This window comes from Coregonus lavaretus (assembly GCF_964263955.1).
Source record: "Coregonus lavaretus genome assembly, chromosome: 28".
NCBI classification, from domain to species: domain Eukaryota; kingdom Metazoa; phylum Chordata; class Actinopteri; order Salmoniformes; family Salmonidae; genus Coregonus; species Coregonus lavaretus.
The window spans coordinates 23,921,642-23,993,730 of NC_140015.1; the positions used below are offsets into that span (position 1 = coordinate 23,921,642).

Here is a 72,089-nt window from a genome sequence, read left to right on the forward strand (position 1 = left end):
GTCAGCTGTCTGAATTTGTGTGAAGGAGAAGCGGGGGGGGCATGGGCAAGTTTCAGCGGAGGGTGCAGAGTTGGTGGCCGGGGTAGTGGTAGCCAGATGGAAAGCATGGCCAGCTGTAGCAAAATGCTTGTTGAAATTCTCGATTATTGTAGATTTATCGGTGGTGATAGTGTTTCCTAGCCTCAGTGCAGTGGGCAACTGGGAGGAAGTGCTCTTATTCTCCATGGACTTTACAGTGTCCCAAAACTTTTTGGAGTTAGTGCTACAGGATGCAAATTTCTGTTTGAAAAAGTTTGCCTTTGCTTTCCTGACTGCTTGTGTATATTGGTTCCTAACTTCCCTGAAAAGTTGCATATCGCGGGGGCTATTTGATGCTAATGCCATACGCCACAGGATGTTTTTGTGCTGGTCAAGGGCAGTCAAGTCTGAGGAGAACCAGGGGCTATATCGGTTCTTAGTTCTGTATTTTTTGAATGGGGCATGTTTATTTAAGATTGAGAGGAAATTACTTTTAAGGAACAACCAGGCATCCTCTACTGACGGAATGAGATCTATATCCATCCAGGATACCTGGGCCAGGTCAATTAGGAAGGCCTGCTCGCTAAAGTGTTTTAGGGAGCGTTTGACAGTGATGAGGGGTGGTCGTTTGACCGCGGACCCGTTACGGACGCAGGCAATAAGGCAGTGATCGCTGAGATCCTGGTTGAAGACAGCTGAGGTGTATTTAAAGGGTATGTTAGTCAGGATGATATCTATGAGGGTACCCATGTTTACGGATTTAGGGTTGTACCTGGTAGGTTCGTTGATAATTTGCGTGAGGTTGAGGGCATCTAGTTTGGATTGTAGGATGGCCGGGGTATTAAGCATATCCCAATTTAGGTCACCAAGCAGTATGAACTCTGAGGATAAATGGGGGGCAATCAATTCACATATGGTGTCCAGGGCACATCTGGGGGCTGAGGGGGGTCTGTAGCAAGCGGCAACAGTGAGAGACTTATTTCTGAAAAGGTGGATTTTTAGAAGTAGAAGCTCAAACTGTTTGGGCACAGACCTGGATAGTATGATAGAGCTCTGCAGGCTATCTCTACAGTAGATTGCAACTCCACCCCCTTTGGCAGTTCTATCTAGACGGAAAATGTTATAGTTGGGGATGGAAATTTCAGAATTTTTGGTGGCCTTCCTGAGCCAGGATTCAGACACTGCTAGAACATCAGGGTTGGCGGAGTGTGCTAACGCAGTGAATAACTCAAACTTAGGAAGTAGACTTCTGATGTTTACGTGCAAGAAACCAAGACTTTTGCGATTACAGAAGTCAGCAAATGATAGCGCCTGGGGAGTAGGAGTGATACTGAGGGCTGCAGGGCCTGGGTTAGCCTCTACATCACCAGAGGAACAGAGGAGGACTAGAATAAGGATACGGCTAAAGGCTTTAAGACCTGGTCTTCTAGTGCGTTGGGTACATAGAATAAAGGGGGCAGATTTCCGGGTGTTGTAGAAAAGATTCAGGGCATTATGTACAGACAAGGATATGGAAGGATATGAGTAAAGTGGGGGTAAACCTAAGCGTTGGGTAACAATGAAAGAGATAGTATCACTAGAGGCATCAATTGAGTCGGTCTCTGCGTGTATGGGGGGTGGGACAAAGGAGCTATCTAAGGCAGGTTTAGCTGGGCTGGGGGATCTACAGTGAAATAGTACAATTAGAAATAACCGAAACAACAATAAGCTAACCATGTTTGGGCTGAGGCTAAACATAAACAGGATGTAGTACCGTAAAAAGGAACAGTCCAGCAGACATCAGCTGTATAGCTGAGTTATCATAAGGTCCGGTGAACAGCAATAGGATAGTTCGGAGGCTGCTAAAGCACTAGCAGGTAAGAGGCCACGGCTAGCGTGTGCTAGCGGGCCGGGGCTAGCAGATGGAATCTTCGTGGTCGACGTCGTCGTAACCACATCAGACGATTTCGTCGGCAGACCAGTCGTGTAGGATCGGCGGGGCTCCGTGTCAACACTAGGTGGTCCCGTCCGGTTGACAGAGAGGTAGATAGCCGGGAGATGGGCCTAGCTCAGGATGATTAGCCAGACCACAGCGTCCATTTAGTTGAAGCTAGCTGGTAGCGATGAATCCGGAGTTAAAGGTCCAGTGATTCAGTGATTCCGGCAGAAAAACTGATATGTTCTGGGTCGATAACGCGCTGTGCAGACTGGCCGAATATCCGGTGATTAATATCCAGTGATTAAATTAATCCCGCAGAAAAAAAAATCCAATGTTCTGGGTGAAATACCGCTAACTGTGGCTAATAGCAAGTAGCTAGTTAGCTGGCTAGCTAGTTTCAACTGGAGATTCTATATAAAAGGTAAGTCAATAATAGAATCCGTTCCACATTGAGTGAGGCGGGTTGCAGGAAAGTATATTTTGTAGAAGGATGAAAAGTCTGATAGGGAAATATGTACGAAAAATACAAAAAAACAGGGTATTTACAGGCTATTTACAGACACACGACAAAAACAGAACTGCACTACTTCGCCATCTTGGATTCCTAATATCTAGGTATTTTTCCTCATTTGTGTTGAACAATATCAGATTGATGAAGTGTGTATCACTAAATAATTAAAATGGTGTAATAGTGTACTTAATTCGATTTTACACTTACCAAAAATATAAACGAAACATGCAACAATTTCAAAGATTTTACTGAGTTACAGTTCATATAAGTAAATCAGTCAACTGAAATAAATTCATTAGACCCTAATCTATGGACTTCACATGACTGGAAATACAGATATGCATCTGCTGGTCACAGATACTTAAAAAAAAAAAAGTAGGGGTGTGGATCAGAAAACCAGTCAGTATCTGGTGTGACCACCATTTGCCTCACGCAGCATGACACATCTCCTTCGCATAGAGTTTATCAGGCTGTTGATTGTGGCCTGTGGAATGTTGTCCTACTCCTCTTCTGTGCGAAGTTTCTGGATATTGGCGGGAACTGGAACACGCTGTTGTACACGTCGATCCAGAGCCTCCCAAACTCATGCTCAATGGGTGACATGTCTGGTGAATATGCAGTCCATGGAAGAACTGGGACATTTTCAGCTTCCTAGAATTGTGTACAGATCCTTGCGACATGGGGCCGTGCATTATCATGCTGAAACATGAGGTGATGGTGGCGGATTAATGGCACAACAATGGGCCTCAGGAACTCGTCACAATATCTCTGTGCATTCAAACTGACATTGATAAAATGCAATTGTGTTCATTGTCTGTAGTTTATGCCTGCCCATACCATAATCCCACCGCCACCATGGGGCACTCTGTTCACAACGATGACATCAGCAAACCGCTTGTCCACATGACGCCATACACGCTGTCAGCCATCTGCCCGGTACATTTGAAACCAGGATTCATCCGTGAAGAGCACACTTCTCCAGCATGCCAGTGGCCATCGAAGTTGAGCATTTGCCCACTGAAGTCGGTTATGACGCCAAACGGCAGTCAGGTCAAGACCCTGGTGAGGATGACGAGCACGCAGATGAGCTTCCCTGAGATGGTTTGCACAACCGAAGACTTTCTGCACAAACTGTCAGAAACCAACAGTTTCATCAGCTGTCCAGGTGGCTGGTGTCAGACGATCCCGCAGGTGAAGAAGCTGGTTGTGGAGGTCCTGGGCTGGCGTGGTTACACGTGGTCGGCAGTTGTGAGGCCGGTTAGACGTACTGCCAAATTCTCTAAAACGACGTTGGAGTCGACTTCCGCCAAGGCTGCCCCCCTTCCTGGTTCGGGCAGGCTTCGGTGTTCGTCGTCACCGGAGTACTAGCTACTGCCGATCCCATTCTCATCACTCCACTTGTCATGTCTTGTCAATCACACACACCTGGTGCTCATTCCCCTAATTAGTATGTGTATAAGTGTTCCCTCTGTTCCCCTTGTCTTTGTGAGTTAATTGTTTTGTTGTGAGAGCGTGTAGCTCGGTTGAGCTACATTTCACTGTGTTATTGCCAAGGTGGATGTTTTCCCTTATACAGTTTCATTTGACGCTTGGGGCGTTTGATTTATGCAAACGGATTAAACTCTGGACTTTGGTATTTTACCACTTGCGCCTGACTCCTTCTTTCACACCTCGTCACAGAATCACTCACCTGATCTGATATGGAGTCAGCAGGAGAAGACCGCATGCCTGGAGTTGTGGCAAGGGTCCAGGAGCATTCCTCGATGTTGGCCAGCTTGGGGGAAGCGATGGATCGGGTTCTAAAGGTGGTAGAACGCCTGGAGAGGACAGGATCCGATCTATCGAGACCAGCTGGTCAACCGGATCCAGCCACCAACGCCCCAGCCCCTGGAGGGATCCAGATATACTGGCCACCGGCGTTTGACGGGACAGCAGCGCGATGTAAGGGATTCCTACTCCAACTGGAGTTGGATTTCTCCAGCATCAAACCGGAGCCCCGGGATGGGAGAAGGTATCCGTCCTCGTTTCCTGCCTTTGTGTGGGAGAGCCCTGGACACAGAGGAGAGGCCCAGAGACAAAACCCCCATACTCCCGGCCTCATGCATTGTGGCGCCGGTAGTATGGGCGATGGACGCTGATATAGCATTACGCACAGAGCCATCTCCACCGCAGTGTCCAGCTGGGCTGCAGTACGTGCCTGCGCTTATCCGTGATCGTCTGATCTACTGGGCACACATGTCACCCTCCTCTGGTCATCCAGGTATCGGTCGTACAATGCGCTGCCTGACCGAGAAGTACTGGTGGCCTACCTTGGCTAAGGACGTGAGGGTGTATGTTTCCTCATGCTCAGTGTGCGCCCAGAGTAAGGCACCTAGGCACCTCCCAGCGGGTAAGCTACAACCTTTACCAGTTCCACAACGACCATGGTCTCACCTGAGTATTGATTTTCTCACTGATCTTCCCCCCTCCCAAGGTAACACCACGATCCTGGTCATTGTGGACCGCTTTTCAAAGTCCTGCCGCCTCCTTCCTATGCCCGGTCTCCCCACGGCCCTACAAACTGCGGAGGCTCTGTTTACTCACGTCTTCCGGCACTACGGGGTACCAGAGGATATAGTGTCCGACCGAGGTCCCCAGTTCACGTCTAGCGTCTGGAAGGCGTTCATGGAACGTCTGGGGGTCTCGGTCAGCCTGACCTCTGGTTTTCACCCCGAGAGCAATGGGCAGATGGAAAGAGTGAATCAAGATGTGGGTAGGTTCCTGCGGACCTACTGTCAGGACAGGCCGGGGGAGTGGTCGGTGTTCCTGCCATGGGCAGAATATGCTCAGAACTCTCTCCGCCACTCCTCCACTAACCTAACACCCTTCCAATGTGTTTTAGGGTACCAACCGGTCCTGGCACTGTGGCACCAGAGCCAGACCGAGGCTCCCGCGGTGGATGACTGGTTTCGGCGCGCGGAGGAGACTTGGGACGCTGCCCACGTTCGCCTCCAGCGCGCCGTGCGTTGTCAGAAGGCCAACGCTGACCGCCACCGCAGGGAGGCCCCGGTGTTCGTACCGGGGGATCGGGTCTGGCTCTCAACCGAATCTGCCCCTCCGCCTGCCCTGCCGGAAGATGAGCCCGCAGTTTGTGGGGCCGTTTAAAGTCCTGAGGAGAATAAACGAGGTGACATACAGGTTGTTACTCCCCCCTGATTACCGTCTTAACCCCTCATTTCATGTGTCTCTCCTCAGGCCGGTGGTAGCTGGTCCACGGGAGGTTCCTCCACCTCCTCTGGACATTGAGGGGGCACCGGCGTACTCGGTCCGTTCCATCCTGGATTTGAGGCGTCGGGTGAGGGGCCTTCAGTATCTCATGGAGTGGGAGGGGTACGGTCCGGAGGAACGGTGCTGGGTCCCAAGGCGGGACATCCTCGATCCCTCCCTGTTGAGGGATTTCCACCGTCGCTATCCGACTCGCCCTGCTCCGCGTCCTCCTGGCCATCCCCGAGGCCGGGGTCGACGCACTGCTGGAGCCGCGCGTCGTGGGGGGGGTACTGTCATGACTTCCGCCGAGGCTGCCCCCACCCCTGGTTCGGGCAGGCTTCGGCGTTCGTCGTCACCGGAGTACTAGCTACTGCCGATCCCATTCTCATCACCCCACTTGTCATGTCTTGTCAATCACACTCACCTGGTGCTCATTCCCCTAATTAGTATGTGTATACGTGTTCCCTCTGTTCCCCTTGTCTTTGTGAGTGATTGTTTTGTTGTGAGAGCTTGTAGCTCGGTTGAGCTACATTTCACTGTGTTATTGCCAAGGTGGATGTTTTCCCTTGTACAGTTTCGTTTGATGCTTGGGGCGTTTGATTTATGCAAACAGATTAAACTCTGGACTTCGGTATTTTACCTCCTGCGCCTGACTCCTTCTTTCACACCTCGTCATATTATGGTAGAGAAAAGAGCATTAAATTATCTGGCAACAGCTCTGGTGGACATTCCTGCAGTCAGCATGCCAATTGCACGCTCCCTCAAAACTTGAGACATCTATGGCATTGTGTTGTGACAAAACTGCACATTTTAGAGTGGCCTTTTATTGTCCCCAGCACAAGGTGCACCTGTGTAATGATCATGCTGTTTATGCAGCTTCTTGATATGCCCCACCTGTCAGGTGGATGGATTATCTTGGCAAAGAAGAAAACGCTCACTAACAGGGATGTAAACACATTTGTACCAAAACAATTAGAGAACATTTTGAACTTTTCAGGGATCTTTTATTTCAGCTCATTAAACATGCGACATATTGCGTTTATATTATTGTTCAGTATATAGCTAAGATCTGTATGATATTATTATTTAAGGCACTGTATTACATTTGTAAAGCGCTTTTCATTACACAGAATAATCTCAAAGTGCATAATAAAAAATATACTAGACGGAAACTGATAAAGAACACAGCTGACGCTACAAAGGAACAAGGACACCAAGGAGCACCGCTATCAACATAAAGCCTTGCTAAAGAGAAAGGTCTTTAGGCCCACTTTTTAGGTCCGTTTGATCATTATAATCTGTCATCTGTTGTGAAAGAAGTACACACATTTGAATAGAATATGTATGTATTATTTATTATTCATTCAACATTATTAAGGCATGTATACAGACATTTGTATTATCACTGTCTGTGCTTAAAAGGCAATGTGCAAAATAACTTTCTATTATAATACAGTATTTACAAAATACGTATGTTATGAGTTGAAAAATAAATCTGTACATATTTCTAAAAATATTAATACAATGCATTTAAGACAATGAAATAACGTCACAACACTGAATCAGTGTTGAAGTTGTGTCCACGTAACACTAATTATATACCCTTGTGAGAGGAAATGGCTAGTAGTGCAGAGGTTTTCTAGGAACTGAAATTGCTGAGCCTGATGCAAGGTGAAAAGGTGCTGCATTTCCGTAATGTTTACGTGATGTTCCCTTTGTTCTATGCTTACTGTACAGAAACAACTATATAAAACATTTTATTAACTTTGCGTTATAAATTATATGTTCAAATCTGTCCTTATAGAATTATGCATTATTCTTACAGTGCTACACACTTATTTTGGTTTGCAACTCCTTTTCAGTACAACTGATTCGCTCCCACATGCTTCTAACTTCTTATTTCTAAGAAATAATGACAGAAATCACTTTCTAAATTACTAGTAATTTAACAGACTGAGCGACTCTAATTTGAACCATTAAATTTGACCTACAGTATGAGGTATGGGGAGTTTCTGGTTTGACAGCTGTAAACCACACACAGATCACAATTCTATTTTTTCATTTTGGGTAACATGTCTGAGTTACAGTATTGCAGTAATGCTGTACTGTACAGCATTGTAATCTTAAACTCCATGTCAATTTACTTGGACCAGTCCATCATTTCAACAAACTGGCTGTTACGGAGACAGACCTCTACAGATCATTACCGGACTCATTTCCTGTGATGCTTTATATCATGTCTGATGTCTCAGTCCTGTGAAGCATTGTTGTTGATGACTTTCCTCTTGCGCAATGACACCAGGTCGTAGAAGGGGTCCTTGGTGATACTTGCTCTGAGGGAAAGACAGAGAAAAATAAGTGTCCAAATCATCATCATCATCAAGTTCACTTTATCCCATTGATTGCCAGTTGTGGCCTGGTGCCAGCATTACAAGCCAAGTCATTTGTGAAGTGTATATGTGTAATACAGGTATGTGTTAAGCCTGGGTTGAGGTATCTGACCTGATGGAGCCTATCCAGTCATCTCTCTCATCTGCTGTGGCTGCACTCATCCTGTAGGACTGGTGTTTCCCCTCCACCACCCTGCCTCCGTTCTCTGTCTTGCACGCCTTGATCTTCTGCCCTCTGGGGTTGTAGATCTCTAGACAATTCTGCTCACAAAGAAGCACACACATGCATACAAATGTTCACAAAACACACACCCAAGCCAAATTACTTGTAATAACTTTTTTCCAAAAAAGAAATGATCCCATAGTGTATTGGTCTAATTACTCCTAATCTTCCAGTTAAACCCATCCTTCCTCATACAGAACTGATGCTATGAGTCATACAGTGCCGTGACAGCTAAGAGAGTAGCTATGAGACTGAAACATCATAGAACAGGTGGCACTGCCATAAACCTTAGAAAGAAATATGCAGTCAGTGGAATACACAGTACCTGTTTGATTGAGTCTTCTATCTCTCTTACACAGAGGTTCTCAAGGGGAATGATCCCTATGGGGTCTTTATCCTGTGGGAGGAGGAGAGATGGTTTGGTCAAGGACTATAATTTAGCAGTAACTACTACCATCTTTTATCCTAAATTCCATTACTGGAAAACTCTATGACAAAGTTGGGGGTATAGCATACTCACTGTGGTATACACAAAGTAGTACAGACAGCTGTCTGTCAAAATAAACCACCGCCTCTTCCATGTTTTCACCCTTCCTCCTGCAGAGAGGAAAAGTTAACATTTCATTACACAAATGAAGTTTCATCAGAAAATTCTACATCCAACACGCTCCATAAAGGAAATCAGATCATTGTGTGGTTGTAATGAATACTCAGGGAGAAAAAGGTGTACATTCACGTGCAGAGCGCGGCAGGTGTTTATTACGCCTTCGCAAAAGGCAGGAATCGTTGGTCACAGGCAGGCAATGGTCATACACAGGTAGGCAAACAGGCAGGTGAAACAAAACTAGGACTGAAGGCTAATGGTTCTCACACACGAGGTAGGAAAAGGCTTAGTAGAGTCAAAACGAACAATACCTCACAAGGCACAAACAGACAGAACTGAACTAAATAAGGAGCTGATGAGACCAGGTGAGTAACTAACACAGGTGAAATCAATGAACAAAAATGAAAGACAGGGCTACGTTCAAGAACACAAAGAAACAGGGCTACGTTCAAGAACCCAAGGTGAACTAAGAAAATAAATACAGAACCTTACAGAGTGGGACGATCCGGACGGTTACAGTGGAATGCCTGAATCATCTCTGGGTCGAGGAGGTCCTGGTCGGGGACCCAGGACCGGTCTTCAGGCCCATAACCTTCCCAGTCCACTAGATAGTGGATGCAACCTCTAAGGCGTCCAACGGTGGGGGCGCACTGCGGGTTGAGACAGGTGGATGAAGAGGACTGTAGGTGACCGGTTTTAAACAGAGACACATGGAAGGACGAGGAGATTTTATACGGACGGGGTAACTGGAGGCGGTACGTGACAGAGTTGATGCGATGGGTTATGAAGCGAGGACAGAACTTTTTGCAGGGGAGGCGGAGCCAGATGTCTCTGGTAGAGAGCCACACGCTGTCCGGGGTGAAAGAGTGGCGTAGGTCGGCGGCGTCTGTCGGCAAAGCATTTCTGGATATTAGAGGCTTCCTGCAGATGCCGGTGAGCGGTCTCCCATACCCGCTCACTACGCCGAAACCAGTCGTTGACAGCTGGGACAGTACCAGGCTCCGCCTCCCAGGGAAACATGGGGGGTTGGTAACCAAGGACACACTGAAACGGAGTAAGGCGGAGGAATGAATGCATGAGTGAGTTCTGAGCGTATTCGGCCCAGGCCATATACCGACTCCAGTCGTGTGGAGAGGCAGAACATTGTTGGCGGAGGTACTTCCCTATTTCTTGGTTCAGGCGTTCCGTCTGCCTGTTGGTCTGGGGATGGTACCTGGAGGAGAGGCTGAGGGCGACCCCCAGTCGGTCACAGAAGGCCCACCACACCCGGGAGACAAACTGGGGCCCGCGGTCAGAGACGATGTCCTGGCAAAGGTTGAAGCTTACCGGAAGGGCTTTTGGTTTGGGAGAGTACGTAATCCCTGATGTCGGATGTCAGTGAGGATCACCAGAACTTACGGGCTAGAAGTTCGGTGGTTTGTGTAATGCCCGGATGTCCTGACCCCAAGGACGTGTGACACCATTGCATCAGTTGGGGTCTAACAGCTGCTGGTACGTAACTCTTCCCAGCTGGTGTCTCAGGAGGAGCCAGGTCTGAGGTTAGGGCTTCTTGTATGTCAGAGTGCACCTCCCACTGTATCGGTCCCATAATGCAAGAGGAAGGAAGAATGGGTGTAGGGTCTGAGTTACTGGTCGGAAGGTCAAACTGGCAGGAAAGAGCATCAGCTTTTACGTTTTTCTTTGTAAGTAACATGAAAATGGAAGCGTGTGAAGAAGAGAGCCCAGCGATCTGGAGTTTAACCTCTTGGCCCCTCTGATATATTCCAGAGTACGATGATCTGTTAGGACGAGAAAGGGATGTTGTGCGCCCTCCAACCAGTGGTGCCACTCCTCGAGGGCCAGCTTGATGGCGAGGAGTTCTGTTCCCCACATCGTAATTCCTCTCAGCGGGGGATAACTTCCTGGAGAAGAAGGCACAAGGATGTGATTTTGGAGGTGTTCCCACCCGCTGAGAGAGTATGGCTCCTACTCCTACTTCGGAGGCATCCACCTCCAGGGTGAAAGGAAGGGTCGGATCAGGTTGGCGAAGGACAGGAGCTGAGGTGAAGAGGCGTTTCAAGGTGTTGAAAGCAGTCAGTGCGGTATCAGTCCATTGAAGGGTCCGGGTCTTTTGGCTGGTAAGGGCAGTGAGGGGAGCGGTAACAGAACTGAAGTTCCGAATGAACCGGCGATAGAAGTTGGAGAACCCAATGAAACGATGGAGTTCCTTAACGGTGGTGGGTTTGGGCCAGTTACTGACGGTGGTGACTTTGTTCTCATCCATGCTGACCCCTCCAGGTGTCAGTGCGAAACCGAGGAAGTTTACTGAGGTTACATGGAAGGTGCTCTTTTCAGTCTTCACATAAAGGTTATGGTCAAGGAGCCGTTGAAGAACCCTTTGTACATGCTGTATGTGTTCCTTCAAGGAGAGGGAGTAAATCAGGATGTCATCAATGTAGACGATGAGAAAGCGGTTGATCATATCCTGGAAAACCTTGTTCATAAAGGATTGGAAGACGTTGGGGGTGTTAGTAAGGCCGTAGGGCATGACCAGGTATTCGTAGTGCCCTCGTGCGGTAATAAAGGCTGTCTTCCATTCGTCGCCTTCACGTATACGGACAAAGTTATAAGCACTCTGCAGGTCGAGTTTTGAATAGATGTTGGCGTGGCCCACTTGTTCAAGGGTCGCTGGGATCAGAGGAAGAGGGAAACAGTTCTTGACCGTAACGTCATTCAGGGAACGGTAATCAATACATGGACGAAGACCACCGTCCTTTTTTCCAACGAAGAAGAAGCTGGACGCAGCCGGAAAATAAGGACGAATTAAACCATTTTCGTGTAATTCATCAATGTAGTCCTCCATTGCCTCATTTTCCGGGATATATGGGGGTAAACACGGCCCTTTGGTGGGGACACTCCAGGGAGTAAGTCAATAGCACAGTCCCCTGGGCGATGTGGTGGCGGAGTGGAAGCCTTGATTTTGCTGAAGACATTGCTGTACTGGACGTATTCAGATGGTATGGTGGGTGGCACTGCAAAGGCAGAGTCCTCAATGGTGGTGGCTCTGCAGGGTAGGTTGAGACAACTGGTGAAGCATGTAGAAGACCAGGACAGTAGTTCACCTTGTCGCCACGAGATGGCAGGGCCGTGACGACAAAGCCAGGGATGTCCGAGGATGAGTGGCTGTTTGGGGGATGAGAGTTCCATGAGTTGAATGGTTTCGGTGTGGAAGACTCCAATCTGGAGGGTCCTCTGTAGCTCAGCTGGTAGAGCACGGCGCTTGTAACGCCAAGGTAGTGGGTTCGATCCCCGGGACCACCCATACACAAAAAAAATAAAAATAAATGTATGCACGCATGACTGTAAGTCGCTTTGGATAAAAGCGTCTGCTAAATGGCAAATTATTATTATTATTATTATTTTAATTATTTTAATTATAAATTATAACGCTCTGTGTCAGGTGCGTAATGAAGCCCGTGCCCAATGGCTGCCCATCCAGGGTGTTAATCCTTAAAGGAGGGGTGACAGGTGTAAGATCAATGTCAAGCTCTTGTACTAGCTGGTGATCGATAAAACTACCTGCTGCTCCCGAATCTAGCAAGCCCTCTACGTACTTCGTAACCCCCTTCACGGTTATCAATACTGGGATGGAGAATTGCTTCTGGGAGATATTTAGAAATACGGATCCGCTTACCTGCATGGCAGCGGTGGGACCCTTCTCATCTCTCCGTGGGGGGCGAACAGGGCAATGGCTGAGTAGATGATCTTTCCCTCCACAGTATAGGCAGAGCCCTTCTTGGATCTGCCTTTGATGTTCAATACACGGGAGAGGAGCATGACCCAACTGCAAGGGCTCTGGAAGACTCGGGCGGGATGACGGAATCATGGAAAGAGAAGGTTTCGGGTTCCTGGGTGGCAGAGTTCTTCGGCGGTTGGCAATGAGGTGGTCAATGGAGATGGACATACGAATGTATTGATTTAAATCCTGAAGGTCACCTCTACAGGCCAGCTCCGCCTGAAGTTCCCTGTTGAGCCCTCTTCAGTAGACGGTAAGTAAAGCAGCCTCACTCCATCCACTCCCTGCAGCCATGGTGCGGAACTCGGGGGCATACACGGCATCTGAATTGCGTCCTTGTTGAAGGTCTATGAGGAGGTCACCTATAGGACGACCGGATGGAGAGTGATCGAAAACCTCTTTGAAGAGGGTGTGGAAATGGGTCTCGGATCCGAGTTCTGTGCTGTTGGCAGTCCATATGGCGGTGGCCCAATCCAGGGCTTTGCCTGTGAGTAGAGACACAACAAAATCCACCCTGCTCTTGTCGGTGGCGAAGTTAGTGGGGTTGTGCTCAATGTATTTGCTGCATTGCATCAGAAATTCTGACTTCCCAGGTGAACCGTCATATTTTCCGGGCATGGATATGAATGAAGGAGGGCTATGAGTTACGATACCTGGCATCGGAGGAATAGAGATAGGCTGGCAGAGAAGATGGCCGATTACCTCCATACGCTCCTCTTGCCGGGTTAGTAGCTCCGCTGAATCCATTCCGTTTTTGGTGAGGTATTCTGTAATGAATACTCAGGGAGAAAAAGGTGTAGATTCACGCGCAAGGCGCGGCAGGTGTTTATTATGCAGAGCGCGGCAGGTGTTTATTACGCCTTCGCAGAAGGCAGGAATCGTGGTCACAGGCAGGCAATGGTCATACACAGATAGGCAAACAGGCAGGTGAAACAAAACTAGGACTGAAGGCTAAAACTGGTTCTCACAAACGAGCTAGGAAAAGGCTTAGTACAAAACTAACAATACCTCACAAGGCACAAACAGAAAGAACTGAACTAAATAAGGAGCTGATGAGACCAGGTGAGTAACTAACACAGGTGAAATCAATGAACAAAAATGAAAGACAGGGCTACGTTCAAGAACACAAAGAAACAGCGCTACGTTCAAGAACACAAGGTGAACTAATAAAATAAATACAGAACCTTACAGTGGTAAGCTTATTTTTAATGCTTGGTAATGGCACAATGATAAGACAATTCTCTCAGCTAGTGATATTGCTAATCATCTCACCCATTTTGAGCAGCCAACCCTCTCTGTCCGGGTTGAAGAAGGTGTGTGTGAGGTCGTTCCCATCATCCTCTGGGATTTTGAATGGCTCGTTCCGAATGCTCTCATAGAGTTTCTGGATTTAATGAGGTAGTATATGAGAGTTAACTACAGCTACAGACAATAACAACCAAATAGGGGTCACATTCTGAGAGTGGAGTTAACTCCTGACCTCTGACCCCTGAGGCCTCACCATGAGCAGGTCGTTGGGCAGGTCACCCCCGTTGTTGATGCCTCTGTTCATACTGAAGAAGCGCTCCAGAGTGGGCTTGTCCTTCACGTTGGGGTTATGGAGACTGGTGTTCAGCATGATGACGGCAAAGGACAGGATGTAGCAGGTGTCTGTTTGAAACACCCACACATTTTATTACTGTTGGGTCAATGATATTTATTTGCATCCTTAATCAGCCTCACTTTTGAGAAATGATTTGAATATGCCTCAAAATGTACTCCTCAACCCCCTCCCCATCTGTCTTGCTGATCTGTCAGTGTAGGTAGTCAGCAGCATGGTAGAGGAGGCTGGTGCCTGTGCAGTACAGTACTGTACAGTACCTGTTGACTGGAAGACCCCTGCATTACAGTCACAGTAGCGTGTTGCGAATGCCTCCATCATCCTATCAATCTTCTGGGCTTCTCCAGGGAGACGGAAGCTCCACAGGAACTGCCTACAGGGATGAGCCAGGGAACAGACAGGGATCAGACAGGATTTACTCTGGAAATGAATATCTTTCAAAGGCTAATAATGAGAATATGTTCATGTATGAGTGTAAGAGATGTACCAGTGTAGTGCAGAACTAACCTCAGTGCCTGCACCAGATTCAGGTCGGAGAACTCATGAAGTTCTACAAAGGCTTTCAGAGTTTGAAGGTGCATTTCCTCCCTGCATGAACACAAACAAGAGGCAAATCAGTGAGATGGAGATGATTGAGATAATGACTGGTTATGATAGTCATCATTATCCCCATCAACAAAGCCATCGTTATCTTGGTCATGTTAAGAAGCATTGTGTACCTCTCTCCCAGGAAGTTCCCTATGGCTGTCTTGTTCAGTCCTTCCTCTTTGTACAGGAACTCAGCCACTGCCTCTGCTGTCCACTCCAACAGGTCATTGTCAACCAGGTACAGAATACCCTGGGGGAAGAGGCCATGACAAGTCAATGAACACATGTATGAATTTGGAAGATATGAATGCATTGACGTATACTTAAAATAAAAAATAGCAGAACTCATAATGTGGTCCAAAGCACTGTGATGTGCAGTAGTGGTCATGCACATATTAACATTCTGTATGCATTGTCTGACATTCAGAGAGAGCCACTGGAAGCAATATATCTTCTTATATCTAAACAATGCAGAGCTTCCAGCTAAAGAAACCCATGATCTGCTTGACTGGATCTCTTGCCTCTGCACACACGCAAACACAGGCTTTTCTCCAGGGTGGTCATACAGGCCAGGGGGACTTTATATTATGGGTTTGACCTCTCTTCAGATGAGAGGAAAGGAGGAGTGTTTGTGGTTTGAGCAGGAGCGTGCGCCTCTGCTCCTCTTCACGGAACAGGATGTGGTTCTCTCTCTCGTTCTCTCCCCCTTTCGCTGCCCCCGCACAGCTTGCACTTCTGCACATAAGTCACATCACTCGCTCAACATTCGTTCATTTATTGTGTCAGATTATTTGTTCTGTCATCTTGCAGTTAACTCTTTGACCTTCTAGCTGTGGCAAGCCTCCGTCAGTAGAGGTGATAACTATACACATCTCTACTACTTTAATTCTAGAATTGAAGCACTTCACATTTCGGGACATATCTGATCAGTATGTATTTGTGTTTAGTGTATTCCATATTGAGTAATGTTATATACAGTTTATGTTATGTGTAGGGACCTGACTTTGTCCTAACCAGAGAACCAGGAAAAACTAAGGGCCCTAATTACAGTGTGTGACATGAGCTCACCTTTTTAGGGTCCATGTTGAATTTCTTTTTCCCACATAAGAACCTCTTGTTTCTCACAACATTTTTGCTGAAGAGATACAAAGACAAAACAGAAGAAAGATTGAAAAAGGTTAATGACAACACTTTTACCCATAAGCGTTATACTAGCTACAGTATGTGTCCACTGTATCAGAGATGACACACAGTGAGAGTGAAGGCAGCTGGGGTTGTCCAGCCAGGAACATGTCACAGTGTTTCATGCTGCTGACATTTAAGAGGTTTACCACATTCCTGTAGCTGCTAGTGAAGAAACAGGAAACACACATATACAGAGGGGCCTTACAGATGGGGGGCAGAATCTGTTCTTGTTCTGTAGGACAACGCCCCCAGATGCCACTTATGAGGATGAGGAGGTGACCACAGCAGGGGGGGGGGGGGGGGTGCAGCACCCTCTGCACCACTACTTCCCGCGGCTATGCCTCCATATCTTTCTTAGTTTGAGTTACGGAGGGATAGGACATCAGAGATGTGGGAGGAGCCTCTTTGTCAAGATGGATGTCTGGGGGTATTCTTGATCTGGTGTTTGGGCTGTGATAGATTCAAAAGAAGCTACCACACACTGCAAAGTGTTACTGTAGCTAACTCTCCCACACAGGAAGAGGCCTACTGGTCAATGGTAACCTATCTGAATGAGCCATTGTGCAAGCTCTAACTTACTTCTCCTCGTCTGCCTCAATGTTGTGGATTTCCGTCATGACGGTGTCAATCTCCAACCTCAGCTTCTATACAAGGGGAAATGATGTCAAAGGGATGAGATGGTAATATATAGTATTTTAACCATAGGTGACTCAAGCCCTTGGCACATACAGTACAGAGGTGCAGGGTCAGTCTATTCATAAAACTGGATCTTTCTGAGATGTCATAACTTTTGAGGGAGGCTTTGTGAATGTAATAGCTGTTGTAGGTAATGTCACAATACAGTTAGTTTTATTCTGGCAAAATGCAGTTTCATAAAGCATTTTGACTGTACATAAAGAGCAATGGTTGAGAGCATGATTTACTGTACCTGAATGTCATCTAATAGGTCACTCTTGTGAAACTTCATGGTGTCTATCTCCTGCCTCTCCACTGAGCTAAGCATTGTGGAAGCTGTAGAATAGATTATACACACAAACATAAACACACAGATGAAAACATCATTATCATCAAATGCATAAATGAAGCAGTCCGACAAAACCACTAATTGAGACATCTTCCTGTATACACTGAAAATGTCAAATGTGTGAGAAATGTGCCTTGACAACCACCCTCACACCAACCCTAGCATAACTCAACCTACTGCACTTCTCAGCACTAGCTAAATATAACTGCTGAACTTCTCTTTCTACAGAATGAGCACCAGTAATGTCCATTAGTAGCTGATCTGCTCTAGTCTTGCCCTCATAACAGCTTCTCACCGTTTTTAGATGAGGGTTATAGACACACCTAAAATACATATTCATTACTCCCTTTTCAGGTTATAACTAAACAATACAACATTATAACAAGACAATACAACATTATAACTACACAATACAACATTATAACTACACAATACAACATTATAACTACACATTACAACATTATAACTAGACAATACAACATTATAACAAGACAATACAACATTAACTAGATAATACAACATTGCCAAACTCCATCTACCATGACAATTAGATGTGTGAACACTATACCGTGAGCAACACCTCTGAACGATACTCGATAGTCAGTAATGAGAACTTAAGGTATATGAAGGCTATATGACAACAATATGTCTCTATAAAGTCAGGTGGTGCTATAATAAACTGAATAACATTCATCACTGTGGTAAAAGTGATCAAAACAAACCACTTGTATCCATTGAACACTGCTGACTTTATAACACAGTGTATGTAGGTCATGGTAAAGAGACTGAAAGCACAATATTCACTGTAGACTGTAGTGGGTATCTATTGTGAAGACAGGTACTATATCATTACACTTTCTTATTAGTGTGTTTCAATTTCATTTCTCAAGTAAGATATTCACAGCAACAGCTCAACCCCCCATTGTCTACTGACACTTCAAAACTTCATCATCATACAGAAAGACACTAATGTGTTGTTCATTGTGTTAATCCCCAGCTACTATAGCCTAATTTGGGATGTTAAATTGCAAAATGGACTGTAAAACGTAAAAACCTTACCTTTTCCCCAGAGGAAGCTGTCTTTTCTTTGGCTGCCCATGTTGGAGGTGTTGGAGAGAGACTGTGGCTGTACAGGAAACGTGTCAGTGTTGAAGTACTGTAGCCTACTGCAAGAAAGGCATAAGCTACACTGCCAATACCATCCTCAAAACATAATGACCTGGCCACCTAAAGTCAGTGCTGTTACTGAAAAACAAATAACATATACAAGTAAAGAAGGTGTGTGTGTGCGTGTGTGCGTGTGCGTGCGTGTGTGCGTGTGTGCGTGCGTGCGTTTGCGCGTTTGTGTGTGTGTGTGTGTGTGTGTGTGTGTGTGTGTGTGTGTGTGTGTGTATTGACAGGTGATACCAGTTCGAGATAGATCTAATGCACAATATCCAGAATTATTCAGCGGTCAGTGTAAATATGTAGCCAACATAAGTGAACTTAAGTCATTTGAAAATCACTTGTGCTGAACTCAAACAACCACAGATTGAAACTCTGGGGAGACTAATAGATCAACCAATTGCTTACCTTCATAAATAGATGTATGAGGTCATGAGAGAGTCATTAAGTTCTGACAAGACTCATGTAGACATGTACAGTAGATGGGAAGAGTGCTTCAGGCAGGAACTGTAAGTCGCTCTGGATAAGAGCGTCTGCTAAATGACTAAAATGTAATGTAAATGAGTGGAAGCCACTTGTGACGTCTCAAGTCAAGTACCATGCCCAGAGTTGCGCAGCTCAAACCGTGAGCGCGTTCGTAAATTCACTCTGGCGTGCCAGAATTCAGAGCGTTGTCAGATTGTCAGTTTGTAAATTCAGAGCGTTTCGCTTTCGGAGCGTTCAGAGCACTGGACGCTCTGGCCGAGAAGTAGGGTTGATACGAGCGTTCTGACCTCAAATGAGAGAACACCTCACTCTGACCATTTTACTTGCCCTAGCAGAGCTGGTTAGGCTGTTTTCATGTTATATAGAACGTTCGTGACTGTAACTGTGCTGCTGGCAACAATTTAATTACATTTTTTTGCAGACGTTTACTTACACCGGTCATATTCAACGGGTATTGCATGTTCGTAAATTCATCAGTTATTAAATTAATCAGTTATTCTGCACTACTGCACACTCAGACGAGAGTGCTCTGAAATCAGAATAGATGGCAAGAGTGAATTTACGAGCGCACCCCTAGGCATCAAAAGTGTTTTTTATAAATCCACTACTTTTTGAAATTATATAATTCACTGACTACTTCTTAGTTAGGCCTATAAGCGGTCTTTTCAGATTGTTCATGTTCATTTACAGATTTCTGCAACAATAAAACATAGAACTTCTGTGAGTATGGGCTAATTGTCAGCCCAGTTTATATAACTTGTGTGAGTATAGGCTACTTGTCAAACGCTGCGCCCAGTTTCTTGATATATGGCACCATCTAGTGAAAATAAAACGGAAGTGCATAACACTGTCATACAGCCTAGGTGAAAAAAGTGTGTGCGCACTTGGACAATGAAGTCATAGCCTAGATATGCTTAAATGTCAGTGTGAGTCATAATATTAGCTTCTGAAAGCTTCACTGAGAATTTTGTTAATCAAATTTGAAGGACATTAATATCACAGTTTCACATAGGCCTACTTCCTGCTATCAGAGGTGTCCTTCAGTAGACCCAATGATAAACTTCGCCGCATTCAAGTGCGCAGCGCAAGAGTAAACGCGAGAGTCGGGGCGGTGGGCAGATAAGATAGGCAAACTTATTTCCTGTACCGTACCTGATTCTACATTGTTGTCTTGCCTACTAAGTGTACATTTACAAGTTGTTAAATCAACGCCTGGAAAATGCAAGCCATCAAGTGTGTGGTTGTTGGAGATGGGTAAGTTCTTTAAGTTATCTATGCGCGCAGATCATGAAGTGGTAGGCTACTTTGATTTGGGTGTATTAATAAGTGGACATTTTGAAAAACTCTCTACTTAGCCTTCTTTTCAAGTGTCTTAATTGGGAGATACATTTTTCTCTGTGTATTGTACTACACATTCTTGTGTCAAGAGACAACTTCTGTTTTTTATGAATTAATTTGTTTCATATTGCATATTGGAGCTGCAGTAATGTGGAATGTATGAACTTTTTATTTGAATTTGGTTGTCATACTCTTAATGATGAGGTTATTGTATGCAGTTTGCACTGTTCATACCTTCCTCATAGCTGTTGTCTGTCAGCTTGATAGACTTGAGTGTGGCAAATTTGTAAAAGGTGCCACAGAACAATCTAACCTTGTTCTAATCTCTATTAGCTAGACAAATAAATAATACTTTCAAGTAACAGTCCTTTTGTGTACAGTATTAACCTTGATGTCCAGAAGCTCAATAGGTCTGATCCTTATCACAGATTCAATACAACAATATAATGATGCCCTCAAGGCAGGAACTTCCCAGTAGAGCAAACCTCTTAACTGTAAAACAGGCCACATAATTAACTCCCTTTAAGTTCCTAATTTGCATGTGCAGTTTTAACATCAGGTTGAGGAATTTAAGATGACTTGATAATGACATTGTTTAACAGTCCTTAAATAAATAAATAAATAAATAAATAAGGAAGAGACACACCAAATTCAGAAGGCAGGAAGGAAGTGCCTACACTCTTAGAAAAAAAGGTGCTATCTAGAACCTAAAACAGTTCAATGGCTGTCCCCATAGGATAACCCTTTGAAGAACCCTTTTGGTTCCAGATAGAACCCTTTTGGGTTCCATGTAAAAACCCTTTCCACAGAGGGTTCTACGTGGAACCCAAAATGGTTCTCCTATGGGGACAGCCAAATAACCCTTTTGGAGTGTATGCAAGATTGGTGACAAGTTGATAAGACAAAATGGATGCTGAGATGCTAGCAGGAGATTGGGATCCGTGGGTGTAATGTCTGTAGGAGAGAGGAGATGGAGAGTAGCTGTTTATAATGAGGGCCTCAATTAAAGAACATTTACAAAGACACAGACAGACAGCAATCAGTAAGGTCAATGCAGTCTTTTCCTGTTTTCCGTTCGTTAACCCTCTTCTCTTTTTGTAAAAGAGAAGTTCTCCTATGCTGCTTTTATCCTCCAGTTTAAGTTCCTCTTTGGTCTGTGGTGCACTCTGTCTGCACAGTCTCATGGTTTATAAAGGAACAAAAACACAGCTGCCACCTAAAACACAGTCACCTTTAACACCCACAACACCACTCTCATACACGGTCGATTCAAAGACCAAAGACACATTTTAGCTTGTTCTTTGTATTTCGACAAAGTGCAGTTATACAGCAAATAGCCTGTATTCAACAGGAAACTTCAGCTTTAGAAAAGTAAGTGAAGTGGATTTATACCCAGTAGCAGAATGGAATTTCATCATGGGTCCCTGATCTGTACTACACAGAAATGCATAATGATGGATATGAATGTCATTATCTTCATGGTGATGTATCCTAAATAGGTACACAAAGGTAGAAATATACATATTTGGGTATTATTCTACACACTGGCTATTTTTTGAATGAGCTCCGCCACCAAACAAAACTACATTTGGTTGGTCTGGACTGGACCAAATCTGAAGCAATTATAGACGTCTATGTTTCACAAGTTTGGACATCAAAGTACAGCACAGTAGTTGTGATGGGGGAAAAATCGATACAGTTACATATCGGGATATTATTTTTGAGTGTACTCGTTTTGACAATATCGCAATATTATTATACGAGTCATGAAGACAGTCAAATTCCACGTGACCGTTTAGTCATGGTAATTAGGCTTCTCCAAGCTCTGATGCTGCAGATGGTCATTAGTAGCCTGCCAAACTTGCTAACTGCCTGGTACTCAGCACTCTATTGTCCCGCTAATCACTCTGACATCAATGCAAATGAATTCGAAAATCTAATCAAACACTTCATGAGAGCCCATGAGCTCATGTTGCGCAACATTTCAATAGGCTATGCAGTTGCGCAAGAAAACAGAGTGATGGCCTCTACTGAAAAGAGGAGGATCAGCTTTCTATAGGCTAGGCCTATTATATTTATTTTCAACTTTCCTAATATTATGCACTTTGCTTATATTTACAACAGGAGTATAGCCTACCTGGCTGGCATGAAAATAAACCATGGGGAAAAGTGTCCTCCATTCGCTATTTAAGTGCATGTATTTTTTCCCCTGCCCCTGTTTCGATACAGGTGCATGATACAGTGGGGGAAAAAAATATTTAGTCAGCCACCAATTGTGCAAGTTCTCCCACTTAAAAAGATGAGAGAGGCCTGTAACTTTCATCATAGGTACACGTCAACTATGACAGACAAAATGAGGAAAAAAAAATCCAGAAAATCACATTGTAGGATTTTTAATGATTTAATTTGCAAATTATGGTGGAAAATAAGTATTTGGTCAATAACAAAAGTTTCTCAATACTTTGTTATATACCCTTTGTTGGCAATGACACAGGTCAAACGTTTTCTGTAAATCTTCACAAGGTTTTCACACACTGTTGCTGGTATTTTGGCCCATTCCTCCATGCAGATCTCCTCTAGAGCAGTGATGTTTTGGGGCTGTCGCTGGGCAACACAGACTTTCAACTCCCTCCAAAGATTTTCTATGGGGTTGAGATCTGGAGACTGGCTAGGCCACTCCTGGACCTTGAAATGCTTCTTACGAAGCCACTCCTTCGTTGCCCGGGCGGTATGTTTGGGATCATTGTCATGCTGAAAGACCCAGCCACGTTTCATCTTCAATGCCCTTGCTGATGGAAGGAGGTTTTCACTCAAAATCTCACGATACATGGCCCCATTCATTCTTTCCTTTACACGGATCAGTCGTCCTGGTCCCTTTGCAGAAAGACAGCCCCAAAGCATGATGTTTCCACCCCCATGCTTCACAGTAGGTATGGTGTTCTTTGGATGCAACTCCGCATTCTTTGTCCTCCAAACACGACGAGTTGAGTTTTTACCAAAAAGTTCTATTTTGGTTTCATCTGACCATATGACATTCTCCCAATCCTCTTCTGGATCATCCAAATGCACTCTAGCAAACTTCAGACGGGCCTGGACATGTACTGGCTTAAGCAGGGGGACACGTCTGGCACTGCAGGATTTGAGTCCCTGGCGGCGTAGTGTGTTACTGATGGTAGGCTTTGTTACTTTGGTCCCAGCTCTCTGCAGGTCATTCACTAGGTGGTTCTGGGATTTTTGCTCACCGTTCTTGTGATCATTTTGACCCCACGGGGTGAGCTCTTGCGTGGAGCCCCAGATCGAGGGAGATTATCAGTGGTCTTGTATGTCTTCCATTTCCTAATAATTGCTCCCACAGTTGATTTCTTCAAACCAAGCTGCTTACCTATTGCAGATTCAGTCTTCCCAGCCTGGTGCAGGTCTACAATTTTGTTTCTGGTGTCCTTTGACAGCTCTTTGGTCTTGGCCATAGTGGAGTTTGGAGTGTGACTGTTTGAGGTTGTGGACAGGTGTCTTTTATACTGAAAACAAGTTCAAACAGGTGCCATTAATACAGGTAATGAGTGGAGGACAGAGGAGCCTCTTAAAGAAGAAGTTACAGGTCTGTGAGAGCCAGAAATCTTGCTTGTTTGTAGGTGACCAAATACTTATTTTCCACCATAATTTGCAAATAAATTCATTAAAAATCCTACAATGTGATTTTCTGGATTTTTTTTCTCTCAATTTGTCTGTCATAGCTGTCTATGATGAAAATTACAGGCCTCTCTCATCTTTTTAAGTGGGAGAACTTGCACAATTGGTGGCTGACTAAATACTTTTTTCCTCCACTGTATGCACCTCGGAATTGGATAAGGACGTTCGCATGCGCGCGATGTGTCTGTCTTGACTTGTAGCCTGTGAGAAAGACCCGATCACGTGATGGAGAGCCGTGTGAGTGAGATGGGAGGTGCTTCGGAGCTGGCAGCATTTAGGGAGGGGCTGCAAAAGGCATGGATTTTGTTTGGGTGCATTATGGCCACACAAAGGGTATGCCACCAGGAAATTTGAAGCATTATCAAGTGCTTCTCAAATTGTGAATGAGAGACTGACGAAGTGTGTACAGCCTGCGCAAAAAAACAAAGCAGAGCTCATGCCTTTCAAGTGACTTTTTTCAAATTATCATTAGAGTTGCATCATGCAGCCTTAAGATGTATTAAAAATCAAAACATATACCCCAACGTTTGTAGAACAACTATAGTTACATTAATAACTCTAAATTAAGCATGTAGGAGTACCTGTTTCTTTGTTAATCCTTTCTATTTTATTCAGCTTTGTTCAATTGTATTCTTCATACTATAAAATAATATACAGTTGAAGTCGGAAGTTTACATACACCTTAGCCAAATACATTTAAACTCAGTTTTTCACAATTCCTGACATTTAATCATTGTAGAAATTCCCTGTCTTAGGTCAGTTAGGATCGCCACTTTATTTTAAGAATGTGAAATGTCCGAATAATTGTAGAGATAATTATTTATTTCACATTCCCAGTGGGTCAGAAGTTTACATACACTCAATTAGTATTTGGTAGCATTGCCTTTAAATTGTTTAACTTGGGTCAAACGTTTTGGGTAGCCTTCAACAAGCTTCCCACAATAAGTTGGGTGAATTTTGGCCCATTCCTCCTGACAGAGCTGGTGTAACTGAGTCAGGTTTGTAGGCCTCCTTGCGCGCACACGCTTTTTCAGTTCTTTCTATAGGATTGAAGTCAGGGCTTTGTGATGGCCACTCCAATACCTTGACTTTGTTGTCCTTAAGCCATTTTGCCACAACTTTGGAAGTATGCTTGAGGTCATTGTCCATTTGGAAGACCCATTTGCGACCAAGCTTTAACTTCCTGACTGATGTCTTGAGATGTTGCTTCAATATATCCACATAATTTTCCTTCCTCATGATGCCATTTATTTTGTGAAGTGCACCAGTCCCTCCTGCAGCAAAGCACCCCCACAGCATGATGCTGCCACCCCCGTGCTTCACGGTTGGGATGGTGTTCTTCGGCTTGCAAGCCTTCCCCTTTTTCCTCCAAACAAACACTTCTATTTTTGTTTCATCAGACCAAAGGACATTTCTCCAAAAAGTATGATCTTTGTCCCCATGTGCAGTTGCAAACCGTAGTCTGGCTTTTTTATGGCGGTTTTGGACCAGTGGTTTCTTCCTTGCTATGCAGCCTTTCAGGTTATGTTGATATAGGACTCGTTTTACTGTGGATATAGATACCTTTGTACCTGTTTCCTCCAGCATCTTCACAAGGTCCTTTGCTGCTGTTCTGGGATTGATTGGCACTTTTCGCACCAAAGTACATTCATCTCTAGGAGACAGAACGCGTCTCCTTCCTGAGCGGGTATGATGGCTGCGTGGTCCCATGGTGTTTATACTTGCGTACTATTGTTTGTACAGATGAACGTGGTACCTTCAGCCATTTGGAAATTGCTCCCAAGGATGAACCAGACTTGTGGAGGTCTACAATTTATTTTCTGACGTCTTGGCAGATTTCTTTTGATTTTCCCATGATGTCAAGCAAAGAGGCACTGAGTTTGAAGGTAGGCCTTGAAATACATCCACAGGTACACCTCCAATTGACTCAAATGATGTCAATTAGCCTATCAGAAGCTTCTAAAGCCATGACATCATTTTCTGGAATTTTCCAAGCTGTTCAAAGGCACAGTCAACTTAGTGTATGTGAACTTCTGACCCACTGGAATTGTGATACAGTGAATTATAAGTGAAATAATCTGTCTGTAAACAATTGTTGGAAAAATGTCCTAACCGACTTGCCAAAACTATAGTTTGTTAACAAGAAATTTGTGGAGTGGTTGAAAAACGAGTTTTAATGACTCCGACCTAAGTGTATGTAAACTTCCGTCTTCAACTGTAAAATAATGCCACGGAATTCTAAGCAAATCTTGTTTGCTAAATGAACTAGTATAGCCCACAGCCATTTGGCAGCGCAGATCAGGACAACTCAGAGTATGCTATTCTGTTCTTCTGAAATAGACTATATTTTCTTCATATCATGCTTCTTTAGACCTGTCTAAGATAAATAATGGATTTATTGTGAGACTGACAGTTATTTGCTTGACAATCACCGGCTGACTACATTTCGTGACCGCCACAGCCCTAACTATACTGTACTGAACTATACTCAACTTTTCTTTACTGTACTCTGCTGAACTATACTCAAATATTCTTTACTGTACTGTACTGAACTATACTCAACTTTTCTTTACTGAACTATACTCAACTATTCTTTACTGTACTGTGCTCTACTGTACTGTACTCTACTGTGCTCTACTGTAATGCAATGTACTGTGCTGTCCAAACTTTTGAACCAATCATGGATGTCTATGTTTGGACCAAATGAAGGCCGGTCCAGATGTCTGTGGATGTAAAAATCAAGGCCAGGTCAGACTAACAAAATGAAACTACTTTTCAACATCCATGGACGTCCGGTGTCGGTCAGTGCTCAGTGGGTGAGGATGCAGGTTACAGTAAATGGAAAGAGATGGGGCTCATGGGTAGGTGTCAGTAAGAGCCGGGAGAGGTGACATTAATGAGAGAGAGAGGGAGAGAGATACTTTAGAATGGTACACTTCATATGAGCTTCTATGCCCCTATCGTCCTGACTGTCACTCAGTGTCACCGCCCTGCCTCCTGCCAGCTCTGTGACACCCCGGTCCCCCTAGCCCCATGAAACAAATAGGCCAACAGCTTAATTCTGGAGTGTGGCATTTAGGTGGAAGTGTGATTTTGACATCTATATCCTCCTAGGTTGTCAGTTTTTTAGGCCAGCGCTTCTGACTGAGAAGTGAGAGCATTAAAAATTAACTCTGCCCAGCCAGTGGTAATGAGGTTGGTCTTTGAAGTCAGATGCTGTATATGTTGGATTCACACCGTGACATATCATCAAAAAGCATTAATGTGCTGTAACTTTTAACTACTGTAGCATGATTGGTACTTAGAGTAATTTGTTCCGTTGTAGAACTTTGAGTTGAAAAAGTAATTGCACTGTTGAAAGAGCACTTTTCAGATGCACCATAGAATATCACCTTTCACATGGTTCCATCAGGTTCATGTAGTAAGTTATCACAATGCTATCTTTGGATTTAGGATTTCCATCCGCCCCTTTCCCTTGTCCATCTGTGTGTGGGGGTAAGGAGAGAGAGGGAGCCTCATGCAGGAGGAGCAGGTGGAGAGTAGGAAGCACGGGAGCAACGGGCCCCTCCGCTTTGACTCAGTTAGACCACAGTCAACAGCATGTGTGTGTGAGTCAGAGGGTAGCAGAGATGGAGACTGCTCAACGACACACTAACTCCCACAGAGAGAGGGAAACAGACACCATCACACTACCCTGTATCTCACTCTCATATCACCTCTCTCTCTCTCTCTCTCTCTCATATCACCTCTCTCTCCCTCTCTCTCTCTCATATCACCTCTCTCTCTCTCATATCACCTCTCTCTCTCTCTCTCTCTCTCTCTCATATCACCTCTCTCTCTCTCTCTCTCTCTCTCTCTCTCTCTCTCTCTCTCTCTCTCTCTCTCTCTCTCTCTCTCTCTCTCTCTCTCTCTCTCTCTCATGTTGCTATAACCAAAATACATTGACTTCAGTTAGTGTGAACAGAACTGTTTCTTGCCACCTAATATAATATACAGTAAGTTATTACTAATCATGTCTTCCACAAGGGCATAAACTGTGAATGTTTCTCCAGTGCTTTTCAATGGCATCTATCGGGTTTCTTCTACCCAACCTTGAATGCTAACCTAATGATGTTCAAGGTGGAGCCAATCTGTAGAAGAAGCTCATGGTAGCCTGCCTACGTATAGCCTGGGGTGTCACTTTCTAATCTTGCCCTAAAAACTTAACTCTGGGAGCACTCCTCAGACTAGGATTCCTTCCCTCGTGCCTGTACATGCAGGTGCGTGCTTCTTATTGGAATTTTACTGCAAAAACTCTGACTGTGTTTTTAACTGCTGCCTGTCAGAGGTGTTTTAGAACACTGACAAGGAGCTAGAGAAAGCTGATTACTGCTTCTCATAATGTAGGCAAGTTTGAAAGAAGCCAGTCATGCTGTTCATTCATCACATTGTACATGGTTAGAATGTCTATTGCCATTCATCATACTGTAGCAAGCAATAAGGACATTCTATTGGCATCTTCTTTGCACAGGGAAAATCAAGAACATTAGTTGGCGCGCTGTTGTTGTACCATTTTATCGTGAGTGGGAGTGGACCATGATAGACACCAAGCTGAATTTAATGATGGTATTCTGGCAAATATGGTTTAAGCTTTCCAAAAAAGAAATGTTAAAAGAATTGACGGAATCTGCAATTTCACGTTTTTTTTTAAACATCCATTTACAATTAATTTGCTCTCGCTTTTAAAAAGTATTTCCTTGCAATATTTTGTTTTGCTATCAATACTTTTGGATTTATGTTTTGCTTTCAATAACATTATTTTTGTTTGCAATAATAATAATTTTGTTCTCGACTTCAAAAGTTTTGCTTGATATTAATGGCACAAAATGAACTCACTCACTAGAGGATGGCACCATATAGTAACACTATTACTCTAAACTAAGGAGTTTAAAGCGACAATCCTAAATTGAAACATTAACAAGTGTCCTCCCCGCCACAGTTTCAGTAAAAAGCTGAGGGATGGGGCTGGAGAAATGCAACCACTTTCAAATCCATAGACTACACTATGGATGCAAGGACTGACCATCCATGATATCACAATTATTGTTTTAACCATGTTTTAGGCAGTGTTTGTTTACATTAACTTTGTTAACAAACATTGAAGTAAATGTGGAGTTTCCTTACATTTTTACATGTGATTGTTTTTCACATGTGATTAGATTTTCACATGCAGAGTTTTTTTTACATGTGAAACTCCAAATGGGATTTTCTCATGTGAATGTTTTTCATGTGAAAATGCATGTGAAACTGCGAATTTGACGTGTTTTTTTTGTAAGGGAAGGGAGTTACTCTGACAGCTGGCAGCTACCCTGTAATGACTATAGGTTCTCTCAGTGTGTGCTTGAGTAAAGGTGTGGCTGTGTGTGTGTGTGTGTGTGTGTGTGCGTGCGATAGTGTGTCAATGTGCTATTGCAGCAAGAAAATGTGTGTATGTGTTGGCACACAACTGATTGCCCAATGTGTGTTTCAGTGCTGTGGGAAAGACATGCCTGCTCATCAGCTACACAACCAACGCCTTCCCTGGAGAGTACATCCCCACAGTGTAAGTACTGGACCACAGACAGACACAGTGGACATGATATAGCTGGTACAGTGCCAAATGTGTGGGCTGAATGGACAAACATCCTACATAATGCCAACAAAGGCCTACATAATGCAACCAATAACCAGAAATAGGAAGTATTGTAATATTCACAATAATTCTAGGGATTGGAATGCTAGATATTGACTTTACTTTCACAAACACCTATGGTATGCAGTTTATATACACTCAGTGGCCAGTTTATTAGGTACACCCATTTACTACTGGTCAGACCCCCCTTTACCTCCAGAACAGCCTGAATTCTTCAATTGTTGCTCAATTGGTATCAAGGGACGTAATGTGGGGAGGGTTTGGCCGGCCGGGATGTCCTTGTCCCATCGCGCTCTAGCGACTCCTGTGGTAGACCGGGCGTATGCACGCTGACTTCAGTCACCAGCTGTACGGTGTTTCCTCCGATACATTTGTGCGGCTGGCTTCTGGGTTAAGCGAGCAGTGCGCCTTTGCGGGGTCGTGTTTTGGAGGACGCATGGCTCTCGACCTTTGCCTCCCACCACGGTAGTTGCAGCGATGGGACAAGACTGTAACTACAAATTTGGATATCACGAAAAAGGGGTAAAAAGTAAAAAATTAAATAAAACGGTATATGCTGTGTAAGGTTTTCCACTGTGATTTGTTCTAGATGTAATGGACTCATTTGTCTTACAGGTTTGATAACTACTCAGCCAATGTGATGGTGGACAGTAAGCCAGTGAATCTGGGACTGTGGGATACAGCAGGACAGGAGGACTATGACAGACTCAGACCTCTGTCCTATCCTCAGACGGTAACACACACACACACATATACAGAATCTCTATTACAAATTATATACAGTGGGGTCTGGAATTATTGACACCCTTGATAAAGATGAGCAGTAATGACTGTATACTGTAAAATGTATAATGGATGCTACCATGATTACGGATAATCCTGAATGAATCGTGAATAATTATGAGTGAGGGTCAAAGATCATACTCCCAAGACATGCTAAACTCCCCTGTTACTGGTAATGGTGAGAGGTAAGCATGTCTTATGACTTAAACTAAATCTCTTTGAATAATTGTATTAGTATAAAATTATATAATTTCACATTTATTTGGAGCACAGAATATAGCTCAGTATTTGCATGATACATTTTATACAATCATTTAACGGTCATCTTTATCAAGGGTGTCAATAATTTCGGACCCCACTGTACGTCTTCTACATCACTGATACACCTTTCTACCCTTCAGGACAACCCCATGTATTACTCCTTACACCTTCACTAACCAATGACCACAGTATATAAATCACTATATCCTAATCTGTTTACACCATCAACACATCTCCCTACTCCTTTAATACTACCATTGATCAGACGCTATGTTTGTCTCCTAGGATGTGTTCCTCATCTGTTTCTCTCTGGTGAGCCCAGCATCGTTTGAGAACGTCAGAGCCAAGGTGAGTGGATTCTGTATGATCTTTATGGCTGTTGTGCTACAATGTATAGGTACATATAGTATGCAATACACACTTACATATTCTATTTGATCCGCCTCCTGTGTTTTCCTCTGCACTTAATGCAGGGATAGCAGATTACATTGTTTTCATAATGTAGGTGTTGATTGGCATTGATTGATACAGCACGATTATAAAGGTTGCAGCATCCCCCAGAGCTGCAGTATATAGCATACATTATAGGTTAATATACGGAGAGATTAACGTGTCAATACTGTTGATCACTCCTAAAGCACTTACCTTTCTGTGAATATAGATGAGTCATCATTATATTTACATTTTAGTCATTTAGCAGACGCTCTTATCCAGAGCGACTTACAGTTAGTGAGTGCATACATTTTCATACTGCCCCCCCTGTTAGTAATACAGAGGTGGTTGATGGAAAACAGAGCAAGAAAACAGTAGTATGCCAGTTAATCTATTAAATGCCCATCATGATTAAGATAATGATAGTTGGCCTGTGAAATGAGTCTAAACACATAGAGAAATCAATAATTGTATAATGGATAGGCTACTCTGGTTTACCTGCTTTCAATAGAAAATTGAAGTGTACTGTATAATAAAACTAACATATTGCAGATTCTGGCATTTCTAGTACAGTAATAAGATATAGTCCAATGGGCAACAAATATGTTTTATATTTTAACTATGTCTGAGTAATGCTATTATCAATAGTTGTTTTGTGTTCTGCTGCTTTCAGCTCTACCTATTGCTGCAAAGGCCATGGTTTATTCGCTTAAGTCAGACAGTCATAAATTAAGTATTTCAAATCCAAGGACTAGAACAACACATCTATTCAGGTAGCACGTTGCATACCCATTGGATTCTTCGCCAATGAACCTCACTCCATTTGAATAGGATATAGAAATCTGTTCATCAACAGAAATCAATCATATTCATTCAGGTTTACGTCAGAGAGAGGTAATCATCTCTTCTTTAACGGAGTCAAACATGGATGTCCCATGTGAACTTAACTCCCATAATGCACGCTGAGACCTCGACCTACTCCCCCGGCTAACTGTCAGGGTCTGTGTCTTTTCACTGCACGGGGCACGCATTCCACATGTTACCATGGCAGCTCTCAGCTACTGCTGAACGAAGCTGTCCTTGAGCCCTCTATCGCTCTTCCACCGTTCTGATGAAAAGGAGAAGATAGTAATTGTCCCATCCTGTCTCTCCATCTCCATCTCTCCAGAAGTCATGGTGTTTAGAACTGACACATTACTATAGAAGTTGAATTCACATCAAAGCTATAAAATCACCAAAAAAGCCTGCCAAACTTGACCCTTTTCAGACGCTTTTATTGTTGCTTCTTCTCATACCATTGCGTCAGCCATAGGCTTTGTCAAATGACAGCAAAGTGTCTGACTCCTCTGACTACAATGTCAACCGTTTGAATTGAGCTAATTAGTTTGGGAACTGTCAGTGTTGGAGTTATATCAAGGGCAGTGGAGATCAAAAAATAATGAGATTTGATCAATCTGCTTTACTTGATATGACATTGTCAAAACAACCCTAATATGGTCCAGAGTGGTCTGAAGGCAGGTCTGGTAGGTCGCTAAAAAGCATGAATGTGCTATCTATTCTACTGCATAGACTTGGTGCTCAAACTAAGGGGGGGGAGGGGGGGGGGGGATTGTTCTTGATATTGGCAATTATTGAAAAGACCAGCGTTAATCCATTCCAATTTGTGCCGTTTTGAATCGCACCGCTTGCCCAAATGACTTTACTCAGCCCTTTAATTTATGATTAGCTTCAAACAATAGCAATCTTGCTTCTCCAGCCCTTATGTAAATGTTTGCCTCTTTTCACATTTCAAGAACAAAATTCTTTATTAGTTTTTTCCTCCTCTCTCTCCATCTTTCTCAGTCTGTTTTTTCATGGCATGTTCCCAATGAGTCTCCATGGTAACATTGCCCATGTATGCAAATGGAGCCTTGGTAGATTAGCAGGCTTTCAGGTGACATTAGGATCTATTTAAAATGGAAGGTAGGCTACAGACTGTGTGGGGGAAGAGTCACAGCCATGTAGCGTGTTGCTCCCACTAACCCACCCATGTCACTCTGGTAATTGCCTGTCAAAAGGAGATTCAATTGACCCGTGTTATCTCTGATTATTGCCATGGTACACCTCCTACTGCTATCACCATTTTGGATCAACGGGAGATCAATAATCAATTAGCCATCGCTCCAATCTTCTCCTGAGAAGGTTTGTCTTCCATTATCATAACACTGTACTGGCCAACTCATGTCTTAAACTAGCAGAATTAAATTCCCTCACTCAGTTTCAGAGAGATACAGAGGGATTTACTAGTAAACTAAAGGTGCCATTTTCTAAAACACAGAATTGCCCATCATCTCCCCACACCACTAAATGAATGTGTTTCCATTTCATCCAGTCAGCCTCGATGGAAGTTAGAGATTATTTAACTCATGGCACCATCGCCTTTCTTAGTAGGAAGCTGGGAAGTGTTATTTGTTAAAGTGATATCTGTTACCTGTCCTGGTATATAGAGAACCATCCTTTAATCTCTCCTCCACAGAGTCTGTGAGGGTCAGGGCAGAGGTAACCCCTTAGTTCCTGAATAGTGAAAGCCTTTTATTGTAAAGCTCATCTTCAAATCAAAAATCACATTTTATTTGCCACATGCGCCGAATACAACAGGTGTAGACCTTACAGTGAAATGCTTACTTACAAGCCCTTAACCAACAATGCAGTTTTAAGAAAATAAAAAGTGTTAAGTAAAAAATAGAAAGTAAAAAATAACAAATAGCTGCAGTAAAATAAAATAACAGTAGGGAGGTTATATACAGGGGGTACTGGTTCAGAGTCAATGTGTGGGGGCACCGGTTAGTCGAGGGAATTGAGGTAATGTACATGTGGGTAGAGTTAAAGTGACTATGCATAGATAATAAACAGAGTAGCCATGGTTATCTGTTCAGGAGTCTTATGGCTTGGGGGTAGAAGCTGTTAAGAAGCCTTTTGGACCTAGACTTGGCGCTCCGGTACCGCTTGCCGTGCGGTAGCAGAGAGAACAGTCTATGACTAGGGTGGCTGGAGTCTTTGACAATGTTTAGGGCCTTCCTCTGACACCGCCTGGTATAGAGGTCCTGGATGGCAGGAAGCTTGGCCCCAGTGATGTACTGGGTCGTACGCACTACCCTCTGTAGTGCCTTGCGGTCGGAGGCCGAGCAGCTGCCATACCAGGCAGTGATGCAACCAGTCAGGATGCTCTCGATGGTGCAGCTGTATAACTTTTTGAGGATCTTTTGCGTCTCCTGAGGGGGATAGGCTTTGTTGTGCCCTCTTCACGACTGTCTTGGTGTGTTTGGACCATGATAGTTTGTTGGTGTGTCACGTTCGTTGAATACAGGATTGGACCAAGGTGCAGCGTGGTATGCGTACATGTTCGTTTATTAAATAAACACTGAACAAAACAACAAAAGTAACGTAACGTGAAGTTCTAAAGGCTAACATCAAACAAGCCAAACACACAGAAACAAGATCCCCCAAAACAGGTAGGCAACATGGCTACCTAAGTATGATCCCCAATCAGAGACAACGATCGACAGCTGCCTCTGATTGGGAACCACACCCAGCCAACATAGATCTACAATATCTAGATCTATACATAGAAATTCACACCCTGACCAAACCAACTAAAGAAAACCGGGCTCTCAAGGCCAGGGCGTGACAGTGATGTGGACACCAAGGAACTTGAAGCTCTCAACCTGTTCCACTACAGCCCCGTCGATGAGAATGGGGGCATGCTCAGTCCTCTTTTTTTCCTGTAGTCCACAATCATCTCCTTTGTCTTGATCACATTGAGGGAGAGGTTGTTGTCCTGGCACCACACGGCCAGGTCTCTGACCTTCTCCCTATAGGCTGTCTCATCGTTGTCGGTGATCAGGCCTACCACTGTTGTGTCGTCGGCAAACTTAATGATGGTGTTGGAGTCGTGCCTGGCCTTGCAGTAATGGGTGAACAGGGAGTACAGGAGGGGACTGAGCATGCACCCCTGAGGGGCCCCCATGTTGAGGATCAGCGTGGCAGATGTGTTGTTACCTACCCTTACCACCCTTGCAGAGGGAGGTGTTTAGTCCCAGGGTCCTTAGCTTAGTGATGAGCTTTGAGGGCACTATGGTGTTGAACGGTGAGCTGTAGTCAATGAATAGCATTCTCACATAGGTGTTCCTCTTGTCCAGGTGGGAAAGGGCAGTGTGGAGTGCAATAGAGATTGCATCATCTGTGGATCTGTTGGGGCGGTATGCAAATTGGAGTGGGTCTAGGGTTTCTGGGATAATGGTGTTGATGTGAGCCATGACCAGCCTTTCAATGCACTTCATGGTTACAGACGTGAGTGCAAAGGGTCGGTAGTCATGTAGGCAGGTTATCTTAGTGTTCTTGGGCACAGGGACTATGGTGGTCTGCTTGAAACATGTTGGTATTACAGACTCAGTCAGGGACATGTTGAAAATGTCAGTGAAGACACTTGCCAGTTGGTCAGCACATGCTCGGACTACGCATCCTGGTAATCTGTCTGACCCTGCGACCTTGTGAATGTTGACCTGTTTAAAGGTCTTACTCACATCGGCTATGGAGAGCGTGATCACATAGTCATCCGGAACAGCTGATGCTCTCATGCATGCTTCAGTGTTGCTTGCCTCGAAGCGAGCATAGAAGTGATTTAGCTCGTCTGGTAGGCTCGTGATTCAATCTTAGTCCTGTATTGACTCTTTGCCTGTTTGATGGTTCATCAGAGGGCATAGCGGGATTTCTTATAAGCGTCCGGGTTAGAGTCCCGCTCCTTGAAAGCAGCAGCTCTACCCTTTAGCTCAGTGCGGATGTTGCCTGTAATCCATGGCTTCTGGTTGGGGTATGTACGTACGGTCACTGTGGGGACGACGTCATCAATGCACTTATTGATGAAGCCAGTGACTGATGTGGTGTACTCCTCAATGCTATCGGAAGAATCCCGGAACATAGTCCAGTCTGTGCTAGCAAAACAGACCTGTAGCTTAGCATCTGCGTCATGTGACCACTTCCTTATTAACCGAGTCACTGGTGCTTCCTGTTTTAGTTTTTGCTTATAAGCAGGAATCAGGAGGATAGAGTTATGGTCAGATTTGCCAAATGGAGGGCGAGCGAGAGCTTTGTACGCGTCTCTGTGTGTAGAGTAAAAGTGGTCTAGAGTTTTTTTTTCCTCTGGTTGCACATTTAACATGCTGGTAGAAATTAGGTAGAACGGAGTCCCCGGCCACTAGGAGCTCTGCCTCTGGATGAGTGTTTTCCTGTTTGCTTATGGCCTTATACAGCTCATTGAGTGCAATCTTAGTGCCAGCATCGGTTTGTGGTGGTAAATAGACAGCTACGAATAATATAGCTAAAAACTCTCTTGGTAAATAGTGTGTTCTACAGCTTATCATGAGATACTCTACTTCAGGCGAGCAAAACCTTGAGACTTCCTTAGTATTAGATTTTATGCACCAGCTGTTGTTTACAAATATACACAGACCACCACCCCTTGTCTAACCGGAGTCAGCCGTTCTATCCTGCCGATGTAGCGTATATCCCGCTAGCTGTATGTTAGCCATGTCGTTGTTCAGCCACGACTCGGTGAAACATAATATATTACAGTTTTTAATGTCCCGTTGGTAGGATAACCTTGATCTTAGGTTGTCCAATTTATTTTCAAATGATTGTACGTTGGCTAATAGGATTGATGGAAGAGGCAGTTTACTCACTCACCGTCGGATCCTTACAAGGCACCCCGACCTACGTCCACGATATCTCCGTCTCTTTCTCATGCGAATGACGGGGATTTGGGCCTTGTCGGGTGTCTGTAGAATATCCTTCGCGTCCGACTCGTTGAAGTAAAAATCTTCGTCCAATACGAGGTGAGTAATTGCTGTCCTGATATCCAGAAGCTTTTTTTGGTCATAAGAGACGGTGGCAGAAACATTATGTACAGAATCAATTACAAATAACGCGAAAAAACACACATAATAGTACAATTGGTTAGTTTGCCGTCAATGAGTCCTCCTAAGGAGGTAAGACTCTGGGAGATCTACCCCAGTCCTTTGTGTGGCATTCAAGGTTTGATGGCAGGAAGGCCAAAGAGTGCAGAGGAGTGGGCGCTTTGTCCCCACAGACAAAGTCTACATAATGGCTACCCTGCAAGGGGAAGAGAGACAGACACGAGAGGCAGCAAAACCTTGGTGAATGGAACCGAGAATTCTTGATGCATTTTTCACATAATATAGTGTGTGTGTGTGTGTTTTCTCAGTAGACTCAGTGAAATGCCTGAAATGTGTGTGTGTGTGCGTGCTTCATTGTCACTGTTCTCATTACTATACATTAATGCGCTATAAAAAGGAAAATTTTTAAACCTTGACATTCCCTCCACTCTGCTGTAACAGCTAATGATGGCTTGCAGAGTGGGTCCTATATTTCATTAGAGACACCAATAATTACTGACTTCTAAACATACGTAGAGCTGTTAACCAGGTGTTAAGCAGAGAAGCTAAAATAAGCGAAGGTGACTCACTAACAGTCTGTGTCATTCATAAGCATTAATCAGCTCCTATTCTGCAAAAGCATACACTGCTCTCTCATTTCTATCAATTACTCAATGTGGATGAAGGGACTTCCTTTTTCATCATGCTGACGTTGTCAGACATTTTATTTGAATAATGTGTATTATAATGACGGTATTGATAATAGTAATAATAATAATAGTATCCTAGATGTTATGTGTGAGGAGCTACATACACCAGGAATGAAACTGGCTACCAGATAATACAGTAGTAGAACCAGAGGGGAAGAGGCAAAGCGAGAGGCTTGACTCTGCCCCAAAATCTGTCCAGGAGAAGCAGACCAAGTGGGGATTTTTTGTAATGAGTGTCGAATTTCGTAAAAAAAAAAATGTAATTCTAATTTGCTACGGGAGGCTTATTTGAGCTAATTTAAGTTTTGTAATGTTTAGGTTGTTACTAATGTTCTGATGTAAGTGGACACACGTGGCATTCCGACAACTTTGAGAAAGAAAAATATATTTCTAAGTTATGCCTGTTGTTCACACGTGTATCTGCCCTCTCATTTGTTAGAATATTCCCGCCTGACCCCGCCTCCTCCCGTCTGCATTCCGCCTTTTGTGGACATTTATTCTCATTATTAAAGCGGTCAGTCCAGTATCTTGTCAGTATATAGATCATCTTTGGTAGAATTAAAGATGAGCTGTATCACAGAAAAGGAAGTGAAAAGTAATTCTGTGTCTTTGGCTGCGGCCATGTTGACCTGCTCTGTGTGTGTGCTTGCTCCCCCTAGTGGTACCCTGAGGTACGACACCACTGCCCCTCCACACCCATCATCCTGGTTGGCACCAAGCTGGATCTGAGGGACGAGAAGGAAACCATTGAGAAGCTGAAGGAGAAGAAGCTAGCGCCCATCACCTACCCACAAGGCTTAGCACTAGCCAAAGAGATAGGTACGTAGGTCTCTGGGATCCTGAATTAGTGATCATGCATCAGGGATCAACCATGATTGATATACAGTAGTCACTCTGGGTTTGTGATTGGACATGACTGAATCAGCGATTGATTGATTATCTGTCATTGTAATGATTGTTGTTCACAGAGCTGTACAGTATCATGGAACACTTTGTACTCTGCTCTGAGTCCTTATACTTGTTGAACACTGCATAGTTGTTGATGTTATGTCGCCCTAGCTTCACATTCTTGGAATCATCACCCGCCAGCCGTGTATTATGCCAAATAAACAGTCTATCCTCTCCATATCCCTCATACATCTTCTGTGTGTGTTTTCTGGGTAGACTCGGTAAAGTACCTGGAATGCTCTGCCCTGACCCAGCGGGGGCTGAAGACGGTGTTTGACGAGGCCATCCGAGCGGTGCTGTGCCCCCAGCCCACCAAGGTAAAAAAACGACCCTGTCTACTCATCTGATCTCAGACCTGTGGACAGACCAAGAGGGAATGGCTCAGGAATCGCACAACAGCAAATGTTGACTTTAGTTAAATACAAAGTTTGGCAGTTTTACAAAGTGGTCTAATGTTCAGATGAGTCAACATATGTAGTGTTGAGTCTTGCCATCTGTAGTGTAGATCCAGCTATACGTATGTAGTGTATGCCTCAATCCCAAATGAATGGAAGATAATAGAACCGTCTAATTGTACCATTACAGATGGTGCCGACCTTTCCCACTCATTGGGGATTGAGGCATATAGCTGGATGTACAGAACAGATGGATTCATCTCAACGTTAGACCACTGTTCAGGTCTGAAAACAACCATCAGACTTTCTGGATCATCACTATAAATGTCCTTAATATTTTCAAGACAAATCCAGGATAAGAACACATGGATAAGTGTTTTAGATTCATATATTGGTATTTGTTTTTGGTTTCTGACTCATTTTCTCGACAGTACCTCACTTCTTCTATATGGTTTGTTTATGCAGTGACTGGTCCTTACTGTACAAGAAAGACACTGAAAAATAAATAGACCAAACATTACGGTGTGTATAGTCAGAAATGTATTGTAAAATTCCGAACCAATTGCACCATCCTTTCCAATAACGTAAGAAACTCTCTAAAATGATCATGTTGTTTACTGTATAAAATGTATTTTTTATATTTTGACATGATACAGCATTGTACTATATTTCTTAGATACTGTATTACTTCTCTCTCTATTACAATTTTACATATGAGTGTCTCATTCTGTACTGATCAAAACTTATTTTCTATTAAGTGCCTTCTTCCATTGGGGTAGAATTAGTGAAATTAGCTTTTACTCTCCCCTCCATATTTGTATTTTATTTGGCTCTATACTCCATCATTTTAGATTTGATACAGAATGTTTCATATACACTGAGTATATCAAACAAAAGGAACACCTTCCGAATATTGAGTTTGCACCCCCCCCCCCCCCCCTCAGAACAGCCTCAATTCGTAGGGGCATGGACTCTACAAGGTGTCGGAAGCGTTCCACAGGGATGCTGGCCCATGTTGACGCCAATGCTTCCCACAGTTGTGTGAAGTTGGCTGGATGTCCTTTGGGTGGTGGACCATTCTTGATACACACGAGAAACTGTTGAGCGTGAAAAACCAGCAGCGTTGCAGTTCTTGACAAAAACCTGTGCACCTGGCACCTGCTGCCATACCCCGTTCAAAGGCGCTTACATTTTTTGTCTTGCCCATTCACCCTCAGAATGGCACACATACACAATCCATGTCTCAATTGTCTCAAGGCTTAAAAATCATTCTTTAACCTGTCTCCTCCCCTTCATCTACACTGATTGAAGTGTATTTAACAAGTGATATTAATAAGGGATCATAGCTTTCACCTGAATTCACATGGTCAGTCTATGTCATGGAAAGAGCAGGTGTTCTTAATGTTTTGTATACTGAGTGTTAAGGGGACAGTACAGCATGCCAGCTTTTATTTGAGGGTATTTTCATACATACATTATCTGTTTTGCCGTTTGGAAATGAAAGCACTTTATGTTTCTAGGCACCCCATTTGAAGAAATCATAAGTATTTGGACTTAAATCAAAAGTTTAGTATTTGGTCCCATTTTCCTTGCACATCAAGCTTGTGACTTTTCAAATGTGTTGGGTGCTGGCCTCCCGAGTGGCACAGCGGTCTAAGGCACTGCATTGCAGTGCTTGAGGCGTCAGTACAGACCCGGGTTTGATCCCGGGCTGTGCCGCAGCCGGCTGCGACCGGGAGACCCATGAGGCGGCGCACAATTGGCCCAGCGTCGTCCGGGTTAGGGGAGGGTTTGGCCGGCCGGGATGTCTTTGTCCCATCGCGCTCTAGCAACTCCTGTGGCGGGCCGGGCGCATGCATGCTGACACGGTCCCCAGTTTTACTGTGTTTTCTCCGACATATTGGTGCGGCTGGCTTCCGGGTTAAGCGAGCAGTGTGTCAAGAAGCAGTGCGGCTTGGCGGGGTCGTGTTTCGGAGGACGCATGGCTCTCAACCTTTGCCTCTCCCGAGTCCGTACAGGAGTTGCAGTGATGGGACAAGACTGTAACTACCATTTGGGGTGAAACATTTATTATAAAAATACATGTTGGGTGCTTTTGCGGTTCATTTTGGTTGTGTTTCAGATTATGTTTTGGAACTGAATGGTGAATAATGTCTTGTGCCAATATGTTTCATGTGGATGCTACCATGATTATGGACAATCTTGAATGAATCGTGAATAATGATATGTGGCACAAAGATCATACCCACCCCCCCACCCCCCCCAACCAAAAATAAAGGATTGTTTTGTTGTAGCCTCTGAATGGCATCTCAGTCATTATTTAATTATGATTTTCTTAATCATGGCAATATCAGGATTAATTTAGAAGTGTTCAGAAACATCTAATCAAGGGAATATAGGACCAAATCAAGGAATATGGGACCAAATACTAAACTTTTGACTATTTTAATACACTATAAGTGAATTTGTCCAAAAACTACTGACCTATTCTCATGGGCGGGGACTAGATACATACAGTGTTTTCATTTCTAAACAGTAAAACAGATAGGCCTATGTATGAGAATACCCTCAAATAAAAGGTGACATGCTGTACTTTCGCCTCATATGAAACATTTAATCTCAAATCCAAAATGCTGGAGTATAGAGCCAAATAAAAAATTGTATATACCAGTATACAAGTTCTACTGGGGCCTATTTTTACAACAGCTACCTAGACATCCTCTCCCCTCCAGGGCTACAGCATTGTACTGTGATGTGTCAGAAACCGACATGTACTACCATATACATCTTTAAATAAACTCTTATTTTCTCTAGTAGCCTTGTGTATTGATTCCAACCACAGGCATCACTCTCTCATGTTTCCTGTAGGGGGAATAGATGATCTGCAGAGAGGCAGGATGTAGGGGTTTATTCCTCTGACTCATGACAGGCATCTCTGCTGAACCCTTTGATTCATCCTTCTGGCAACTAGACTCTGAGCAAACTTTGATACAAAGTCGTTTTCACACATACAGTTAAGGGTTTATTCAAACACCCATGTTTTGCAAGGGTGCTTTGGCTGTTCTCTCCTCAGGTACAGCACAGTAGGCTACAATACAGTGTGTGCTGGATGCTGCTGGAACAGATGTTTCAGTAATCGAACATGAGCTCTGTGTGTAGTCCTAATGATAAAGGCTGTCATTGAATCACTACTTGAAAGCCTGGTGTGATTGTGTTGGTTTTAGCCAAAGATGTAGACCAGTGCTCTCCAACCCTGTTCCTGGAGCGTTACCGTCCTGTAGGTTTTCACGCTAATCCTAATCTAGCGCACCTGATTCTAATAATTAGCTGGTTGGTAAACTGAATCAAGTTAGTTACAACTGGGGTTGGAGCAAAAACCTACAGGACGGTAGCTCTCCAGGAACAGGGTTGAGGATCCCTGATGTAGACACACACACACACTCCGTAGAGCTAAGTTTCATTAAATTAAGTAAGTCATTAAGACTAGCTTTTTGGTTGAGACTGATGTGCCTGCGCTCAACAACAGATGATTGAGAACGGGGAACCTGGAGCGGGCTGCTTATCCACTGTAGAACCACTGGTCCACAACCGCTCCAGGCACTGTCTGATAAGCTGATTTGGATGGTGATTAAGTTTGTTATTGTAGCTGTGAACACACAACTCAGCCCAGCCTCTGGGTCCTTGTCAGACCAGCTCTGATCTGCCACGTGTGTCCTCTGTGTGTGTCTCTGTGTGACTGCCTGGTAAAGTAACTTCAATCAGACACCCTCCCATTGACATCAAAGGGTGTTAAGCCAAAGTACAAACACTGCTGTCACTAAGTTCACAGCTCCAGCTCTCAGCCACATCAGAACCTGTTTGATTGAGCCCTGGAGTTGAAGAGACATTACAGGTTATAGTGAAGTTAGATGACGAGACATTACAGGTTATAGTGGAGATAGATGAAGAGACATTACAGGTTATAGTGGAGATAGATGACGAGACATTACAGGTTATAGTGGAGATAGATGAAGAGACATTACAGGTTATAGTGGAGATAGATGACGAGACATTACAGGTTATAGTGGAGATAGATGACGAGACATTACAGGTTATAGTGGAGATAGATGACGAGACATTACAGGTTATAGTGGAGATAGATGAAGAGACATTACAGGTTATAGTGGAGATAGATGAAGAGACATTACAGGTTATAGTGGAGATAGATGACGAGACATTACAGGTTATAGTGGAGATAGATGAAGAGACATTACAGGTTATAGTGGAGATAGATGAAGAGACATTACAGGTTATAGTGGAGATAGATGACGAGACATTACAGGTTATAGTGGAGATAGATGACGAGACATTACAGGTTATAGTGGAGATAGATGACGAGACATTACAGGTTATAGTGGAGATAGATGAAGAGACATTACAGGTTATAGTGGAGATAGATGAAGAGACATTACAGGTTATAGTGGAGCGAAATCAGGCCACATACAGTACATTCCTGATTATTAGGGCCTAGTGACTATAGCTAGAGCCTAGAGTTATTCCTGGTTAAGACACATGGTAAGGAAGAACTCAGTCCTAACAAGATACCAGACATATAAACATGTGGCTTTCAGAGAATAAGACGGGCAATATGTGTAAAGTCAGGGCGGTCCCATGGCACCGTGCTCAACGATGCTGCCAGTGAGGAGGATCAAGGAGGCAGTTGCCACCGTCGCCTCGTATCACAGAGCATCACTGAGCTAAAGACAGAAAGGCAATCAGCTGGAGTCAAAGCTCATACTGCACACAGACACTCTGTGGGTGCAATTGATGCACAATGCCCCTAAATAGCTTCTTAGATTAAAGTAAAGGGGAGGGTTCAGCTGAGGTTAGCTCCCAGGATCAGTACTCTGCCACCGGCTGCAAATGAGAGACCCTGGCCCCATCCGAGGGTAAGCGTTTAAGGAATTTCAATGAGCAGATCTCATTGCAATGCAGAGGGGAAAATAGAGCATGTGAACACGTTGATGGTGTATTAGGTGGTATATGCTGCCCACAGTACTGTAGCCAGAGGAGTTTGGGATCAGATCCAAAACTGTCTGATATGCTGTATCTTTCCTCCTGAACGGAATTCAGATTAGCCTATCAGAGGACTCATAATGTTGAAGAATGCTGGTTATGTAAAGCACCTTGAGGAAACAGAAAATAATATTCACCCATACAAAATGGTTGAATGTACTGTAGCTTCATTCAGCGTAATTTCGTTGTTGTATTTCCAATTGTCTCAGAGGACAATGTTTGAAGGTCATCACACACATTCAACATACTAGCGTACTGATTTCCCCCATGACAGCTTTTGAGTAATTTCTAAGCCAACATTTGACAGACACTTCCACAAAAACTGTACATGATGCCTCCTGGCCTGGTCTCGCAAAATGGGGATCTCAATGCTGCCTGTCCCTGTCTCCCTGCAGTTTCCTCTGGCACATATCTTGTACTGAATACAGAAACAACATGCTCTATTCACAATACAGTAGGCAGAATCAAAGGTAGTAACAAAAATAGTGTTTGTCCATATCTCTTAACAGCATAAAGATACTATGTTTCATACTGAATAATTAATATAATATATTATCTCATCGTTACACTATTGGTATAATACAAAATCAAATCATTATTTAAATCTCTATATATGGTTTGAGATTCACTCTTGAACTATGGCACTCTCTTGGCACGACACTACCCAAATCTTCTTCTTTCATCCTTGTTCTATTGAAGTCTCCAAACTCTAGTGTGTGGCGTCTCTCTCTTTCCTAACAGGCTAAGGGGGAGAGAATGAGGATATTCATTAATTTATTTTCCCTCCTTCTTTCCCTGACCGAGGATGACCTTGTACGACCTTTCCTCTGAGACGTCATTATTACACAACCACAACAGAAACCTAGTATGTAGGCCAACTCTTCACTCCAATACGGGTCAATCTCTGACTGAAATGTGTGTGTGTGGTATTAACATAGGGGCATGGGTCTAAGCAGATGAGGTGTGTTTCCATCATTAGTTAAACCAGAAGATGCTCCATCCTTCCAGCCCTCAATCTCCCTGTCTGTCCCCCTGTTACTGGGCTCTGGTACTGACCCTGGGGCCAGCTGGTGCAGGGCCACATGATCCTCTCTGGCACTCCACTGAAGATGCTGCTACAGTGGGGGGAAAAAGTATTTAGTCAGCCACCAATTGTGCAAGTTCTCCCACTTAAAAAGATGAGAGAGGCCTGTAATTTTCATCATAGGTACACGTCAACTATGACAGACAAATTGAGAAAAAAAAATCCAGAAAATCACATTGTAGGATTTTTAATGAATTTATTTGCAGATTATGGTGGAAAATAAGTATTTGGTCACCTACAAACAAGCAAGATTTCTGGCTCTCACAGACCTGTAACTTCTTCTTTAAGAGGCTCCTCTGTCCTCCACTCGTTACCTGTATTAATGGCACCTGTTTGAACTTGTTATCAGTATAAAAGACACCTGTCTACAACCTCAAACAGTCACACTCCAAACTCCACTATGGCCAAGACCAAAGAGCTTCCCTGCACCAGGCTGGGAAGACTGAATCTGCAATAGGTAAGCAGCTTGGTTTGAAGAAATCAACTGTGGGAGCAATTATTAGGAAATGGAAGACATACAAGACCACTGATAATCTCCCTCGATCTAGGGCTCCACGCAAGATCTCACCCCGTGGGGTCAAAATGATCACAAGAACGGTGAGCAAAAATCCCAGAACCACACGGGGGGACCTAGTGAATGACCTGCAGAGAGCTGGGACCAAAGTAACAAAGCCTACCATCAGTAACACACTACGCCGCCAGGGACTCAAATCCTGCAGTGCCAGACGTGTCCCCCTGCTTAAGCCAGTACATGTCCAGGCCCATCTGAAGTTTGCTAGAGTGCATTTGGATGATCCAGAAGAGGATTGGGAGAATGTCATATGGTCAGATGAAACCAAATTTTATATTTAGGTAAAAACTCAACTCGTCGTGTTTGGAGGACAAAGAATGCTGAGTTGCATCCAAAGAACACCATACCTACTGTGAAGCATGGGGGTGGAAACATCATGCTTTGGGGCTGTTTTTCTGCAAAGGGACCAGGACGACTGATCCGTGTAAAGGAAAGAATGAATGGCGCCATGTATCGTGAGATTTTGAGTGAAAACCTCCTTCCATCAGCAAGGGCATTGAAGATGAAACGTGGCTGGGTCTTTCAGCATGACAATGATCCCAAACACACCGCCCGGCAACGAAGGAGTGGCTTCGTAAGAAGCATTTCAAGGTCCTGGAGTGGCCTAGCCAGTCTCCAGATCTCAACCCCATAGAAAATATTTGGAGGGAGTTGAAAGTCCGTGTTGCCCAGCGACAGCCCCAAAACATCACTGCTCTAGAGGAGATCTGCATGGAGGAATGGGCCAAAATACCAGCAACAGTGTGTGAAAACCTTGTGAAGACTTACAGAAAACGTTTGACCTGTGTCATTGCCAACAAAGGGTATATAACAAAGTATTGAGAAACTTTTGTTATTGACCAAATACTTATTTCCACCATAATTTGCAAATAAATTCATTAAAATCCTACAATGTGATTTTCTGGATTTTTTCTCATTTTGTCTGTCATAGTTGACGTGTACCTATGATGAAAATTACAGGCCTCTCTCATCTTTTTAAGTGGGAGAACTTGCACAATTGGTGGCTGACTAAATACTTTTTCCCCCCACTGTATGTCCTATTGCTTGAAAAGCAGAAGTAGTTGAGAGAATGAGAGGAGGCTAGTCTATCTCATTAAGAGGAGTGTGGGCACCTGCATCTCACTCTCATTTGAAGGATGAAAGAGAGCACTGCCAAGCACTCCACCAAACATGAATACACACATAGATACAAACTGTCTTGGATAAAAGACTGAGCGTGGCTGTTTGAGGATGAGATAACAGGAGGTATATTTAATTTCAATGATGAGCACGTGGAATAGCCTTCAGGCCAACTTGAAGCTGGACTCGCTGGTCACCATTGGACAATTTAGATCCATTTTGAGGGAGATATGTGATAGTGGTGCTTGTTTTGATTATTTGTGTTGTATGTATTGTAATGTGTTGATATTGTTATTTTGCTTTATGTTGTATAGAATTGTGTGTTCATGTTCACAGGGTGTCACGATTCTCTAAAGCAGAACCCAGAAGCAGACCAGGACAAGGTGAGTAGAACGAAGGTGAGTATTTATTTACAGACTCAAATGTGGAAGCAGAATAATCCAGGAGACGGAGCGGGCAGCGGAGGTGAATTGGTGGGAGTGAATAGGCAGATCCAATGGTGTCACAGAAGCCACCGACGACCAGGCAGGGATGGGGTGAATATTCCGGGAGAATGACTGTAGACAGAGTAAACGGAGGTGAGTACACGGCAAGCAAAAAGTACAGAACAACAAAACTAACTCAGGACCATACCCCTCCCAGTCCACGTGACACTGGAAACCCTGACCCCGCCGTCTGGAATCCATGATGCGGCGCACCGTGTAGACAGGACCACCTCCGATCATCCGAGGAGGAGGAGGAGGAGGAGGAGGAGGCGGAGGGGGCAGCAGAGGACTGAGGAGAACAGGCTTGAGGCAGGAGACATGAAAGGTGGGATGGACTCTGAGCGTTCTAGGCAACTTGAGTCGAACCACAACAGGATTAATCACTCTCTCCACCACAAACTGTCCAATGAACTTCGGTGACAGTTTCTTCGACTCAGTCCGCAGAGGAAGATCCCGTGTAGCCAACCAGACCTGGAGCTGATACCGGTCAGAAACTCTAAGGAGGGCCTTTCTGGCCTGATGCCAGGTCCGGTGGCAACGACGAATGTGGGCCTGGACAGAGGGAACCGAGAGATCCTTCTCCTGAGAAGGAAACAAGGGGGGTTGGTAGCCGTACAGGCACTGGAAGGGAGACATCCCAGTGGCAGATGTAGGGAGAGTATTGTGGGCATACTCGACCAATGGCAACTGAGAGACCCAAGAGGTGGGGTTGGAGGAGACAAGGCAGCGCAGCGTGGATTCCATCTTCTGGTTGGCTCTCTCTACCTGACCATTAGATTGGGGGTCAAATCCAGATGTGAGACTGACTGTAGCTCCAATGGCCAAACAGAAGGATTTCCAGACAGCAGAGGTAAACTGAGGACCACGGTCGGAAACTATGTCACTGGGCAACCCGTGGACCCTGAAAACCTCCCTAACCAGGATCTCGGACGTCTCAGAGGCAGAGGGAAGCTTAGAGATGGGCACAAAGTGGGCGAACTTGCTGAATCTGTCCACAATAGTCAGAATGACCGTGTTCCCCTCAGAAGAGGGCAACCCAGTGACAAAGTCCAGGGCCAGATGCGACCATGGTCGCCGGGGAATAGGCAGGGGGTGAAGAAGTCCAGAGCTGGGCCGATTGACACACAAACTGGACAGGCAGCAACAAACCTCCGGGTATCTTCTCCCATGGCAGGCCACCAAAATCGTCTGCGTAGTAACGCCATCGTCCGAGCCACGCCAGGGTGACAAGCCATCTTGCTGGCGTGGGGCCATTTGAGGACAGCAGAATGGACAGACTCTGGCACAAACAACCAACCGGGTGGACCGTTACCGGGCTGCGTCCGAAGGGCAGCCATAACCTCCTCCTCAATCCTCCACGTAACTGCTCCCACGACGAAGTTCCGGGGAAGAATCGTCTCAGTCTTGGCCCCACTCTCCTCCGTCTTGGAGAACATCCGGGACAAGGCGTCCGCCTTGCCGTTCTTAGACCCAGGTCGGAACGTCAGGGAAATATTAAAGCGTCCAAAAAACAAAGCCCACCTGGCCTGACGGGAGTTGAGACGTCTAGCCGATTGCACATAAGCAAGATTCTTGTGGTCAGTCCAGACAATAAACGGTTGCTCCGCCCCCTCCAACCAGTGGCGCCACTCCTCCAAGGCAAGTTTAACCGCGAGAAGCTCCCGGTTACCCACATCGTAGTTCCTCTCCGCAGACGAAAGACGACGAGAGTAGAAGGTGCAGGGATGGAGTTTACCGTCAGTGGAGCTTCGCTGGGACAGGATGGCGCCAACCCCCACATCAGACACGTCCACTTCAACGACAAACTGACGGGCAGTGTCAGGTTGAGAGAGAATCGGGGCGTTGGTGAATCGACTCTTCAAATCCAGAAATGCTCGGTCTGCCTCAGGATTCCAACAGAAGATTCTGGTACTAGAAGTCAGGGCAGTTAATGGAGCGGCCACACGGCTGTAATCACGGATAAATCTACGATAGAAATTCGCAAACCCCAGAAACCTCTGGAGCTGCAATCTCGTACCGGGCTGGGCCCAATCCAGAACCGCCCTAACCTTCTCTTGGTCCATCTTAATCTCTCCCCTGGAGATGATGTACCCGAGGAAGGATGTAGTGTGGGCATGAAATTCACACTTCTCGGCCTTCACAAACAGCCGGTTCTCCAACAATCGCTGCAGAACCTGCTTGACATGGCTGGAAAGCTCCTTAGAGAAGATAAGAATGTCATCCAGGTACACGAACACAAAAAGACCGATCATATCTCTCAGGACGTCATTCACCATACTCTGGAACACTGCTGGAGCATTGGTCAGTCCAAACAGCATCACCTGATACTCGAAATGACCCATCGGTGTATTGAAACCAGTCAACCACTCGTCCCCCTCTCTGATCCGGACCAGATGATACGCATTGCGTAGATCCAGATTAGTGAACACAGTAGCACCCTGTAAGTAGTCGAAAGCAGAGCTCATCAAGGGCAGGGGATACTTGTTCTTGACCGTAATATCATTCAAACCCCGATAATCAATACAAGGTCGAAGAGAGGCATCCTTCTTACTCACAAAAAATAATCTTGCCCCCAGGGGTGATGACGAGGGATGAATGAGACCAGCAGCTAGAGACTCCTTTATGTAGGTCTCCAAAGCTTCACGTTCAGGTCGAGAGATACTGTATAACCGTCCCTTGGGATAGGCAGCTCCAGGGAACAGGTTAATGGTACAATCATATGGTCGGTGGGGAGGAAGTGACAGAGCCTTCTGCTTACTGAACACTTCACCCAAATCGTGATATATTTCAGGAACCAGGGACAAATCTGGGGGGGTAGAATCAATGACCTGACTGGGAACAGAATGGGAACAGGCAGTCTTAAGGCAGTTAGCATGACATTCAATGCTCCAACTAGTTACCTTGCCAGTCACCCAATCGAACATGGGATTGTGTTCTCTCAGCCAGGGGTATCCAAGAACCAGAGGAACATGGGGAGAAGGCAGAATGAAGAAGGAGATAACCTCTGAATGATTCCCTGACAACAGCATCTTAACAGGTTCAGTCGTCATAGTGATGCATGCCAGACTACTGCCGTTCAGAGTGGTAGCTTCAATGGCTTCTGGTAATCACTCCATGGAAAGCCCCAGCTGTTCCACCAAGTCGGCATCCATAAAGCTGCCATCGGCACCTGAATCAATAAAAGCGTTAATCGCTAAACTCTGATTCTTGTTCATGAGGGTTGCAGGAAAACGGGGTCTGACAGGGCTATTGAGAGGTTGAAACTGGCTCGCTAAAAGTCTTCCCAAACTTAGCGAGCCGGGCAGTTTAACGGGCGCTGGGGACAAGCGGAGATGTAATGTCCCGAGCTACCACAGTAGAGGCAGCTGTTGGTCTCACGTCTACGTTGGCGCTCCTCCTTGGTTAACCCGTGCCGCCCCACTTGCATGGTTTCAGGATCTGGAGGCAGGACCTCTCCACTAATCCCGTGTGGTGAATAATGATCGACTCGTTCTGGTCCACTTCCTGACCCGAATGGTAACCGAGTAGCTGATTGATTGGACGGGCCCGATTGCTTCTCCCTCCTCTCTCGGACTCTGTTATCCACCCGAATAGATAATGCTACCAAACTGTCCAGGTCACTAGGCTCCGGATAGGAGATCAGCTCATCCTTGAGTTTCTCCGACAACCCCTGATAAAAAACCGCTTGTAGTGACTCCTCATTCCACCCACTCTCCACAGCCAAGGTCCTGAATTCGATAACAAAGTCTGCCACACTGCGAGCTCCTTGGCGAAGAGAGAACAAACACTTAACTGCGTCCTTACCTCGGACTGGATGGTCAAAAAGCTTCCTCATCTCTGCCGTGAACTCCTGGTATGACGCCATGCAGGTGTCCTGTCGTTCCCATATGGCTGAAGCCCACTCCAGAGCTCTTCCACGCAGCAGTTCAATAACATATGCTATCCTAGCTTTGTCTGTGGCGTAAGAGTGGGGCTGCAGATCATACACTAATCCACACTGCATAAGAAATGAATGGCATCTTCCCAAATCCCCTTCGTACTTATCTGGCGTCGGAACCTTGGGCTCACGGAAGGAAACAGCTCCAGAAGCGGCAGGTGAGAGGGGTGAAGCAGGTGGTGGATGATCCGCCGGCAAACTGAGCTGAGCCTGGATACTCGTCAGACTAGCAGAAAAGTTCCGAACCGAAAACGCTATCTCCTGTAGCGCCGTGCTGTGTTGTCCCAACATCTTCTCCTGATGGGTAATGGCATGGCGAACGGAGTCCAGGTCCGCTGGGTTCATCCTTGGCCGGATCGTTCTGTCATGATTCTCTAAAGCAGAATCCAGAAGCAGACCAGGTCGCAGTTGTAAATGAGAACCTGTTCTCAACTGGCTTACCTGGTTAAATAAAGGTGAAAAAATAAAATAAATAAAAAAGGTGAGTAGAACGAAGGTGAGTATTTATTTACAGACTCAAATGTGGAAGCAGAATAATCCAGGAGACGGAGCGGGCAGCGGAGGTGAGTTGGTGGGAGTGAATAGGCAGATCCAATGGTGTCACAGAAGCCACTGACGACCAGGCAGGGGTGGGGTGAATGTTCCGGGAGAATGACTGTAGACAGAGTAAACTGAGGTGAGTACATGGCAAGCAAAAAGTACAGAACAACAAAACTAACTCTAGTAAACTTGAGGCTGATACGCTGACACAACATACTGTTCATGGCTAACGATCCGGCAGGGAATGGATGTCAGGTCAGAGCTTATGAAGTGGAGAGGTGATGATCAGGACCAGGTGTGCAGATAGCTGATGAGATGCAGGTGTGGATAATCGAGAGATCTACCGCCTAGCCTCGTCGCCCGGCAACCAGACAGGGTGCGTTCAGGAACCTCAGGAAACAGACTCCAAGACAGAAAACAGGCAACTCAGGCAAAAACAGACTCAGGAAGCAGGATTCATGACACAGTGCTCCCTTAAGAATGAGACCCTGGTCTCAATGGTGACCCCCCCCCCTAAAAGTTAAATAAAACAAATTATAAAAACAAATGAAGTGGGTGCACATATACTACAAATCTTCTTGGAAATACTACGATACACATCATGTTATTTTGAGTAGCACAGCAAATACTCAATCCCTCATCAAAGCAACGTAGGCTTCCAACTAAAGGGGGAGAACACTTGTGGAGCAGGGGAAAGCATTGACATTGCTCTGATACAAATGTAAATGTTTTTGTTGCGTTACTCATCAAGCTTTTAGCACAATGTTATGATTGCCTCAAGAAAATTAGGGAGAGAGAGATAGTGTGTGTGCATATGTTTGTGGTTCTCTGTAGCTCAACTGGTAGAGCACGGCGCTTGTAACGCCAGGGTAGTAGGATCGATCCCCGGGACCACCCATACACAAAACATTTATGCACGCATGACTGTAAGTCGCTTTGGATAAAAGCGTCTGCTAAATGGCATATTATTATTTTGTCTGTGTGTGCCCTTCAAGGCTGTCTAATGTTTTGAGGTGAGCCAGCGATTGTGTCTCTTCAGCTGAAAGGAAGAGGAAAAAGATAGAGAATGGAAAAGAAGTCCTCCTGGGTCTAGAACTCTGTTTTCTATAAAGCACACACTCCTACACACAGCTCACCACTCCATTTCATACCTTATTTGTCAATGCCATTGTAGGCAGAGTAACAACTGAGCCATTTCTTACACAACACCTCCCACTCAACCACAACTTCCATGATCCTGAGAACACTGAGCAGCTTGCTGTGGATCGTCTCCTCCTGCACAGAATGTAAATCACCCTTTTGAGTGAAAAAATCTAATTAGGACACATTATTCCAGGAAATGAACATGATGTGTAACTGAGGATGCAGTGTCCTCAGCAGGCATTTGGGCTCTGGGAGAGGAGATGGGGAACACAGGAAGTGATAACAGTGTGCAGTAACTTTGGTTTGGTTGCTTCTGTTTTTTATTCACCTGCGTAGCAACTCCAATGGGCTAGAGGGGACTGCTGGTTTATCATTTACAACCAGACTTTCTTCTAATGATGGAGGCAGGAGAGAGATGGGGGCTGTTTGTGACCTTTCAGGCACTGTGGGGGAGGTCTCTCCCTGACGCAATATCTCTGTAATATAGAGAGGTCTGCTGCCACTGGGGATATGCATCAGGGAGGGAATCCCTCAGTTAGCTGACTGACCACTCTTAATCGCCAATGGACAGGGACGGACTGGGAACAGAAATCTTTGGCCTGTTTTGTTCTTTGAAGCCCCCACACCAGCCCATTTTTCATTTGAGGCCCATTATAAGCCAAATAATGACAATTTTAAACAAGAAAACCACAATTTAGACTGGGCTATAGATGGAACAGTTCACCTGGCATTTGCCAGAATTGTCGTATGGCCAATCCATCTCTGCCGATGGAGCTATTCTTAAGCCTGCAGTCTTGACCAAATGTTCCTGGTTTCTGTGGTCCAATAGGGTCTATTGTGCCGTTATAAACCAGTACTTATCAGATGTTCTCATGCTATAAAAGTATGTGACTGATTATTGGGCTGGAACATTTATCCTGAACTCCCTTGCAGTGGCGATTTTAGCATGTAAATCTAGGTGTGGCAAACAAAACAAAAACAATTGGGATGCTAGCCAGCAAAGCCACTACACAACACAACACAACACAACACAACACTAAACAATACATTAATTGCACTATAACGGTGACAAACAGTGCCCACAAACTGTTAGGGCCTAAAACTGTCCCAACAGCAGTCCCAACACCTTACCACTGCTACACCTGGCTATCAGCGGAGCCTTGTCTGGCAGGTAAACAGTTCATTCAGCCTCATTTACTGCCTTTAAAAAAAACATAGCTGATATGGCTGACTTGCTTAAACAAATGTGGTTTCTACTGACAATTGAGATGTACAGACTATGGCATAAGGGGACGACAAGCGGATAAGAGGCCATCCGTAATTTCGATTAAGACATTAATGAGTGAGCTAGGACGGACGTAGTCAATATAACTATTTGTTAAGCACTTTTGAACATGGGAATTCAGAACATGGGCCGTTCTTAAAGTATTCTCCCTGTACACCAAGTCAGAACCGTAGGATAAATAAAGGGGGCATATAAGCAGACAATGAAAGCTCTTACAATATTTGATGATTACATTTCTCTAAAACAGGTTATAGGCTACATGTGCACCACCAAGTCAGAACAGTAGGCGAAATTAAGAGGGGAAAATAGACCAAATGATTAGGGTGAGGCACATGGGCTACTAACAGCTTACTACACAACATACACTTAGTATTACATTCTTAGCTACAGTATACATATCTCCCTGGCATATTACATCATTTATGCAGCAGCAGCATACAATACATTTTTGGACTCACCTTGTTGTGCTGTGCTTACTTGAACAGGAAGTAGGCGCGGCGGTCCATCGTGGACAAATTTTGTCTGGCATTCTCTGGATGTATGGTGCTTTCAAGACAACTGGGAACTCTGAAAAAAACAAGGTCGTATCATGCTGACGTCAGTGATCTTCAGGTCGTAGCTTTAGAAAGAGGCCTGAGTTCCCGATTTACAATTCCGAGTTGGATGACCGTTGAAAACTAATTTTCCCAGTCTGAGCAATTTTTTTCCCGAGTTCCCAGTTGTCTTGAACTTACTGAAGTCAGATTTCCCAGTTCCGAGTTAACAGTTGTTTTGAGCGCGGCAGAAATCATGCTGGATTGACATCATGGCCAATGTTGAGCTTGGAAAAGAGACCCTTAAACCCAGACTTGGAACCACACACCCACTCCACTGAATAGCATGCTAGTGATTGCTTTGCAATGCTTGCAGTTAGCCACTGATTCCTTCCAAACCACTCATTGTTGAATTTACAATTTCCAACTTGTTGTGTAATGTTTATGTCCAATGGCCGATGAGCACCTATACGTTTTATCTATAATTTCTCTTCATTATTTCTCTTCATATGACAAGGATTAAAAAGGATTTGCCAGTAGATTGTCAACTTGATTCATGATGATGACTGCTAGCTAAGATTTTGAAAGTGTGATGTTGACATGATCAGTCCAATCAAAGCTACTGTAGATATAACGTGATTTGACGTCATTTTATCTGTGGCCAATGACCTTGAGCCTTCTTGGATGGGCACTTCTAATGTAACTCTTGAATTTTCGAGCTCAACCCTTAGATTTGGCGGTGATGTAGTGTCCCCATGAGTGACAGAACACTGAGCCAATCACGGCGCAACTACAGAACATTACCAACCCTACGCTCCATATTTTCCGCTGCCTGCCCCACCACCACAGAAAGCATTGAGCTAGGCTTAAACACCTGCAAAGAGACCATGTTTGTATGCGGCTTTATTAACTCAATGATTTGGAAACTGATATGTGACACGTATTAATACCAAAATAACATGCAAAACAGACAACCCCCCAAAAATGTTTTATATATATTATTTTTGTATTTTATTTTTGTTAAAAATGTGGGGCTCAAAACAGGTGGGTCGCCACTGCTCCCTTGTGAATAAGATCGCCACACCTTCCATGTCAACAATAGCATACTATGGTTATTATCAAGAGGGCATATTATCAAGAGGGCATACACTAGGCTACAGATTAAGTGGGCAGAGACTGGTGGAGTGCAATGTCCAAGTGACTCTAGATGTAATTCAAAGAGTAGAATCCCCAAAGCCCCTCATCTATCTCTCTCTCTATCACACACACACAAACGCACAGTAATTTATTTCAACACCTCCTACTTTTCTCTCTGGGGCGCCTGCGAGCAGAAGACCCGTTACCTAGTTACAAGCGAGTGATGGTGCGACGAGTAGCCTAATGTAATGTTGGTGGCTTTCAGTGCAGGCTACCTCTCGGACTGTGAACAGTCAGGTGGAAGTGAGCGTAAAAGAAAGTTCATGCCGTTTTTATTTATTTATTTTATTTCGGACACACTTAAGAAAGAACAATTGTGTAGCCTATTAAGTAAACATTTTTGGGTAATTTCTCAAGAGAAAGCACAACTTCACCATTATTTCATCACCCAGCTGTGGATACTTACCGAATAAACGTGTCTGCAAAAGTGAAAGGTAAGATTTCTATGCTTTTTGTATGGTTTTTGTTTAGCCTATTACTAGAGCAATATACACTGAGTGTACAAAACATTAAGAACACCTGCTCTTTCCATGACATAGACTGACTAGGTGAATCCAGGTGAAAGCTATGATCCCTTATTAATGTCACTTGTTAAATCCACTTCAATCAGTGTAGATGAAGGGTAGGAGACAGGTTAAAGAAGGATTTTTAAGCCTTGAGACAATTGAGACATGGATTGTGTATGTGTGCCATTCCGAGGGTGAATGGGCAAGAAAATGATTTAAGTGCCTTTGAATGCAACCTGGTCTCAGAGCATTTCATATTTTTCTGTATGTAAATCCAAGACACTCCATTTAATATGATATGTTACGTTTCGTATGGTATTTATTAATTTGTGGATTTCATCACCCATTTCGTATGATATGTTATGAATTATAATTCATATTATATGTTACAAAATTGCAAACATACAATAAGTTACACATTTGCGAAAAACGTATAATATGTTTTACGAATTTGCAAAACATATGATCTGTTACAAATTCTAGCTAGGTGGCTAACATTAGCTAGCTCATTAATGTTAGCTAGGCTAGGGGTTAGGGTTAAGGTCAGGGTTAAGTTTAGGAGTTAGGTTAAAGGGTTAAGGTTAGGGTTAGGCGAAGGGTTAGCTAAAAGGGTTAAGGTTAGGGTTAGGGTTAGGGGAAGGGTTAGCTAACATGCTAAGTAGTTGCAAAAAAAAAAAAAAAAAAAAAAAGTAGCTAAAAAGTAGTAAGCAGTTGAAAAGTTGCTAATTAGCTAAAATGCTAAAGTTGTCCGTGATGAGATTCGATCTCGCAACCTTTGGGTTGTTAGACGTGTGCTGTTCATCACAGTGTCTCACCAACGTTCCGTAGGTGTAAAATACAGAGGGGCAAGGTGTTCTTGCAAACCATGCCCACTCCAAACACCCCCCACCCCCCTGCTCACCTCCTCTCACCAGCCGAAAAATACAATAAATGATATTTCTTTTTTTACTTCTTTAGTTTTGATAAGAAAAAAGCTGGGGGCTGATGTCTGCTGGAGATTAATGGACAAGCAGATGGACAGAGCACAGAGTTGAGGTGATGTTTTTAGCACTCAGTCTGGGAGATTGGTGGAAAAACTGGTACAGAGGGCCCGGGGGCTATCAAAAGAAAAAAACTAGAGCTCAGTTAAAGTTAAAGATGATAGGAGAGCAGACTCACCAATGAGCATGATGAGCTCCATCTGTCTGTCCGTGGCTCTGGAGGTACAGTATGTGAGTCAGCAAGCCCTGAAGAGCAGGTCTGTTCTCTCCTCTTCTTTTTATACCCCGTAGAAGAACACCCACATGATTATGGGGATTCTGCGGGCTCTGGAGAGAGAGGAGGATAAAAATAATAACATTAATAAATCATCAAAAATTCAATTATAGACATGCTGGATCATCACTCCTTAATTTATTCAAGCCTCCTGGCAGATTTGAATATGGGAGTGGGTGGGACCTCGCTCAGATGGGAAATCTGGGTTCCCAGCAGCTTGCCACACACACACACACACACACACACACACACACACACACACACACACACACACACACACACACACACATACACACACACACAAACACTTCCCCACCTATTGAATCTGGCACATCCCACACACATGCACACTCAGTATGTGTGGTCATGTGGTATTTACAGTCCATACAGTACAAACACACCATGTTAGGAACTTCTGTAGGTGGTCCAATTATGTTTGTTGTAATAAGAGAACAATGAATGGTAAAACTCTTTTGGGTTCCATGGAAAGGGTTCTACATGTAACGAAAAAGGGTTCTTCAAAGGGTTCTCCTATGGGGACAGCCGAAGAACCCTTTTAGGTTCTAGATAGCACCTTTTTTTCTAAGAGGGTATATTATGAGTTGTGTCAGTAGAGCAGTGTCTTAGTTCTGTGACTGTTGGGATGGGATTTTTAGATGATGGCAGAAAGATGGAAGCAGATAAGGTATGTAAACATCTTTGCATGGCAATGACTATGACCTTGGTTCTCACGTGGTCCTGTTTGCATTCAACACTGAAGGAGACTGATTCGAATGCTGTGTCCAAGCCATACATGGTGGTTATGTACAGATGTAGGATCTCCATTTGAGCCAGTTTGCTACAGCAGGAAAGTAATCCTGCAGCAACAGGAAATGTGGATTATTATGTGGATTATAATTCATGGACATTTTTGTAGGGGTTGATTGATACATTTGTCGTAGGTAAAATCAAGTTTGAAATTTCAAAGTGGAAATTACAAACTTCAAAAGTATTTTTAAACCTCAAATACACTACAAGTAAAAAATGTATTGCATTGCAGGAAAGTTCTCCTGCAACAGGGTGATCAAATTAAGATCCTACAACTGTATGATGGTACTTGACTTAGACCCATACCTTTGGTTGCATATTATTCAGTTACTAACATGACACATGCCAACTTACTTGAGGGCTTTCTGCCATGCTGTATAACCCTTCTTCTTAAAGATGAAACCCCTCACCATATCGGAGTGCACCTTTCAAGTGAGCTTCAGCTTCTCTCGGCTGTCAGGGTTTGTGATGGAGCCTGACTCAGAGTCAAAGAATGTGGATGTGTTTGACAGGCACAATCTTTGCCATATCTACCGCCAGAATAAATTACTCTCCTGCTTCACTACATTGGCTTTGGCTGTCTGTTTAAAGAAACCTTATTTATCCCTCCTTGAATGTTTAGTTGAGATTTTTTGTTAGGTTGCTTTGGTTTTGCATGTTGTTTAGCATATCTGATCATTATTTCATAAGAATGTGTGAGGTAGCCTGGTCCCATGCTCTTTGTGCTGTAGCCAACTATCGTTTGGCATGACAACAAGAGAGGAGTTGGCTCAAGCAAACCAGGCTATGTGAGGGGTGTTGTGGGTGGAGTTGACCCTGTCTGAAGGAATGGATTTATTGGCTATCTAAGTAGTGTTTCCCATACCGACTAATTAACTGATTGGCCCATATGGGTAAAACAAGGCTTTTATCAAGAGGCCTGTCTGCTAAGACTGTGTTTGGTTTACAGGTTATCTTTGCCACCAACTATCTAGACAACTTGTCACAACAGCTATTTTTACCTCATGTAAAACATTTTACAGTAAAAACAGATTAAGTGCCAAAACGTAAGCCCAGTACTATATGTTCGGAGTAATGCAGTGCTAGTTGGATTAGTTAGTGTGTTGTGATCACCTATCTGGCAGGATAATCTTTTGGCCAATTTGTGCTTGAATGCTTTCTGATTGGTGAAAATGGTTAGCTATGTGCTAGATTTCAGGGACATTGAAGTCTTTCTGTACTGATAGATATGTAATTGTGTTCAGTTCCCTTATTTCCTCAAACAATGTGGCTGCTAAATCATCAGCTTTTATTGACTCTGACAGTGGCACGACATGGAAAAACAAGATTTATATTTATGAGGCAAGAATCTTTGAGATTGCTTTCTGTTTGAAGGGCAAGATTAGATTGGGTAAAAAAAAATTGGACTGATACTTAATTAAAAACTAAATGGCCCTTCTGTTTTTTCCGTCTTTTTTTGTGTTCCCTAGATGATAACAGCTCGCAAAAAGCTTTATCGTCAAATGCCAGAAGGCAAAAAGAACAGAAAATAACAGTTCAAGGAAGCAGTGATTATACCTCCCAGGTAGCAAAGGAGGGTGTTCTACATCTTCCCAGTCTAGTCATCCAGTTAATGGGACCAAATAACAGCTGAGAGTCTTCATTCCCACGGAGAGCTATTATCAACATTTTATCAGAGATTCTTAGAAATAAACTGAATCGTCGAGGCCAGGCTATTCTAGTGTTCAGCGGCCATATAGCACTGTGCATATGCTTCTGGTTCAACTGCAAGTTACCGAAGTTGATGATCACTTGTGATTTATCAGGTCTTTGTTAATGGCTGCAGTTATGAAGTTTATGAAATATGTAACTGAAATTGTTCAAGCAAGTTCATGCAATAAAATGTATTCTGGAGATACTCTGTTTTTAAAAATTTTTAATGTCTTATACGTCCTTTTATTGTGTACTTCTTCTTTTACCATTGCATGTTTTAGGTTATTTTTAGCCATTGGTGGAGTGTCAGGTACTATCTACAAATGTGGTCAGCTTTTAGGGAGTAACAAGTCATTTATGAACTTTAGATTAGGGGCTGCAAAATAGTTGATTAATAATTAGTAAATGGTTTATAAGCATCTACATTAATCATCAACTGAGGTTTTAGTAAGTGCATACTCACATTTATAAATGCACTCATTAAGAATTCCTAAATATCCCATTCATGATATACAGTGCCTTCAGAAAGTATTCATACCCCTTGACTTATTCCACATTTAGTTGTGTTACAGCCTGAATTCAAACTGGATTAAATTTATATTTTTTCTCTCACCCATCTACACACAATACCCCATAATGTTTCACCGAGTCGTGGCTGAACGACGACATGGATAACATACAGCTAGCGGGCTCTACGCTACATCGGCAGGATAGAACGGCTGACTCCGGTAAGACAAGGGGTGGCGGTCTGTGTATATTTGTAAACAACAGCTGGTGCACAAAATCAAATACTAAGGAAGTCTCAAGGTTTTGCTCGCCTGAGGGAGAGTATATTATGATAAGCTGTAGACCACACTATTTACCAAGAGAGTTTTCATCTATATTTTTCATAGCTGTCTATTTACCACCACAAACCAATGCTGGCATTAAGATTGCACTGAATGAGCTGTATAAGGCCATAAGTCAACAGGAAAACAGGGCGGCAGGTAGCTTAGTGGTTAAGAGCGTTGTGCCAGTAACCGAAAGGTCGCTGGTTCTAATCCCCGAGCCGACTAGGTGAAAAATCTGTCGATGTGCCCTTGAGCAAGGCACTTAACCCTAATTGCTCCTGTAAGTCGCTCTGGATAAGAGCGTCTGCTAAATGACTAATTATTATTATAAAGCGCTCATCCAGAGGCAGCTCTCCTAGTGGCCGGGGACTTTATTGCAGGGAAACTTAAATCCGTTCTACCTAATTTCTACCAGCATGTTAAATGTGCAACCAGAGGAAAAAAAACTCTAGACCACCTTTACTCCACACACAGAGACGCATACAAAGCTCTCCCTCGCCCTCCATTTGGCAAATCTGACCATAACTCGATCCTCCTGATTCCTGCTTATAAGCAAAAACTAAAGCAGGAAGCACCAGTGACAAGGTAAATAAAAAAGTGGTCAGATGACGCAGATGCTAAACTACAGGACTGTTTTGCTAGCACAGACTGGAACATGTTCCGGGATTCTTCAGATAGCATTGAGGAGTACACCACATCAGTCACTGGCTTCATCAATATGTGCATCGATGATGTCGCCCCCACAGTGACCGTACGTACATACCCCAACCAGAAGCCATGGATTACAGGAAACATCCGCACTGAGCTAAAGGGTAGAGCTGCCGCTTTCAAGGAGCGGGACTCTAACCCGGACGCTTATAAGAAATCCCGCTATGCCCTCCGACGAACCATCAAACAGGCAAAGAGTCAATACAGGACTAAGATTGAATCGTACTACACCGGCTCTGACGCTCGTCGGATGTGGCAGGGCTTGAAAACTATTACAGACTACAAAGGGAAGCACAGCCGCGAGCTTCCCAGTGACACAAGCCTACCAGACGAGCTAAACCACTTCTATGCTCGCTTCGAGGCAAGCAACACTGAAGCATGCATGAGAGCACCAGCTGTTCCGGATGACTATGTGATCCCGCTCTCCGTAGCCGATGTGAGTAAGACTTTTAAGCAGGTCAACATTCACAAGGCCGCAGGGCCAGACGGATTACCAGGACGTGTACTCCGAGCATGTGCTGACCAACTGGCAAGTGTCTTCACTGACATTTTCAACATGTCCCTGACTGAGTCTGTAATACCAACATGTTTCAAGCAGACCACCATAGTCCCTGTGCCCAAGGACACTAAGATAACCTGCCTAAATGACTACCGACCCGTAGCACTGACGTCTGTAGCCATGAAGTGCTTTGAAAGGCTGGTCATGGCTCACATCAAAACCATTATCTCAGAAACCCTAGACCCACTCCAATTTGCATACCGCCCCAACAGATCCACAGATGATGCAATCTCTATTGCACTCCACAATGCCCTTTCCCACCTGGACAAGAGGAACACCTACGTGAGAATGCTATTCATTGACTACAGCTCAGCATTCAACACCATAGTGCCCTCTAAGCTCATCACTAAGCTAAGGATCGTGGGACTAAACACCTCCCTCTGCAACTGGATCCTGGACTTCCTGACGGGCCGCCCCCAGGTGGTAAGGGTAGGTAACAACACATCTGCCACACTGATCCTCAACATGGGGGCCCCTCAGGGGTGCGTGCTCAGTCCCCTCCTGTACTCCCTGTTCACCCATGACTGCATGGCCAGGCACGACTCCAACACCATCATTAAGTTTGCCGACGACACAACAGTGGTAGGCCTGATCACCGACAACGATGAGACAGCCTATAGGGAGGAGGTCAGAGACCTGGCCATGTGGTGCCAGGATAACAACCTCTCCCTCAACGTGACCAAGACAAAGGAGATGATTGTGGACTACAGGAAAAAAAAGAGGACTGAGCACGCCCCCATTCTCATCGACGGGGCTGTAGTGGAACAGGTTGAGAGCTTCAAGTTCCTTGGTGTCCACATCACCAACAAACTATCATGGTCCAAACACACCAAGACAGTCGTGAAGAGGGCACGACAAAGCCTATTCCCCCTCAGGAGACTGAAAAGATTCGACATGGGTCCTCAGATCCTCAAAGAATTCTACAGCTGCACCATCGAGAGCATCCTGACTGGTTGCATCACCGCCTGGTATGGCAACTGCTTGGCCTCCGACCGCAAGGCACTACAGAGGGTAGTGCGTACGGCCCAGTACATCACTGAGGCCAAGCTTCCTGCCATCCAGGACCTCTATACCAGGCGGTGTCAGAGGAAGGCCCTCAAAATTGTCAAAGACTCCAGCCACCCTAGTCATAGACTGTTCTCTCTGCTACCGCATGGCAAGCGGTACCGGAGTGCCAAGTCTAGGTCCAAAAGGCTTCTCAACAGCTTCTACCCCCAATCCATAAGACTCCTGAACAGCTAATCATGGCTACCCGGACTATTTGCACTGCCCCCCCCCCCCCACCCCATCTTTTTACGCTGCTGCTACTCTGTTAATTATTTATGCATAGTCACTTTAACTCTACCCACATGTACATATTACTTCAACTACCTCAACTAGCCGGTGCCCCCGCACATTGACTCTGCACCGGTACCCCCCTGTATATATAGCCTCCCTACTGTTATTTTATTTTACTTCTGCTCTTTTTTTCTCAACACTTTTTTGTTGTTGTTTTATTTTACTTTTTTATTTAAAATAAATGCACTGTTGGTTAAGGGCTGTAAGTAAGCATTTCACTGTAATGTCTGCACCTGTTGTATTCGGCGCATGTGGCCAATAAAATGTGATTTGATTTGATTTGATTTGATTTAATAACAAAGTGAAAACATGTTTTTAGAAATGTTAGCAAATTTTTTGAAAATGAAAAACAGAAATATCTCATTTACATAAGTATTCACACCCCTGAGTCAGTACTTTATAGAACCAGCTTTGGCAGCATTTACAGCTGTGAGTCTTTCTGGGTAAGTCTCTAAGAGCTTTCCACTCCTGGATTGTGCAACATTTTCCCCATTATTCTTTTCAAAATTCTTCAAGCTCTGTCAAATTGGTTGTTGATCATTGCCAGACAACCATTTTCAGGTATTGCCATAGAATTTCAAGTAGATTTAAGTCAAAACTGTAACTCAGGAACATTCACTGTCTTCTTGGTAAGCAACTCCAGTGTAGATTTGGCCTTTTGTTATAGGTTATTGTCATGCTGAAAGGTGAATTAATCTCTCAGTGTCTGGTGGAAAGCCTCTAGGATTTTACCTGTGCTTAGCTCCATTCTGTTTCTTTTTTATCCTTAAAAACTCCCCAGTCCTTAACAATTACAAGCATACCCATAACATGGTGCAGCCACCACTATGCTTGAAAATATGGAGATGGTACTCAGTAATGTGTTGTATTGGATTTGCCCCAAACGTAACACTTTGTACAAAAAGTTAATTGCTTTGCCACATGTTTTGCAGTATTACTTTAGTGCCTTGTTGCAAACAGGATGCATGTTTTGTAATATTTTTTATTCTGTACAGGCTTCCTTCTTTTCACTCTGTCAATTAGGTTAGTATTGTGGAGTAACTACAATGTTGTTGATCCATCCTCAGTTTTCTTTGTAACTGTTTTAAAGTCACCATTGGCCTCATGGTGAAATCACTGAGCGGTTTCCTTCCTCCCCGGCAACTGAGTTAGGAAGTGACTGGGTGCATTGATACACTATCCAAAGTGTAATTAATAACTTCAAAGGGATATTCAATGTCTGCTTTTTTTCTACCCATCTACCAATAGGTGCCCTTCTTTGTGAGGCATTGGAAAACCTCCCTGGTCTTTGTGGTGGAATCTGTGTTCGAAATTCACTGCTCGACTTAGGGACCTTACCAGTGGCTTCCCCAAAAAATGTACCAAGAAAAAAACATGTAAAATAATGTATCTTTCGTCTCTCTGTGTTTCATAATTTTCCTTCAATTCGCAAGAGGCTGAATGTGTCTCACCGGAGAAAGCATCCGAGCGAGCAAAACAGCGCCCCTCTGTCTCTGTATGTGTAGGCCATCTATCTGATGCTGTCTGGTCAAACAGTGTATGACATTGTTGCCGCCCGTAGCGTTGAATGCAAAGGAAGCCAGAATTTGGCCTCCCTTGATAAAAAAAACGTAGAAAATAATAGCCAATCAGTGTTGAGCTAAACTGAGTGAGCGCAACCGTGAATGGTCCTGGCGCACCAAAACAAAGTGTCAATGGAAGCCAATTTGGATTTGGCTTCACTCCATTCACATCACATCGAGAGCAATACGTCATTAACAGAAACAACTTGAATTGTTGCGTCTTGTTGTGTTGTTGTCCTCCGGTGGCTAACTAGCTAGCTAAAATTGGCCCATTCCTAAATTAGCCATGGATGGAGATAAGGATTTGGACTTGTGGTTTAACTCCATACTGGCCAATGATTATAACGGCGATTCTGATCCAACCATAAATTCATATATTGTGCCCCCAGCCAGAGAGGATGGAAGTTCAATATGTAGCTAGATGTAGAAGGTTAATGTTAACTAGCTAACATTGTCCATGAAAGGAAGTTAGGCTAGCGAGCAAGCATTTTAGCCAGGTAGCCTAGGACATATATGTTTTGTGAACATTAAAGAGAGGAGGATGGCATTGGTGTTTCTCTACAAGTAGGGTGAGTCAACACACACACATAAATCAGAACCATGGACAGCCACATCATATTTAGGTTACGTTGATTGGACTGAATAGTTATACATACAATATGCTTTGTGGACTTCACCGGACAGAGGTTGCTCTCCGGTTTTGTGATGAAACAAAGATGTGGTTGAATTTATTCTGCCACTGTGTCTTTTTATTGTCTAGGCCTTAGGTCTATATATCTCGGCCGCAAGGCATACTTTATTAACTAACAGGTTAAAGAGCAAACAACGCAATTTTCACAACACATAGGTTGTAATATGGCTTTTTTTTCTGGCTTCCCCAGTGATTTTACCCACCCACCGCTACTGGACCTTAAATATAATTGTATGTGTGGGGTACAGAGATGAGGTAGTCATTCAAAAATCATGTTAAACACTATTATTGTACACAGAGTGAGTCCATGCAACTTATTAAGCACATGTTTACTCCTGAACTTCTTTAGGCTTGCCATAACAAAGGGGTTGAATACATTTAGACTCAAGACATTTCAGCTTTTAATTTGTAAATCATTTGTCAAAATAATTCCACTTTGACATTATGGGGTATTGTGTGTAGGCCAGTGAAAATAAATCTTAATTTAATCCTTTTTAAATCCAGGCTGTAACACAACAAAATGTGGAAAAAGTCAAGCGGTGTGAATACTTTCTGAAGGCACTATATATAAATACGTTTATAAATATCAAACCATTAGTCAGCCATTAACAAATGCCTTATAAATAATATTATGAGTTGACAATAACTCCTTTATAACTGGTTGATAAGTACATTAGTAGTACATTATTCATAATTTACAAATTGTGAACATACTATGATCAAACACCTTATTAATGATCAAATAATCATTAAATAACTATTTAGAGATTGCTTATTGACATTTACAAATGTAGGAACAATGATTAATAAATGGTAAGTAAACTCTTTACAAACTGTTTATAAATGATTAATTAAGGGACCTTCATCTCTATGAACTTCATGTTGTATCCATTATCTCAGATGGGCAAAGAGGAGAAATGACAGAGAGTGCTCAGCATTGAGTCAAGGCCCTCGACAAAATCGAAGAGCATCAAAATAAACTGGCATCAAAGGCTGTAACACCGGTATCAAAGAGCATGACGAAGCCAAGAGTAGGACCGGGTGGCAGGTGGCAAACAACATTGGATTGCTGTTTTTTGTTGTTGTTATTGTCGTCCCATTTGTATCATGCCCAAGAAAATGAGAGCACTCCCTGTCCCTCAATAACCTTGCCATAGCAATATATCCTCATGACAGTAAAATGAAAGCGCCTCCGGAAACATACAAAAATATACACTCAGTTGCCAGTTTATTAGGTACACCACCCCATTCACTAAAATGGTTAGCTCCTACAGACAGTGAGTCATGTGGCCGTGGCTTGCTATAGAAAGCATGCAGACAGGCATCGAGGCATTCAGTTGCTGTTCGACTGAACGTTAGAATGCGAAAAACAAGTGACCTAAGCAACTTTCAGCGTGGTATGATCGTCGTGTCCAGTGGGCACACGAACACAAACACTGGATCATTGAGGAGTGGAAAAACATCGCCTGTTCCGACGAATCCCAGGATTTGAGTCCATGGCCTCATCCTGCCTGGTGTCAACGGTACATGCTGGTGGCGGTGGTGTGGTATGGGGAATGTTTTCCTGGCACACGTTAGGTCCCTCAATACCAATTGAGAATTGTTTCCATGCCCCGAATAATTCAGGCTATTCTGGAGGCAAAGGGGGTCCTACCCAGTACTAGATGGGTGTACCTAATAAACTGTGTATGTGCATGTGCATTATTGATCATCTCTAAGAGGCATGTGTCTTCTGTTCTTCCCAGCTATGGAACATAATTGATCTGGCTTAGAAGGCTGATTACGTGGATGCGGGTCTGGAGTAGTCACTTAGCTTTTGCGTCTCTTTTCCCAAAGTAGCTCCGCACTGCCGCACTGACTGGCCAGGCTCATTCAGAAATATTTGTTCACTGGACAAATGGCTCCCGAGTGGCAGTAAAAGAGAAGGACATTGATTAAAATGCATGTGTGTTCTGCATTCATGCCTGCCTTCCCCATGGTACCCTGACCAGCTCAGAACCCCAATTTGTAAATGTAATAGTCTTTTTTTTTTAAGGCTGCCCCACAGGTCCTGAGCTGCTCAGTGCAGAGAAGAGAAATGCTGGAGATAAGAGAGAGCCTTCAGAGAAAAACTGTTCCATCGTGCATGGACCATTCCACTAACAATATGTTAATAACTGAAGGAAATCCTGGCATTAGTGACAATGTTATGTTCATAACCTAAGGATAAAGAGAAATGCAGTGGCTTCCCTCTCTTCTCCATGTGGAGCTGAAGACTTCAGAGTGATAAAAAGCGTGATCTTGTTATCCTGTCATGTGTGCCCTTTATTTGGTTCTGTTTGATTTATGTCAGCAATCCCAATGCATTCCTTCTCCCTGGTGTCTATGCAGCTTGGGGAACAGCACCAATGTTGGAGGATGGTAAATGTATGTACCTAGCGTGAAAATAATCAAACAATTTAGAATATAGAAATTGTGCGATGGAGGAAAATGCTCCTAGTCAAAATGAAAAATTTAAGAAATATACACTGAGTGTACAAAACATTAAGAACACCTTCCTAATGTTGAGTTGCACCCACCCTTTTGCCCTCCGAACAGCCTTAATTCATCGGGGCATGGACTCTACAAGGTGTCGAAAGCGTTCCACAGGGATATTGGCCCATGTTGACTCCAATGATTCCCACTGTTGTGTTAAGTTGGCTGGATGTCCTTTGGGTGGTGGGCCATTCTTGATACATACAGAAAACTGTTGAGCGTGAAAAAACCCAGCAGCGTTGCAGTTCTTGACACCACCCGCTGCGCCTACTACCACCGTCTGAATGGCACACATATACAATAAACGTCTCAATTGTCTCAAGGCTTAAAAATCCTTCTTTAACCTGTCTCCCCCCCTTCATCTACACTGATTGAAGTAGATTTAACAAGTGACATCAATAAGCGATCATAGCTTTCACCTGGATTCACCTGGTCAGTCTGTCATGGAAAGGTGTTCATAATGTTTTGTACACTCAGTGTATATACTGTATAATATTTCTCTTCAACCCCTAAAACATCTGTTCATCTTTCACGTTCCTTTGCCTATACACTTTCACAGTTGGTCTTTCTTCATGTAGCTCCCTCAGATCAGAACCTGAGCTTCAGTCTGCTTTGAATCTACCTCACTTCAGCAGCCAGATTTTGAAGTGATGAGAACCTTTTAGTGAACTGAGAAAACATTAAATTACATTTCCAAAAATAGTATTATGCATATTTCATGGGACAGAAACTAGTAGATTTTAAAACCATGATAATATGCAATATGGGATTACATTTAACTGTGGTGATAGATATGACATGTTCTAACCCATTTGGTACAGATGTCTGTTCAAAAACTATTTTAGATTTATTTGGTTGACTTGTCAACTAACGTGAATTCAACGTGAAATCAACAAAAAGTTGCACCATGACATTGGGTTTAGGTTAAAAGTTGGGTGAAAAAAAGACAAAATTCCCTTATGTTGATAACTTTTTGCAAATCCAATCAGTTTTCCATGTTGATTCACGTTATCACATTTTATATTTTTAAATGACATGGAAACAACCTTGATTCAACCAGTTTTTGCCCAGTTTGAAGTCCCTAGAATTCATGTGTATGTGTCCATTTTGTAGTTCAGAACATCCATTGCTGAACAAATACCTCTCTCGTGATGATGGTACCTATGACACAAGGGACAAAGGATGACCTTCTTGACCCAGGACAATACATAATCTCCTCTTTAATAAAAAAAACAGGTCACATTTTTGCAAGTGATTTAAAACGATATACATTGCTGTTACAGATTCTTAGCATAAAGACATTAAGACATTCCTGTCTGTGTTTTCATGGGATCTACACAGTACGATGGTGGGAGATGGATAGAGAGAGAAAGCCAGGTGTTAATTTGTTCCAGAACCCCTACACGTCATCAGCAGTGGATGTTTACCCAGCGTGGCATTGCGACTCCACAGCCACATACGAAAAGGGCCCTCCAAAGCCTTTGAGTTTACCTGAGCCTTCTCTCCTCTCACACAAACTGTGCACACATACACACACTCCATATTTACATTCACACACATACATACACACCGATGACAAGGTATGTGTTGGCAGAAGAGCTGCACACAGTGGTCTGTGCCGCCCCAGAGTGCCTAGTTACTAATAAAATGTAAATGATTAGCTCCAGCAGTGGCTGTGTGTGGGAACACACTCTGTTTAATTTGTCTGAGGGGTCAATAGCCACAAAGAGAAGCCAAACACAGGTGTTGCGGCCTGGTCAATTTCTCCCCATGCCCTCTTTCCTCGTCTGGCCTTAATTGTTTCCTGTCTGACTCATGCCGGGCTGCGTACCTAGTGACATTTGGGTGTCCTTTTTCATCATTTTATTCTTATCATTTAATTTAACCTCTGCCACCTGCTCTTTTTTGTTCTCCCTGTTTTGTTTAATCTTAAACTCTCTTTGTTTTCCCCAACTCTTAATTTGTCTTGAGACGTGTTTCAACAGCAGCTTTTCACACAGCCAGACACTGACGTCTTATTCTCTCATGTACCTCATTTACCAAACAAGGCTTTCACCTGAATTAAAGCCGTTTGAAAAACCCTCAATCACGTATTGTCTGGCTGCTATTGTGCCTTGGCCCTGAAAGAGGTATAACAGACATAAAGACGCTGTCTGGCACATCCCTTTTAAGGTCCCTTTTAATTTGTGTCTCTCCTTCTCTCCTTTGAGCTACAGATGCTTCTCGATAAAGGATGAGATATGAAAGATCTCCTCAGCTTAATAAGTCTTTCTGGTCTCTCCACAGGACAGATGGGTGGGATCTGAGAGAGACAGACAGACATCCCCCTGGTCCTCCATCTCTCCTGCCTGGACGTCTGCTCACTGCCCCCTCAGAGATGGCAGAGGACATGTGGGAGAACAGCACAGTCCCCAGCCTTTACCCCAACCTTCCCCTTTCTCTGCTACTATGCAATGACACCATCCTCAATGACACCCTCCTCAACGACACCCTCTTCAACTGCACCAACTCCACCAACACAACCAGCCCAGAGATGTCATCAGGTCCCAGTGTAGCAGGGGTCCTCATCCCACTCATCTACATCATCGTCTGCGTCATCGGCCTGGGCGGCAACAGCCTGGTCATCCACATTGTGCTGCACTACTCCAAGACGGAGTCTGTGACTAACATCTACATCCTGAACCTGGCCATCGCTGATGAGCTCTTCATGCTGGGCCTGCCCTTCCTGGCTGTCCAGAACACCCTCCAGTTTTGGCCCTTTGGCTCCTTCATGTGCCGCCTGGTCATGACCGTGGACTCCATCAACCAGTTCACCTCCATCTTCTGCCTGACCGTCATGAGCATCGACCGCTACCTGGCAGTGGTCCATCCCATATGCTCCTCCAAGTGGCGGCGGCCCCAGGTGGCCAAGATGGTCAACGGCACAGTGTGGGCCATCTCCTTCCTGGTGGTCCTGCCTGTGGTAATCTTCGCCAACGTCCACAAGACGGGTGGCACCTGCAATATCTCCTGGCCTCGGCCGGCCGACATTTGGCGGGCGGCTTTTATCATCTACACGTCCACAGTGGGCTTCTTCTGCCCGCTCCTCATCATCTGCCTCTGCTACCTGCTCATCGTCTTCAAGATCCGCAGCTCTGGCAAGAAGGTCCACGCCACATCCACCAAGCGCAGGAAGTCAGAGCGCAAGGTGACGCGCATGGTGGTGATCGTGGTGGCCGTGTTCGTCTTCTGCTGGTTGCCCTTCTACGCCCTCAACATCCTCAACCTGCTGGTGTCTCTGCCATCAGAGTACCAGGGCCTCTACTACTTTGTTGTGGTAATGGGCTACGCCAACAGCTGCGCCAACCCCATCGTCTATGGCTTCCTTTCGGAAAACTTTAAGCGGGGCTTCCGCAAGGCCCTGTGTCGCTCCTCACGCAAGGTGGAGAGCCACGACCTGACAGAGCGCCAGCAGCAGCAGGAGGAGAGGGGGAGGGTGCTGAAGCCCCGAGAGAGCCTGAGGAGGGTCGTACGAGATGAGGAGGAGGAAGATGACGAAGACAGGGAGGACGTCACAGAGATGACGGAGATCTGTAGGATCGCCCAGAATGGGAACGGACATCCTGAGAGTTCCCAGGCCCTGTTAACACCCAAGGTGCCAGCCCCAGGGGCATCTGAGCATGTGGCATCCCCAGAAAGGAAAGCCAAAGCTGGGGACATTGGTGGGAAAGGCTTGGGGCCTCCAGCATCCCTGCATAATGGAAACACAAATGGGAGTGTCAAACCACTGCCAGAGGAGCCAGTGGAGAA

At 44.2% G+C, this 72,089-nt stretch overlaps 3 protein-coding genes across 3 annotated transcripts in view; 2 read left to right on the forward strand and 1 right to left on the reverse strand.

The window, feature by feature from the left end:
* Positions 1 to 7,088: 7,088 nt before the first annotated feature.
* LOC311104384 (cytohesin-3-like) lies at positions 7,089 to 18,218 on the reverse strand. Its single transcript, XM_084146202.1, has 13 exons — positions 18,142 to 18,218; positions 16,987 to 17,069; positions 16,638 to 16,702; positions 15,942 to 16,008; positions 15,005 to 15,123; positions 14,793 to 14,873; positions 14,546 to 14,658; positions 14,187 to 14,335; positions 13,958 to 14,069; positions 8,827 to 8,903; positions 8,632 to 8,703; positions 8,196 to 8,344; positions 7,089 to 8,026 (listed from the first exon to the last, which is right to left on the reverse strand). Exons 1-13 carry the CDS (start codon positions 18,179 to 18,181, stop codon positions 7,942 to 7,944), a joined length of 1,212 nt encoding a protein of 403 aa, XP_084002328.1. The 5' UTR covers positions 18,182 to 18,218; the 3' UTR covers positions 7,089 to 7,941.
* Positions 18,219 to 19,799: 1,581 nt separating this feature from the next.
* LOC311104394 (ras-related C3 botulinum toxin substrate 2-like) lies at positions 19,800 to 41,699 on the forward strand. The gene is made up of 7 exons (XM_084146212.1): positions 19,800 to 19,986; positions 29,270 to 29,341; positions 30,047 to 30,164; positions 30,761 to 30,823; positions 38,207 to 38,366; positions 38,712 to 38,812; positions 39,081 to 41,699. Exons 1-7 carry the CDS (start codon positions 19,952 to 19,954, stop codon positions 39,159 to 39,161), a joined length of 630 nt encoding a protein of 209 aa, XP_084002338.1. The 5' UTR covers positions 19,800 to 19,951; the 3' UTR covers positions 39,162 to 41,699.
* Positions 41,700 to 70,533: 28,834 nt separating this feature from the next.
* Positions 70,534 to 72,089, forward strand: part of LOC311104382 (somatostatin receptor type 5-like) — a gene marked incomplete at both ends in the record, with an annotated part of 1,587 nt that continues 31 nt past the window's right edge. The window contains one exon of the mRNA XM_084146200.1: positions 70,534 to 72,089. This exon is cut by the window's right edge and continues 31 nt beyond it. Coding sequence (XP_084002326.1) covers positions 70,534 to 72,089 — 1,556 coding nt within the window.

Excerpts from the sequence above, each read along its gene's own strand:
- LOC311104384 (XM_084146202.1), bottom strand. The coding sequence starts at position 18,181 with ATGGGCAGCCAAAGAAAAGACAGCTTCCTCTGGGGAAAAG. Across the intron at positions 14,659-14,792 it reads AATCTGGTGCAGGCACTGAG|GCAGTTCCTGTGGAGCTTCC; the intron begins GTTAGTTCTGCA and ends TCATCCCTGTAG. Across the intron at positions 8,027-8,195 it reads GACTGGATAGGCTCCATCAG|AGCAAGTATCACCAAGGACC; the intron begins GTCAGATACCTC and ends TCTTTCCCTCAG.
- LOC311104394 (XM_084146212.1), top strand. The coding sequence starts at position 19,952 with ATGCAAGCCATCAAGTGTGTGGTTGTTGGAGATGG. Across the intron at positions 29,342-30,046 it reads GGAGAGTACATCCCCACAGT|GTTTGATAACTACTCAGCCA; the intron begins GTAAGTACTGGA and ends TTTGTCTTACAG. Across the intron at positions 30,824-38,206 it reads TTGAGAACGTCAGAGCCAAG|TGGTACCCTGAGGTACGACA; the intron begins GTGAGTGGATTC and ends TGCTCCCCCTAG.